The sequence below is a fragment of the Pinus tabuliformis genome, chromosome 4_2 (assembly GCF_031772625.1).
Source record: "Pinus tabuliformis cultivar Carrire ecotype Pingquan chromosome 4_2, CPIR1, whole genome shotgun sequence".
Taxonomy (NCBI): Eukaryota; Viridiplantae; Streptophyta; class Pinopsida; order Pinales; family Pinaceae; genus Pinus; species Pinus tabuliformis.
In genome coordinates this window covers 1,095,819,058-1,095,891,146 of record NC_142304.1, presented here as the reverse complement: position 1 = coordinate 1,095,891,146, position 72,089 = coordinate 1,095,819,058, and the positions used below count along the sequence as shown (strand labels likewise).

At 37.5% G+C, this 72,089-nt stretch overlaps 1 protein-coding gene across 1 annotated transcript; it reads right to left on the bottom strand.

The window, feature by feature from the left end:
- Positions 1–30,840: 30,840 nt before the first annotated feature.
- LOC149173475 (uncharacterized) lies at positions 30,841–31,717 on the bottom strand. Its single transcript, XM_089427947.1, has 2 exons — positions 31,257–31,717; positions 30,841–31,119 (listed from the first exon to the last, which is right to left on the bottom strand). Exons 1-2 carry the CDS (start codon positions 31,476–31,478, stop codon positions 30,919–30,921), a joined length of 423 nt encoding a protein of 140 aa, XP_089284073.1. The 5' UTR covers positions 31,479–31,717; the 3' UTR covers positions 30,841–30,918.
- Between the last annotated feature and the right edge of the window lie 40,372 nt (positions 31,718–72,089).

The following is a 72,089-nucleotide window of genomic DNA, read 5'->3' as shown; positions in this document are numbered from 1 at the left end:
GGCTCATCGGTATTTTTCCATGTGACCAAAGATGCCTAGAAGAAACTTGAGCCAACAGCTAAGTTGGGGATACTTGTGGGGTACACTGATACACCCCATAACTATCGGGTGTTCTTGCCTACCAGTGAGAGGACAGTGGTATGCAGAGATCTAAAGTTTGACAAGCAGAAGGCCATGTGAGTTTCCCTTGAGAGGGAGCTCAAGTTGCATGCAGAGGAGGAACTTTTGGTTCCTAAGGAGGAGGAGCCTCAGACTGATGTGGAGCAGCCGCATGCAGAGGTTCCAGGAGTGGAGACATCCACTCATGCAGAGTCTTCCAAAGAGGGGTGAAAACACACAAGGGAAGCTGACAGATTGTTGATGGATGTGAGAGAGAATGTGGGAAAGCCATCTTCTCAGCGCAGACAGAGGAGGTCACCTGAGCGATACACTGGTTACATGGCCCTTGTTGGGGAATGTATAGAGACCAAACCATCTTCCTTTGAGGAAGCAGTGCAGCAACTAGTTTGGGTTGATGCTATGGTGGAGGAGTATGACTCCATAGTTCAGAACAATGTTTGGGATGTGGTTCCAAGACTGGAGAACAAGTCAGTTGTGAGTTCTCGTTGGCTTTACAAAGTAAAGCACGCTGTTGATGGTAGTGTGGAGAAACATAAGGCAAGATTTGTTGCCCATGGTTTCTCACAGGTCGAGGGGATCGACTATGATGAGACTTTTTCTCATGTAGAAAGATACTCATCTATCAGATCAATGTTGGCACTATCAGCACAGATGGGTTGGAAGATCCATCAGATGGATGTGAAGACTGCATTCCTCAATGGCAAGATTGAGGAAGAGGTGTACATAGAGCAGTCGGAAGGATTTGAGACCTTCGATTGTGAGTCGCATGTGTGCCGACTCAAGAGAGCTTTGTACGGGCTGAAGCAAGCACCTCGTGCTTGGTACACTAGGATCGACAACTATTTCATTGGGTTGGGCTTCACAAAGAGTGAAGCGAATGCGAACCTGTACCACATCATGGTAGAAGTTAAGCCATTGATCATTGTTCTTTATGTTGATGATCTAATATTAACAGGTGATGATCAGTTGATCAAGTCTTGCAAGGAGGATCTTGCAGGAGAGTTTGAGATGAAAGACATGGGTCTCATTGTTATAGACAATTTTGTGCCTTACAGCAACAAGCATGAATTGTCAATAATCCAAGGGATCCAAAGTTCCCTAAACATGATGTTCCTACCCCTAGAGGAACAAGGTCAGCAAACCAACAGCTCTCAGATCAGTTCTCCACCTGAAAACACTCAAAAACAAGCAATCCTGAAATCAAAGCAGGTGCTCCACTGGGTTTCTGCGCTGAAACACAACTGCTCCATGGTGTACCTACGTTGCAAAGCAGGCAGAACAAAGCCTACCTGCGTTGGGCGAGTTTGGACATGTGGCAGAGTGAGTCATTGCTTTGGAATCTTCCAAAATGACACTTGGATCAGGTATTTCGCCTTGTGATGAGTTAGAGGCTTTGTTTCTCCAAGTGGAAGCAAGGTTCACCAAGTGGACTCAAGAACTGAAGATCAACTAAAGATTAAATGAAGAGAGAGAGGACACAAGGCAGCTACACATCAGTTGCAAGCTGACTCATCCTTTCTCAATTCATCTATATATTGAGCTCTCTCCTATGAGCTCAGCAGGCTGGAATTTTGTGCAAAGTAATGATTTGCTGTTGGTTTCATTCTTGAGTTATTGGGTGATTGTTTGAGAGAGGTGAAGAAGAGAAATTCTTTCTGCTGGGAGGTGTTGCTGGGTTGGAGCCTGCAATGGTTGTAATCCTCTCAGAACCTTTATTTCTTCATTAATAAAATCTATTGAGGTTCTTCTATGTGCTCTTGTTTCAATTGTATATTGTGATGATTGCATATTTGGTTTACACTAATCCATGAACCAGTTATGATTGCATGCCTCTTGTAGTTTCCTTCTTTGTTGTTTTGCAGGATCTCATTGTAGTTGGGTGAGCAGAAGGACAAAGAGCTAGGAGCAAGCGGCCAAAGTGGAGAGTTTGGATTCGACATTAAGCGCAAGGCAACGGTTAGTGCTCCCTCCATTCTCTTTTGCTTTCATAAAGAAGAAAACTTTCAGTAGTTTGCTTTACAGTTGTTGCTAAGGAACTGTCACCCTTAGAGTGGGTTAGGGTCATCCGAGTCGGATACTTTTCCCTACAACAAACTGGCGACTCCACTGGGGATCGTATCCATTTGATTGTGTTTGTAGTATCTTTGCTATTCATTTCCTGAACAAAAGAGTACCAAATCGAAAAGCTTTTGACTATATCAAAAGCGAAGTAGAGGGGCTGCTACTCTTGCTCATCTTCTGAGCAGATTCATGATTTGAAGAGCTGATCTACAAATATCCTTGTAAGCTCTTAGTGATAGCTTTGCACCTTCTAAATCATCCCTTTGAGTATGCTTGACTGAATGCTTCTGATTTGAGCAAAAACCGTGCATTTTTGAGAAAATTATGACCCGGAAACTGTGAAAACGCAACTCTCGTTTTCCAGAGCAGGTAGTACACAGGCTACCTGCTTTGCAACGCAGGTCCCGAACTGGCTACCTGCGCTGAGAGCCAGTTTGACTGTGCAGAGCCTGCGTTGACCCAAATTTGCTTAGTACATTTGGGGTTTCCTCCTTTCTCTGGCCTGTTTTCACTTAGTTTTGCTGCTAAGTGTCAGTCTTGTGCCTGTTTTGAAACCAATATTACTTGCCATCATTCAGCCTCTGTTATATAACGAAATTGTGCTTGTTCTTTGTATTTCTTGCTCATTTACAATTTCCCATAACGAAAAGTAAACTAGTCATGCTTCTGGCCTCTTAGATCTGAACCTGTGTTAGGCGTTTTGCTGGTCTAAAGAGTTAGCTTGTTTGTTGTCCATAGCTGATTAGTCATTTTACTTCCGTTAGTTTGGTTTGATGTCATGTATTTCCAGTGATTAAGCAAGTGAATCTTAAGGCGTCTTTTGATTTTGGACAAGCTTGTTTACTGTCACTTTAAATCGAAACCAAAGTTATATAACCACTTTCTTTTTGTATCCATCCACATTAAGAAAGGGAAAAGAAAATACATGCATTGTGCATTTTGCATTTGAAAAAGTTTGCATGATGATTTAGGAGAAAGTGCATTAGTTTGTGCTGTATGAACTGTGTGAAAAGAATTTGCCTTATTTCTCTCTCAGTAGTTAAGATTTTCATCAGTCAAAAAGATTTGAAAAAGCTTGCTTCTCATCTTACGCTGCATTTAGGAATTTGTCATATACATCTCGTGGTGAACCTTGAAAGGCAAACTTTAAAAAGATCAACTTAAAATATACTGAATGAACCTAACAACGCGTTTGAAACATAACGCAAACATCTAGAGGTCTAGGTAGAGACGTGTTCCGGCGTCGTTAAACATAGTGACTGTCGATCTCTACGAAGGTGGGTGATTCCTCCTGAGAGTCGGTGGCACTAATACGGACTTGTGCTCCCACGTACCGTCGCGTATATATTGGGAGACCCCTATAGGCAATTATCCTTTATCCATAGGAAGCCGTGTCGGCCGCCCTACTAATCGCGATGCAGTGAACACAGCATTCACGAAGATCGACCACTCGTACCATAAAACGTATTCTGTGGTTTCGCGAAATGTTTGGCACACCCTCTGCCTAGATCTCCAGAGCAGTTTCTTTTGGCCCTTTTCAAACTCTATAACTGAAAAGGTCCAACCGAGCATTTGTCACTTTGGGCTCGTTAATACATCGAAGGCGACTAGAGTCATCTTTAGCTTTTTCTCGACTCGTAAAACATGAAAAAGCAAAGTTATGTTTAAAAGCGTCTAATAAAATTCATTCAAATCGGAAACACAAATTTTCCCCTTTATATTTTAGTTGATCGAGTAATCCGCAATCGTGGAAGAAATTCAATTGAATATCCGTCGTTCTCGGAGGCTTGCGAGTCAACCGTCTTTGTCTCCGGAATCGAAAACAATCCGGACAAAACGAGCTCGTCGAACCAGTTCAAAATCTCCTTTAAAAGTTAGAACAAGCGTTCCAACAACATCTGAGATTCTAGTCACTCCAAACATTTCTGGAAACCCTGCCTCAATAGAAGAAGTTCAATCGCCACAGAGGGACAGTAATACTGGTCCTAGTCAGGGGGCAAATACTCGTTTGACTGAACCAGTTCCATCTGTAACCGGTCCAGAGAGTTTTTATTCCTCAAACATCCGTCGCGGTCGATACAACCCCTTCTTCGGCACCAGAAATATTTTACGGACCTGACGGTCTTCCTCTTCCACCTGGTCTGATTGCGATAGAGGAAATTATAGAGGAACCACAAGTATCCACTCCGATTCAAATTGGAGTAGGGGTCACTCTATTTCCTGCTACAACAGAAGTTTGTCCACCACCAGTGGAAGTTCCTGTAGAATCACTAGGTGATCAATTGGATAGACTAAAAATGACTGAACAACTGTCGACATCTAGGACTGTGTCGAATGACACGGCGATGGCAGAATTACCTGCTGTAAATCCAACAATGTTCGCCGGCATACCATCTGTCCCAACTAGCTCGCAGTCGCTAGAAGGAGTCCAGCAAGAGACTATCTCGACAGTATGGTCTGTTCCTGTTTGTTCCGGAGTAATGTCTGGTAACTCTCATGGTGAGGCTCATCAAATTGACCCTTTTGGGAATCTAATTAGGCCATCCAGTCCTCCAAGGCAGGCAATTGCCTTGAGTTCTGGGTTGCTACCCTATGGGGGGCAGTACCCATACGGGAGCTCTCAACCTTATTCAAGTTATGGCGGAATTGCAATGAGTAGTTGGGTACCTGTGCTGTCCCAGCCACCGAGAGTTGTATATTCTATGCAACAGTGTGTACCTGTGACAAACATCCCAACTACACCGGCTATTGTGACCGTGTCGCAAGTTCAAACAATGCCTGTTGTGTGTCAACCGCAGATTGCTCAGGTTCTCATGCAACAGCCACTTGACCCTGCGACCCAACCACAATCACCTACTGGTGGGACAACACAAGTACAGTTGGGTACAACTACCCCACATCTTGGTCCAATGGTTAGTGTAGCGCAACAACCCATGGTGTCGCAACCATGGATAATGCAATACCAACAGCCGCAATTCCAACAAGTGTACCAAGGTTCTGAACAGCAAATATTTGCGAATACTGGACAACCATATATTCAAAATGGTCAAAATCAACCACTTTATAGTGGTCAAGTCCATCAACCGTATTCATCATACCAACATCAACTCCATTATGCTGGTATGCAAAGACCGACTGTTCAGGCGATTCCATCGTATCCTAGTTACGCTTCACCTAACTTGAACCAGCAGTTACCATTCGTGGCGACTTTAGAGTTGCCTGATTTATATCGGTTAACAAACGATCCAATTGCTTACGCCCCTTGGTGGCCAGTGATTCCACACAAACTCCCATCCGACATTCCTAAATTCAATGGAAATCCAGGTGAAGACCGGTCGAATCATGTGATGACATTTCATCTATGGTGTTCGTCGAACACTTTGAATGACGATTCGATAAGGCTTCGCCTCTTTCAGAGGACATTGACAGGTCCAGCGGCAAAATGGTATATAGAATTGCCTAGAGCTTCGTTCGACAATTTTGGCTCCCTTGCCACGACATTTTTGACCCACTTTCAATTACCAATAAGGTATGAAACAGGAACAGAGATATTGACTAACTTCAAACAGACAACCGCAACTCATATATCAGATCATATACATGAGTGGCGACGTCGACAAAGAATGGTTAAAACATACGTTCCTGATCAGCTTTTAGCTGAGTGGTTTATAAAGTCATTACTTCCGGCTATAACAGAAGATGTAGCAAAGGGAGGAGTCGTAATAGAAGAGCAAGTTATCGCTCGTGCACAATACTTGGATTTAGTATATACTCAATCCGACACGCTCTATGACAAAATACCAGACGCCCCTAGAACAGAGTTTTCAATCCCTCCTCCTCCTAAATCAAACAGTGACTCTCATGCCGGCGATGGCGTGATTGGCACGGCAAACACGAATCCGAAAAGGACCAATCGAAAGAAGGCCCGTAAGGATTTGAATCAAAATGCGCATGAAGAAGTTCTTGCTTCGGAAGTAAATGCCGTATCGACAGATAGAGGCAAAGAAACCAATCAACCAGGAAGCAAGAAGAATCAAAACAAAGGGAGGAAGAATAAACAAGGTGGGTCATCCCCTAAGAAAAATTCTTCAAACCCTCCTGGGAATAGGAAACGGCCTCCGTGTCACATATGTGACGACGATCATCGGACGGCAGATTGTCCGTACAAAGCTGAGTTTAAAAGATTCGTAAAAGATACGCATACTCCAGCTGTGTTGACTGATCCTTTTCCCGACCCAAGTCAGAATCTGGTTGACAGTGGAAATGCTTCCCCATCACAAGTTATGATGTTGTCAAGTTTTAAGCGCCAAGATGATGCTTTAATTTCAACATTAAACAAAAGCCGTGGGAATCCACAGCCGTTGAATGGTGAAAGAAAATGTCGACCAGGCAGTTCGACAACAACTTCGACAGAAGTTGAGCCGCCATCCAACACAAGAAGCATTCCATCGATCCATGGAAGCAATCATCCTATCCAATATATCGGAGTGATTTTCCCAAAAGGCCCTCCTTTAATGGGCACTTTTACCCCACCACCGCCAAGTAATCTTGCGGAGTTGGATGCAACGGGATATGAAGCCTTCTATTTTTAATGGATCTAAAAGTTTCGAGGATAGTTCCTTTCTCAAGTCAACCTCGTTTAAAAAATGAAATGAGGAGTAAAAGAGGATAGTTCTGTGCGATGTCAACCTCGTTAAAAAATGAAATGTCACCTTATTATTTAGGAGGCATGGGCCTCATCCACATTATTATTATGCTGGGGGAATTAACGAGCAGTTTTTGTGCAGAAGTTCATGCTCGTTAAAAAATAAACGTAAATTGTGAGCAATCTTCCCCTAGCAGTTCAAGCTCATCCAGAAAAAATGAACCGGTAAACAACCTCGAGAAATGTAACCTTTGTAAGCCATATTAAAAGCCCTTGGTCATGTTTTATATGCCATCACCTCCATCTGTTCATTTGGCCAATCGTTCACCTCCATATGTTTGTTTACCCATTTTGAGGAACAGCTGCGAAGAGTGATTTCACTTAGCCATCCTTGTGACACTGCCGTGATTGGAGAATTCCAACCTTTACCTGGAATCTGCTGCTATCCCTGTTCATCACTCGTTCCTCAAAAGACGAGTCTTCTTTGAGCTCTTTTCACTAACTCGTAAAATATGAAAAGTTTGCTGAGTTTTGGCCTTCCAGCTCGTTAAAGCGACCAGAAAGCTATCCCTCCTCTAGATTTTAATCTTTTTGGACCTGAGGGATTATTGCACAAAAAGATCGAGCGCTTGTTTTGTTCGGCTCGTTAAAGCAACCGAAAATTCATCCCTTCTGTATTGTTTTAAACTTTTTCGGACTTAAGGGATTAGATGACGAAAAAGGATTTTTGGAGTTAACTTTTCGTACCTTTTCAGACTCTCTAAAAATGAAAAGGACCGAGTTTTCCTTGTCGTTAGACTCGTTAAAATGATTAAATAGCGACAAACTTGTCTTTAGACGAGAACGAGTTTCCCTATCGCTAGGCTCGTTAAAACATAGCGATGGGCTTGCCCGAAGGGCAAGTTATAGAACAAGCATATGTTATCCTCCTCAAGCTTGACAAAAATAAAGAGGTACTGGTCAGCAATGACTGGGGAAAAATTGGGAGAACCTCACAGCATTAATGGTAGCAAGTCGCTCTTGAACATGACACTTTGTCCTCCGTCTGCATCGGGTTAGGTTGTTTCATTCACCGGTCGCAGAATCATGGTCCTCGCCACACCATCCACAATTGGGGTAATGTTACCAATCCATCACATCAGTGTCGTTATATGTTCAAGAGATGTGGTTCTGTAAAGAGTCAACCCTGTTCCACCCACTGCCATACATTATCCTTCATCCACTTCATGACCGCCACCCTGAATCATACATCACAGTTTGTTTTCACCTCATCATAATCACTAGCTCCGTTCCGTGTCACTGATGTGGGATTCATTAAGGCCCTCCTTTGACGGATCGCTCCTTGTCGACATCCACTCATTATCCAAGGAGTTGATCTAGGAACACCCCCCTCAGTACTTTGAAGCTTGCATGCCTCAATGGCAAGTTTCTCACTTCCGGTGACAGGTATACATCAATGACCTTCGACCAGAAGATTTTGCATGGTGGTCGACGCCAAGTCCTTTATTCCCACCATGTAGATTGTACTGCCGTACCTTGAGGGTCATCATCCTTATCGGTGATTCCTCTCGCGTTTGTTAACGGTTTACATTATTGACCGGTAATCAAGCGATGTCTTTCCATGTTCGACTTCAAGAAATTCTCACATGGATCGACTTGTACATCGAGTGAAGATCGGAAGAGATTGAAGACCCCGGATCTAGTTTCATCCATCCGGGCTGTGATATATATTCAGGACATAAAGACATTTGATATGTACATCATTGCAGCAGATGATCATCCTTTTCAAAGGATGATCAATTCGGCAGAGAATTATCAGTCTAGCATCAGACGATCGTCTGTTCTATGTACCAAAATGTATTTATAAAGCTGAGCATGGGAATGCCCGCCTCAGCTAGATCATGAAAAATGTATGAAAAATAATGTATTGTATTGTATCTTATTACAGGACACTTCTCAGCAGATTGAATGAACTTCGGATCCTCTCAATAAAGCATTTCACCCGATAAACGACCTCATACTTTAGGGGGCATCTGTTATAGACAATTTTGTGCCTTACAGCAACAAGCATGAATTGTCAATAATCCAAGGGATCCAAAGTTCCCTAAACATGATGTTCCTACCCCTAGAGGAACAAGGTCAGCAAACCAACAGCTCTCAGATCAGTTCCCACCTGAAAACACTCAAAAACAAGCAATCCTGAAATCAAAGCAGGTGCTCCACTGGGTTTCTGCGCTGAAACACAACTGCTCCATGGTGTACCTGCGTTGCAAAGCAGGCAGAACAAAGCCTACCTGCGTTGGGCGAGTTTGGACATGTGGCAGAGTGAGTCATTGCTTTGGAATCTTCCAAAATGACACTTGGATCAGGTATTTCGCCTTGTGATGAGTCAGAGGCTTTGTTTCTCCAAGTGGAAGCAAGGTTCACCAAGTGGACTCAAGAACTGAAGATCAACTAAAGATTAACTGAAGAGAGAGAGGACACAAGGCAGCTACACATCAGTTGCAAGCTGACTCATCCTTTCTCAATTCATCTATATATTGAGCTCTCTCCTATGAGCTCAGCAGGCTGGAATTTTGTGCAAAGTAATGATATGTTGTTGGTTTCATTCTTGAGTTATTGGGTGATTGTTTGAGAGAGGTGAAGAAGAGCAATTCTTTCTGCTGGGAGGTGTTGCTGGGTTGGAGCCTGCAATGGTTGTAATCCTCTCAGAACCTTTATTTCTTCATTAATAAAAGCTATTGAGGTTCTTCTATGTGCTCTTGTTTCAATTGTATATTGTGATGATTGCATATTTGGTTTACACTAATCCATGAACCAGTTATGATTGCATGCCTCTTGTAGTTTCCTTCTTTGTTGTTTTGCAGGATCTCATTGTAGCTGGGCGAGCAGAAGGACAAAGAGCTAGGAGCAAGCGGCCAAAGTGGAGAGTTTGGATTCGACATTAAGCGCAAGGCAACGGTTAGTGCTCCCTCCATTCTCTTTTGCTTTCATAAAGAAGAAAACTTTCAGTAGTTTGCTTTACAGTTGTTGCTAAGGAACTGTCACCCTTAGAGTGGGTTAGGGTCATCCGAGTCGGATACTTTTCCCTACAACACTCATGCACTACTTTCTAGGCATGGAAGGGTGGCAGAAGGATGGGGAAGTGTTTGTGTCTCAAGGCAAGTATGCCAATGAGATACTCAGGAGATTCCACATGGAGAAGTGCAAGCCCATGCAGACTCCTCTTGCACGTAACTAGAGGAAGGAGGATGCTACTTCAGGTGAGGTAGTAGCTGCTACTGTGTATCGACATCTTGTGGGTTCATTAATGTATTTAGTGAACACATGACCATATTTGTGCTTTGTAGTGAACCGGCTGAGTCAAGCTATGGTTCAACCTACCTAACTATTTTGGAAGGCATCTAAGCATGTGTTGAGGTACCTCAAAGGCACATCTCAATATGGATTATGGTACAGACAGACAGAGGGAGTGAAGCTTCAGGGCTTCACAGATGGAGATTGGGCAGGGAGTCCATTAGATCGAAAGAGCACTTCAGGAGGAATTTTCAACCTTGGTTCAGCTGTTGTTTCTTGGTACAATAGTAAACAGAGGTCTGTTGCACTTAGCTCAGCAGAGGCTGAATACATGGCTGCAAGCTAGGGAACATGTGAGGTCATTTGGATGATGAAAATTCTAGTTGGGTTGTTTGATCAGGGGATGGATCCAACTGTGATCTATTGCGATAATAATAGTTGTATCAAACTCTCTGAGAATCCAGTATTTCATGACAGGTACAAGCACATCGATATCTGGTATCATCACCTTTGAGACTATGTGGTGAAGAGGATCATGTTATTGCAGTATGTTTCGACCGAGGAGCAGGATGCAGACATTTTGACTAAGGCATTGTCAAAATGCAAATTCAAGTTCCACAGAGACAGGATTGGGGTGGCAGATAATCCCTTTCTTTTTGAGAGGGAGTGTTGAAAATAGAAACAAGAAATGCTAAAACTAGCATTGCTATAGATAGAATTATGGGATACATTCCAATTTTAATTAGTCCCTAAATTAAAATTGAGAATTAAAATTCGAATTTGATCTAAGTAGCTATTTGTAAAATAATTAATTAATTCATCTTGAGTTAATTAGTAGGAGAAAATCAAACATGAAGTCTTTGTGAAGACATGCAACAGTTATCCCTTTGATTGAGGAAGTTATCCCTTAACTAAGGAGATCAAGATGAGTTGTACTTTGAGTTGTAATTAGTTAGTTCAGTTAACTGAGTTAAGTCCAGTTAGATTAGTTCCAACAGTTTGTGGAACTGATTGTGAGTTCAGTTAGTTAATGCATGCATGCATGCAACTAGTGTACTTCAGATAACTGAATATTCTCTCATAAATAACTCATGCATGTCAGTTCAGACAGAGACCCAGTTGAGATCAAAGGATGGGACAGTGTACTATCAGTTGCACGAATATTCCCTTGAGGATATCTCTTACATGTAGAAGGAATTCATTCCTTGAGGATTGCACAGTTTAGACAGAGGTCAGAGTAGTGTGTGAGAGGATTATTCACACAGGTGAAAGTTGGAGGACCCAGGAGAAACTGCGCAAGGAAATAGGAGGCTTGGAGGACTGAAGGAAGGCATATGTGTTGTCTATTCTGTCTATGAGCAGTAGTGAGGGATTGTACTGAAAGATGGATAGCTTATGAGCTAAAGCTTTGTGTAAACCTGAGATATTTCCACTTGTATGATAATACAGATATCGAGGTTTTTAGCTGAGGCTTTCCCCAGAGTATTCTTTTGTGTTTCATGTGTGATTGATTTCTTCTTCATCTGTTATATTTTTTCTATTGGATCTTGCTCAAAATCGATTAAGCTTTCGCAAGTTTGATTTTAGAAGTAGATTAAGTATATTGCTTTAGAACATTGCATTATCAGTTTAATCTACAGGAGAATTTCTACAAAATATCCATGACATCTTTGGAAAATATTCTCTGACAAAGACAAAGACAAACAACTTGAAATAGATGTTCATGAAGAGTTGATCCACCCTCACCATCAAACTTAAATTTGAACAGGTCATAAATAACTTCTGCATGGATGGTACAATTAAGTTCTTTAGAAAAACATCCTGGGATTATGATTTTGGTAAGAGCCATTTTAAATAAGAGATTCAAACCAGACTCAATGGGCACAACCTATCATATGGCCCTCCTTCTAGCGCCATTTTGTTGACGGTGCTGGAAATCCATCAACAAAGGGGATCTCCCTGATATGAAGTCCCAATAATGTCTCACACCATTTGATGTAGGAGTCCTATCTGGTATAAAGGCCTGGTTGCCAAATCCTCAAATATCTAACTTGGCCCTAGGTGTCAGCATAGGAGAGTTATGCAATGGTGTCTTTGAACAACAAGGTGAGTGTGCAATGCAACTATGTCTAGCTTCTCTTACTACAAAAAAGGCGAATAAAAGTGAGCCTCTAAGTGAGAGGTAATAGTATCACCTAGGAAGAGACACACATGAATGAGAAAGACATGTCTAACATCTAGCGGAATAGTCCAAAATGGATGTGACAGTCGTTGCAACCAATGAACAAGGGAATATATGTCTAACATCTAGTGGAATAGTCCACAACGGATGTGATGGATGTTATAACCGATAAGTGAGGAAAGGTCTGTCTAGTATCCCGCGGAATAGTCCACAAGGATGAGAGATCAATAACAACCATTACAACACATTCTCAACAAGATAAGCACTAAAGTAAACCGAAATAGTTCAACTATATTTGTACATGTGAAAGAAAACATGAAATACAAACGTCTACAGAATAGTCTTACAAACAATCATAAATCATGCATAAAGAACGTGTTTACCTTAAAAGGCTTATGTTATTAAGAAAAATTTCCCAGACAAATATTTATATTGTACATCACTAGCCCTAGTAGTGGGACATTGGAGCCACTCCTTGCTCCTCAAAGAACTAGCTGGTCTCAATAAGAGCCAAGGTGAAAAGTCCTTTTCTCATACAATGAGGGGGTATATATAACCAAGGGTAATGCCTTCCCCTTGTGACTCTTTCACTACTCTCATGACTATTCAACTTACTACAACTTTTCAGTTTACATGACTCTTCATACTCTTGTGTGTCCATTGGACTCTCACTTTACAATACATCTGATTTACAATATACTTGGCCCACAATAGTGATGTGGCATATGACAACTCATGACATAACTTGACACGACACTGATGACATGGAATGACTTGATGGTGTGGAAATGTCAATTCATTATTGCTGTTGAGTGATAGATGTGTTCTTGGATATGCTTTCTCTTCTCCTCCACATAGTTTGATGATGCAGGGCCTTCAATGATTTTCGTTCTTGGGAGGTGGTTGCAAAATTGTGTCCCTTTGCTTTCTCTTGATAGGTTCACTCATCCATTTAGCTACAAGTGAGTCTCTAGGCATGCCTCCCTCCTTCTTCTCCTTCTTCATCATCTCGCCATGGCTTGATATTGTACCTGTTCCTACAATTCACTCATGACGGGACGACATCAATCCAAAAAATCCCTACCCTAAGATGATGCATTACTATCTGTGAACTGAGCCCGAGACAAGTGACAGGCTACGAGAGAAGGCTTAGTAAATGTGCCTTGCACAGTACCATGTGATAGGGAGAGGGCTTAATCATTGATGTTGCACAGAGCGCAACTCATGCTTGACTGAGGAAATTTTTAGCACAGTCCCCACTGGAGAGGAAAATTGTGTAGTGGCCGCAGGGATTCAAGATTGGGCACTTCAGGCAGATAGTGGCTCATGCGGGATGAGACCCTGGGAGACAAATCTGAGTAGTTTCCAGAGGCAAGGGGGACTGGTTAGTAGAGAGGCCTAGAGGACCAATCTGCGTAGAGTTTTAGGACAATGAGCTCTGGTTGAGGGAGGGTCACTAGAGGACACATTTGTGTAGTTCTGGATGCCAAGGGAGGCTGGGATCTCTACACACTATGGGGTTCCAGTAGGAAAGGGGAAAATCTTGAGGACTGAAAGTGTGCAGTTCAAGTTAGGCTGGGAGGAACTCTCAAGCAATTCTGGGAGTGAAGGAAGGATGTTGGGCTCTGGACTTGCGTAGTACAACTTCCCTGGAGGACAGTGACTGCACAGTTCCAGGCAGCAAGGTCACATCACTGAGGGCTGAGACTGTGCAGTGCACAACTCAGTCGGGGTCTGGTGAAGTTGAGTTTCCCAGTAGGGAATAATTTCCAAAAAATGGCTAAGTGCGGGAGGGAGATTGACTCGTGATGTGATCACACACTTAGCATTCGTCAATGAAAAGAAAACATGGCATTAGGGGAATTTTGAGGTCTAAAATGGGCCTCCTAAGGAAATTATAAAATAATATTTGATTACATCATCAAATTTTAGAGGGAAAAAAGAAAAAACTATAACTTCAACTCGTATTTTCGACTTATCTCCCTATGGGTTCACTTAAATTTCGAGCAGAAACACTCATTGCATGCAAAATTTTATTCCCCATCCAAGGAGTACCCATGTTGCATACTTTCGATGGACCCTACTACATGAAAAATGAGAAATATATGAAAAATGTGATTGCAATCACGTTTTTTCATGTATTTCTCATCTTTCGTGTAGCAGGGTCCATCAATAGTAGGCAACATGGGTACTCCTTGGATGAGGAATTAAATTTTGCATCCAACAAGTACTCCCACTCGAAATTTGAGTAAAACCTTAGGGAGATACGTTGAAAATAAGAGTTGAAAAAGTAGTTTTATTATTTTATTGTTTTCTAATCTTTTTACTTTTTTACTCCAAAAATGGTGAATCATCCCCCATGGTTGACATAATCATATTGAATCCTATTGGTTGTTATAAACTTTATTTTGGTTGTACATTTTTCTTAGGAGGCCCATTTTAGACCTCAAAAATCCCCTAATGACCACTAGGACAACAAACAAATAATTTTCCTCTATGTGACTGTCTCAGGCAAAGAAGTGACAAGTGCAACACTTAAGATAATCTTTAGGGTGACTGTGATGACACTTGTGTGACAATTCTCAAGACTTTGTGTATGAGTGTGACAAGTATTTACATGGTTAAGACAACTCATGTACACAGAGGTCAACTTTCGAAACCACCAAAGAAGGCTCGCAAACATGTCATAACATCCAAACATGCCAAGAGACAATAGTTGATCCAACAAGTGAAAGGGAGAAAAACACTTAGAGAAGACACATGGAATGACTTTCAGTGTTTGTGACCATACATGTCCTTGAAGACATAATGATATGACAATGATAAGTTGTCATTCATACTATGCTAAGAGGTGTATTTCAACTTCATGAAAGATGTGCTTTGTTTTTCATACCTACCCTCCAAAGGGTCGTGAATCAGATGGAGTCGTCATGCAGTCCTGATCTTCTATCATACCTTGGGTTCCTTGGTCTTCTTATCTGATAAACATATTTTATCCTCAACTCCTTAGGTATCATCTAGCGTGTCCTCCTTCTTAATCTCCTTCTTAATCATCTTGCCATATCCTGGTAGAATTCATGTATCTGTAATCAACTCATGACAATATGACATTAGTCTGATAAACCCCTAGTCTAAGATTTTTCACGATAATCAACTGATTGAGTCAGAACTGGTATAAGGTCAAGGGGGAGAAGTCTCAGTGACTGGGTTGGACTAAGGGATAAGACTGCAAAGTTCCAACTGAGGGAAAAAATTGTGTAGTTCCCACTAAGGAATAGAATTGCATCTTTCAAGCAGGCAGTGGCTACTGCAGGATGAGGCCTTGGAGGATAAATCTACACAGTTTTCAGAGGCAAGGGGGATTGGGTAGTGTTGATGGTGCTAGACCCGCCAACATTCAGGGATCACCCCGGTATGAAGTCCCAACTAGACCTCACACCGTTTGGTGTGGGAGTCCCATTCGGTATGATGGCCCGGTTGCCATTGTCTTAAGGATTTGCCTCAACTCTTGCTTGTCAGCATAGGAGAGTGGTCTGATTTGTCTTTGGGAAGTGAGGTTCACATGCCTGGTGAGTGTAAGTGTACTTGTGTCAATGGTTCTTTCACTATGAGGGGAAGAGGGTGAAGGTGAGTTCCAGGTTGAAAGGGATCATTCCCAACTCGGCTAGGAACACACAACACAACAGGACATACACAGCTTCTGGTGGAGCAGTCCACACTGATGCAGTAGTATACAATTGTTGATCTCAGGTCATTATTTCAGTATAGGAGACGATATTTTCTCTTCCTAAACTTTCATTTGTTCTCCAGTCATGCGATTGAAGGCCCACTTGCCCACCTGGGCCTTTTGTTTCAATATTTCGACTTCATCCCAATAACCTTTAGTGCCCAACACTATGTTCTGTATGTTCGTTACCAGGCTAAGGCTTATGGAGGGTGTTGATTGTTGGAAATACTGAGAGGGGGGTGAACCAATATTTCTTTTCAATTGTTACTTTACCAGTTAGACCACTTATATTTAGAACACAAAATGAACAATAAGAATAAATTCTTTTATTAATTTCTCCAATAAATCAAGTACAATATATGTAGGGCTCCAACCCTAGGTGAAGACACCCATCTTCAATCTCCCAGGCTCCAACCTATATTTTCCAAGCACTGACTTGGACTTCCAAGGCTCCAACCTTGTCAATTTTGAGGCACCAACCTCAAGGGCTCCAACCCTATATCTGGTTTAGGCTCCAACCTTGTCAATTTTGAGGCTCCAAACTCAAAGGCTCCAACCCTATATCTGGTTCAAGCTCCAACTTGGTTTCTTGAGAAATATGATCCTCTAGGGCTCCAACCCTATCTTCCAAGGCATCAACCTTGTCTTTTCGAGGCTCCAACCTCTTGGGCTCCAACCCTCACTTTACTTTGTCAAGATGTATTTGATTATAATTCATGGCTCCCAATGTCTTCTTCAACAAGCCCTATCAATCTTCGCTTAGTCTTCACTTTGGTCTCCACGTTACATCATCAATGGAAACCTTGATCTCTTAGAAGGTGTCACCATTTCTCTTCATCTTACCCAAACGCTTTCTCCAAGGTAACCTCATGATGACTAATGCATCATGGTATTCAATAACGCTTCTCAACAAGATGTCTTCAAAAGATTGTCCCAAGAATTCTCCAACCAAGGGTGTCTTATAAGTCCTTCAATCAATTGCACAAGTTCTGCACAAGGTCTTCAAAACAGCTTCAAGTACAAGGACTACTGCAAACTCTTCTTCAAGGCTTCAAATCTATTGAACAAATATGCTCTAGCAAGGTTTAAGTCCCCACAAAATATTTTCCAAGAGTTGTGCCAATAATGTCTTCCAAGACACTTCAACCAAGATGCCTCAAGGTGTCTTCACAACGGTTCCTCCAAATGCTCCAAGATCTGGTACAATATCTCTTTGAATAGTCTTTAATATGTTCCTTAAATTCTCTTCTAACGCTGCTCAATGCCCTTCTTTAATAGCCTCTTCAAGTTCTGCAACCAAGTGTTTCCAAGTATTCTCCACACTTCAGCTCCAAGGATGACTTCAAGATGTCTTCCAAATGAGCCCAAAAATACCTTCAGTCTGTTCCATGATTGTCTTCAATCTAGCTTCGATAAGTTTTTAACAAGCTTTCCTCCACTCATAGCTTTCCACTGTTCTCTTGTTTCAGACTTCAATAGATGATTGGCCTCAACAGTTCTGGCCTCAGGTCATCATTCTGTTTGGGTGCGAGTTCTGTGGCAGCAAAATTATAGGTCTCAAAAATCACCATAGAAGACGCTTATCTGAGCCTTCTGCAACTGTTTTGAGCCCTCCACACAAGACTGTCATCCACAGGCAGAGTTACCAATGCACTTGTCACAAAAACCAAGCCTCACAAAATTGGTCTGCTGTAATGTGGTCTACTGTAATGTATTCCTCCTCGTCTTCCTTAAAAAATTTCCCAAACAATAAACTTTAATGTCCTCCTTGGCCGCTTATTTGCCTCTGAGTTCTCCACCGAATTCTCTGTTTTCTTGATTGAAACTTCTGTGTTAAAAATGAGGGTCTGCGGTCTCTATTTATACACATTTTGTTGCTTGATTAAAGGGACACATCTTTGGAGGTAGGCCAACTTGTGTCTTTGAGAATAGGTCGGTTCAACATTAATTATATTTTTCATATCTTAAAAATTCAATATCTCACAAACTACTGGAAGTTTCGGGACAAACAAAGGCTAATTAGAAAGAGGAAAAATTCCTCTTTAAGATGGTCTAGGATCCATTTTGAAAGGATGCCTCCAAGGTGTCCAAATGAATTTTTCTTTGTGACTATCCTTAAATTTTTTATGTGCAGAAGGTGATTAGGAGATTAGGGTCATTAGGGCTTCTTTATTGTTATGACTCCAATATCTTCATCATAGTGTGTCATCATGTATGTCATCTTGATAGTGCAGCATCATGTATCCAATAATAGTGCAGTGATATGTCATCCATATGTCATAGTGCAACATCCATCAATTTTCCATCAAGTGATTTCCAAGTCCTTCATGTCATGTCTCCAATCATTGTCCATGTCATCAAATGTAATGTGTTTTCATTGTTCTTCAATAGAGCTAGTTAGGGCAAGGGCTTGTATATAAGGATTAGGGCTCCATACATTGTCATTAGGATTAGGCATCCTTATCAATCAAGAAGAGCTTGTCATCATGAGCAAGGATATCATAATATGCATGAGGTTATGGCATCTTCATGGTTAGTTCAAGGACATCTAGGGAACTATGATCAAAGGAGCTCTAGGGCAACATCATAGCTCACAAGAATTTTCCATCATGAACAATGCCATATTGACATCAATGACAACTTTGATTAACAATCTCCCCCTTTTTCATTGATGGAAATATTCTTGCCCTTCCAACATTCTCTCCCCCTTTGACATCAATGGAAAATGGGGTGCCAAAGTACTCCCCTTGTCAGGCTGCTTCTTTTCTTCATCAACAGTAGTTCTTCATAGGTATGTTACTCCCCCTATCATGGTGCTCTTCCTTCTGGAAATTTGATCCATGACAGATGTGTTTACATTTATTCATGTGATGAAACAACTCCCCCTGCATGCGTAAAATCCTCTAGCTTCTTTAGACAAGAAAGCTTTCTACCTTGTGATCAAGTGGAAGAAATATTCAACAATAGTCCATCAGATAAGTAAGGAATCATGTTCTTCAATGGAGTTGTTCCCAAGAGATGATCTATGAAAAGATGATTATCCATGTGTGACTCATCAAGAATTTCATAGAGCCCATTCACGGATAGCTTCTACAAGAATGATTAAGAACCATAAGTTCCCCCTAACAGTATGCATGGTCTCCTTTGGTAGAGTTTCATTATCAAACACCTGGAATATCACATCTCTCAAGGACGTCTTCATCAAATTAATAAAATGTGTTGTCGTTAGGTCCCTATACTACTAGTGTAACCCCTTATTGTTATTAGTACAACCCCCTTATTATATTGTTGTGCCCATCTAGTCCCCATATTTTTATTATTGTGCCCCATAGAAGCCCACTATTGTTATTATTGTGCACTTACATTATTATTGTTAGGTCGGCTCTCATTATATTATGACCCCTTAGACTGCTATATATAGAAAGGAGGTCTTGTCATATGTTTCATCCAAGCATTATTCATTTGTGTAATGTAAAGGAGGTAAAGTTAATTTCATTTTCTTCAAACTAGTGTTACAATTTCTTTTCTGCAATTTAGCATTAATCTTTCACTTCAACAATTAAGGGTAGACTTCCAACTCTGTAATTAGAGTTAGACTTTCAATTTCGCAGTTAGAATAAGTTGAGTTTTTAAGTTCTAAAATAATTTTCAATTCGGTTTGGCATTTGGTTTGGATGTAGCTTTAACAAAAAGAACATGTGTTTGATAACTCTTTAATTTCATTTAATATTTATCCACACTTAGATCAATTCCATTTCAAGATAGAGTTCCTAGCATATATGGTGCACATACATCTCATAAGTACATGAACCTTGGTTAACAATTAATGAAGTAATTTATGGACAATTAAATTACCCTACAGATGGTGGAATAGGGATCTAGGAGAATTCATAAGGAATGCTTAGCCTAATTAAAAGGGTTTTTGATATAGTCCAAAGGAGGTCACTCTTAAACGTAAAAAAATAGCCAACGGAATTTGGCTCATAGTTTTTTTGGACATGGTTTTGAAATACATGGTTTTTGAGTAGTTGATGGTTTCTTAAACACATGGTTTCTTAGCCCCTGCTTTAGGAATGTTACCACTTAAATCTATATTTGCATTTTAAATCACATGATTCAATAAGATCTAAATCAATTTTTGGATTTAATGGTTTTTTTGATTCCCCTCCATTTAATTTTTTCTTATGCTTTCCCTAAGGATCTGAACCTGTTTGAACAATTATCGAAAAGGTAGGGAAAGAACAGGATATGAGGAAACACAATTTTTTATTTGAATCTGGATTTTGGGAAGAGAGGCCATTATCAAGGAGCATTTCTCGAAGAAGTAATGTCATCCATATTGGATTAAAATTTGATCTCAAAGCATTTATGGGGAAGCACATTGCATGACTAAGGCTAGAAGGCTTGGAGATGCAACTCCCTCTTTTGACTTTGAACTGCACACAATTACATTTGAATATATGGCAAATAGGAAGAAATGTCAAATTTTCATGACGGCAGTTTGGTGCATGATGATCTAATAATATCAAATGTGATAATTCATTGGGCCACCAAACAATTAGTGTTGAGTGACTTTAGCCTAGTCTGCATCTACATCGCTAGAAGATAAGACCATGGATTTATATTGTTCTTGAGAGAAAGTTATTGTCAATGTATTATTCTAATGGAAATGTTATGGAAAGGGTGCCAACACTTCCATATATGTTCAAAATAGGATCTCACATCAAGCTTTGGATTTCAAGACACCTGAGGAAGTCTTCACTGATAAGAAACCTTATGTTTCTAATTTTAGAATATTTGGTTTTTTGGTATATTTTCATGTACCTAAAGAGAAAAGGAATAAATTAGAAGCATCCGGGAAGAAAGGTATATTTGTCAACTAAAATGAAAATTCAAAGGCATATAAAATCTATGTACTTGTCACCTTTGATGAATACACTACCCTTGGGAAAGCCAAATATATCCCCATCTCAAGGAAGGACAATGATTATGCTACCGAAAAACAAGATGAACCTCCAATAGATGAGCCTATGCCTAATGTTGATGGTCAAATGGATCCTATTGATCAACCTCCTCGTGATCCCTCTACCTCAAGGAAAATACCACTATGGCTCAAAGATATTGTTGAATATGTTGAAATACATACTACTCCAAAAGGGAAATTTCATGAAAGTAAGAAGTTGAATAGGTATCAAGGGTATTTGCCTACTATGAGTACTATTGTTCAAGTGGAACCTTGCACGTTTGAAGAAGTTGTAAATCGCCAAGTATGGAAAGGTGCGATGAATGAGGAATATGAATGGATCATGAAAAATGATGTTTGGAACGTGGTGCCTAGACCTAAGGACAAGTCGGTGGTAACCCCTAAATGGCTTTACAAAATTAAACATGGAGTTGATGAAAGTGCTAAAAAATATAAGGCCATGTTCGTTGCTCGTGGTTTCTCTCAAAAGGAAGGAGTGGACTATGACGAAATATTTACACCAATTGCCCGATACATCACTATTCAATTTATTATTTCTCTCACTGCCAATTAAGGATGGAACCTACATCAAATGCACGTTAAGACAACTTTCTTGCATGGCTCGCTTAAGGAGGAAGTCTACTTGGAAAAACCAAAGGGATTTGAAGTACAAGTGTTGTAGTGTTTTTTTCTCAAACATGTACGAAAAGAACCCGCTTAAGATTGTGGATGACAAAGAATATCAACAATATAAATGGCTACTAAACATTGTAGATATGCAACAATTGATAGAAACAAAACCTGCCAAAGTCTGGATCTATGCTGCAATCATAGTTAAACAGAAAAAAGAAAGAGTAATAACTCCAATTGTCCAATGGAAACCAAATATACAAAGAATAGTTTTATTATAACACTTGTGAAGGGAAAAAATAAATGTTACCAGTCCCCCTCTACGGGATGGGTTCGTGGCTATCCTCAAACGTCTTCATCTTATGTAGAGTCTCTCTCCTCTATAATATATAAACCCAACAAAAATATGGTGTGCGACAATGAAAATAATCAGAGTTACAACAGTGAGTGCAACAATGAAAATAATCAAAAGTGAACAATGAATGGAAATCCCTTCTATTTATAACAAAATATTGAGTTATCCTCGAATAATGAGTAATAATAAAATATTATTGATCCCATTCTTGGAATAACCACCTGGAATATTTTATTATATTTGTTTAGGAAGGGAAAAGTATTTAAAATTTTATTTAGAAGTAATAAATAAATAAATGATTTATTTATCATCTCAAGGAATTAGTTAAGGAATAATAAACAAATAATTATTTATTTAATTATTCATAAGGGATTTAGTCAAATTTGACAAAGAATAATAAATAATTAGTGACTAATTAATTATTCTTAGAGAAAAATAAGATAATTAATGATCTATCTGTTTATTTTTCATGATTGGGTCAAATATGACAAGGAATAATAATTGAATAATGGTTTAATTAATTATTCCTAGAAGAAAATCAAATAAATAGTGATTTATTTAATTATTCTTCATGGGTTTAATTATAAATTACTTAACAAAAGTGGTTTATTAAGTAATTTCTCATAGTGAAAGCAATTTTACTATGGTAGAATTGGCTTTACATGGTGTACTTCGATCCATCTAGTAAATTAGGCTAGATGCTCTGAACAAGGGTGACTCGATGACGCTGCCACACAGACTAGGCCTAGTGGGGACCATCAAAACATGAGTAAATGATGGCTAATCATGATGAAAGTTGACATATGTTACAACAAGTATTAAGCGGAGGTGGACGTCAATGTAAAAGTGTCTCTTTATGAAGAAATTCAATTTTGAGAGTCGACGAAGTGACCGTTCTTGGAAAAATGACTTCCTGATGAAGTGTTAGATCATCAAAAGATGAGGAAGACCCATTATAAAGCTCGATGAGAACTTTCCAATGGTTCTGACAGTTCATCAAACTGAGCTACGTTTTGGTCACAATATGCAATAGAAAAGTTGTGGTTTTTCTTATAAAAGGACACTTTTCCCACCAATTTTAGAGGACGAGTGTTAGGTTGTGTTATGTTCTTTCCACAACTAGCCCCCCTAGTTAACTAGGGGGTTAGAGGGGGGGTGGAGCCCCCCCATTGTTGCATCGATTGTGAAGCGGGGGGGTCACAAGGGGTTTGAGGGGGGCGGGTAGCCCCCCTTTACGGGGTCCGGTGCATCGCCCCGGGGAAAATTTTTTTGGACCCTATATTAGGTGGGCGGACCTACCAATGCTTTTGTGCATGGTTTTCACACATGGTTTTGGGTGCGATGTTTTTCCATCCATGGTATTGGATGCTTCAGCATGTATATATATGTATTGTAACATTGAAATGAACATAATGAAAAATCAAGCTAGTAGTCCCTATTTTGGGATCCAACTAAAAATCTCTGTGTATATTTGTTTTATGTGTTATGATCTTGCCTTTGTTTATTTTCTATTTTTTTAGAATTTGTAAGCAGGTAATTTTTGTACGGGGTTAAAACCTACATTTGGTTTCAAATTTGTTTTTGCTTCAAGGGGACGCCTTTATTGCTGAGGGGTTTCGCTCGGGCCTATGGTAGACCCTGTTCAGTGGGAGATTTGCGGGATCGATTCTGGTGGTGAAAGAAGATGGTGAGCAGTGGAAAGATAGAGATCGAGAAACTTAATGGTCAGAGTTTTCAGTTGTGGAAAATCAAGATGGAGGATTTGTTGGTGGACAAAGATCAGTTGATTGCGGTAGATCCGGGTACTAAACCAATGGGAGTGTCCGATGAAGAATGGAAGAAGTTGGATCAAAAGGGAAAGAGCACAATACAATTGTGTGTCTTAGATTTAGTATTGTCGAATGTATCAGGGGAAGCTACACCGAAGGCTTTGTGGGTCAAGTTAGGGACTTTGTACCAATCTAAGTCTCTGGTGAATAAATTGTTCCTATGGAAAAAGTTGTATAACCTGAGGATGAAATATGGAGACTCGGTGACAGAGCATCTGAATGCATTTAATATTGTGGTAAGTCAGTTATTGTCTGTTGATATTAAAATTTCAGATGAAGATAAGTGCATTAGTTTGTTGTGTTCTCTACCAGATTCGTGGGACAGTCTGGTTATTGCAATAGGTAGCAATGCAACTGCCAGCGCATGGTAAATAAATGCAACAGTACATTAACACATAACTCACGACAATAGGATTGATATTTCAACAACAGAATCATAACGCTAATGACTCATCCTGTACATACTTAATAAATGGACAAAAATTAAATATTTACAGTGGTAAACCTTGTAATCGTATCCATATACATATATAATAAAAAAAAATTGCAATGTTATCAACAGGAGGCATGACATTTCTCTCAACACACTGACTAATTCCATCCCAGCAAAGTGTCCGCAGACCCACCATGCCCGAGTTAGTACATCAGTAACATACATTTCAATGTCTAATGACTCGCCTTAATTTTCTAGTTTCTATAGACTGACAAAAAGGAATCGAATAAGACAAACTCTGATGCGATGTTTTTCTTCAAATAGTTCGATGTTTTTCCTCAAATAGTTCGTTGAATATGAGAAATGTTAATAATGAGTTTGCTACAAACAACTTTGAGAACACATTTATTTTCGAAATTCAAATTATTCTTTCTACAATTACACGATCAATAAATCCAAGTAGGAAGGTCAATTCATCTTTTCTGTTTTGTATAAATTAGGCCTTGAATGTGATTTTTTTGTTTTTACATTTCATACAATTATACTTTCAACTCGAGATAAATGGAAAATGCCCAAACTTGATTCAACTCTTAAATTCATGTGTAGGCTAAGCTCATCAAGATGGGTTCATTAAAGTCTCCAAATAGACATGCAGTTTCCATGAATGAGAAAGGACAGTCCAACTGGAAACCAAATCTGCAATCCAAAGGTAAAGGAAATGCAAGAGATCTAGATCCAAGGAAGGGAGGAAATCCAAAACCTCCATATGACTCTTCCATCTCCAAGGGTAAGAAGGGAAATAAAGGAAAATACAAGTGTCCTTATTATAACAAAGGTTATCATCCTTAATCCTCTTGTGTGTAGAATACTATGGATCTGATGGCAAAGACTTCAGCAAAATTAATCTTCATCATCATATTCTAGAAAGTGCCAAGAAGAAGACGGAGGAAAAACCATCAGAAAATAGGGGGTAATGGTCATGCTTTGATTGCCCTTCATTTCACACCACAAGAATGGATTATTGATTCAGGAGCTTTGCATCATATGGCTTATTAAAAGGAATATTTTTCTTCTCTACATGCATACTCAACACCTCCTATTCTCATGGGGGACAATTTTGCAATTGAACCAACTAGACAAGGAAGAGTGCAATTTGATGATGGAAGTTTTGATAATGTCTTGCATATTCCAAGGATCTCTATGAATCTTCTTTCAGTGTATCAGATGACACACACTAACACCAGAAGGAAAGTGGATTTAACTCGGATTCTGTGAGCATTTATGATACGCGAACCAACTTGAATATTGCATTTGATAAGGTAATTGATCAATTTCATCTGTATACATTTTCTTATTTTGTTCGGCAATCAGATTCTATTTTGCTTCTTACGGATGTAAATGAAGAAAGTATGATTTGGCATGAGAGATTTAGATACTTGAATTTCATATATATGCAACAACTTAGCAAGCAAGGGATGGTTAAAGGATTTCTGACTATTGAATTTTCAAATGGTGATTGTAATGGATGTTCTCTTGGAAAACATCCACAGTACAAGTTCAAGAAGGAGCATGCATGGAGAGTGTCTTCACCTTTGTAGCTTGTACAAAGTGATCTCATGGGTCAATATCCAATACCATCAATGAAAAAAGCACAATATGTGTTTTCATTTATAGATGATTACACAAAATTCACTTGTGTTTATTTCCTAAAACTCAAGTTTGAAGTTTTCCAGCATCTAAAGATTTTCAAATCACATGCGGAAAATCAAACTGGAAAATGCATCAAGTTCCTCCGCACATATAATGGGAAGGAATATGTCAATAAAGATATCCAAAATATTTGTAATGAAGTAGACATAAAATTGCAGCATATAGTTCCTTACACTCCACAGCAAAATGGGGTGGTCCAAAGGAAGAATAGATATATGAAAGAGATGCTCAATTTTGTGTTGCATGCAAGATCTCTTCCATCAAAATTGTGGGTTGGAGATGTTAATTATGCCTCATACATCTAGAATATATCTCCTCATAAATTTGTTACTGGAAAAACACCTTTTGAGGCTTGGACTGACATGCAACTTGAAGTCAGTCATTTCCGCAATTTCATATCTTGACCATAGGCCCACATTCCTATAGAGAAGAGAAAGGTCTTGGAGCCTCAGAGAAATGCATGCATGTTGGTTGGATATTCTAATGAATTCAAAGGGTATAGATTGCTTTATATCAGCACTGAAGAGCTCTTTATTGAAATGAATGTAAATTTCGAACTAGATGCTTTACATGCACCACCAAATGAACCTATTACAAAGATTCCCTCACCACTAATTGATGAGTATGAAGATGATACTTTAGATCATGAGTCTGATATAGATGAGTCTTTTACTGTGACACATGTTGGACCACTAGTTGTTGAACATCGAGATAATACTTCCTCATGCAGCTCGGAAGATTCTCGACCATTTTTAGCAAAAAAATTATGCAACATGAGTGATCACTTAGATGATCCTGCCACTATACCTTAGTTTGAGGAAGCTCCAAAAGAACTCTTAGGGATCGAGCCATGCATTCCCATGCATGCTTATATGATGCATGCATTTGACACACAAAATTATGCTGAAAAAACTAAGAATCTTGAATGGGAAACAACTATGGATGATGAATACAACTCTCTCATTAAGAACCAGGCATGGGATCTAGTTAAGCTATCTTTCAATCATAAACGTATAAGGTGCAAGAGGGTTTACAGGACCAAGAAAGAAGCAAATGGCCAAGTTAGTCAATATAAGGCATGGTTTGCAGAAAAAGGTTTTCAACAGGTACATGGTATTGACTAAGATGATACTTTTGCTCTAGTGGAAAAAGTGGATTCCATTTGGCTAGCTCTCTCCATTGCAGCAACAAGATGGTGGGAGGTGCATCAAATGAATGTGAATAATGTCTTTCTTCACGGTGATCTTGAGGAGGAAATTTGCATGGAGAAGTTGCAGGATTATGTGAAAAATTCATCTCTGGTATGCAAAATAAAGCTATTTCTATATGACCTTGAGCAGGCACCTATAGCATGATATGCAAAGATGGATTCATACTTTTTATCTGAAAATTTTGTACGTTGCAAATCTAATTCCAATGTTTATTTTTTAAATAAAATTGACTCCTCATTGATAATAGTACTCTATGTAGATGATTGTTTGATAACATGTAGTTCAACTTCTCTCATTGTTGAGATTAAAACTCCATTTCATAAGCGGTTTTCCATGACAAACATGGGATTGCTAAATTTCTTTCTTAGACTAGAGATCAATCATAGTGGTTCTGGGAATATCATTTCTCAACCATAGTATGTTAGAGATATTTTGGCACAATTTCACATGAGTGACTGCAAGCAAGCAACCACAACTTTCTTATGAGGGATAAAGCTTGAGAATGGAAAAGACACACCATTGGTTGATTACACATGGTACTGTCAGCTTGCAGGAAGTCTTCTTTATCTGACTCACTCCCATCTTGATCTCTCATATTCTGTAGGATAAGTTTCCAGATGCATGCAAGAGCCACATGAGTTACACTGGAAAGCTGCAAAGCGCATCCTTCGATGTGACTAGGGGACAATCACCGATGGGATTCATTATGAAACAAATTATTCTTTAGATCTCATTGGGTTCACAGATTCAGATTGGGCTAGTGAAATCAATGATCACAAGTCCACCTCCGATTATGTACTTAGTTTTGGATCCAACCCAATTTCTTGGTCAAGCAAGAAGTGGCAAGAACTAGGCTTTCATTTCTTTATTATCAATAGAGGTCAAGTAGAGAGGAGCAATAAATGTCACTATTTATACCATTTTCTTACAACATTTCCTTTCTGAGCTTGGTATCAGTGTGCATCGTCCAATTGTCATCTAGTTTGATAGTCAAAGTACGCTAAAGTTTTGCAGAGATCCAATGCAGGGACATGGACCAAACATATCGAGATCCACATGCACTTCATTAGAGAACTGGTTCATGATGCGATCGTCGATCTGTAGTATTGTCCCAATTCTGAGAAGACTGCTGACATCTTCACCAAGACCTTCATTGAGAAGAATTTTTAATTTTTGCGAGACTGTCTCGGGGTGAACAACATGACAACCTAGTAGTTGTCTTTTCTCTACTTTTTACATTATATTTTGAGGGGGGGTTTCTTCCTACTAGGTTTTCCTTCTTTCCTATTTTCATGCATTATACATGGATACCTAAAATGTCCTTGTTGTCGGGACTCATTCAATTTTCATCACTCAACTAAGTTATGCTTAAGGGGGGGTGTTGGTGTACATGCACCTAGTCAGCCTTAATTAGCTTCAATTAAACTCTAGCATTTGCATGTGATGTGCACTTGGTTTTAGTTAGTCAACTCGAGTGCTTACATGTGATGTGCACTTGGCTTTAGTTAGTTAACTCTAGTGCTTGCATGTGGTGCATGTGCCCATTAACATAACATAAAGCACACTCATCTTTAGTTAGCTTTAATTAGCCTTAGTTATTGCATGTAAAACTAAGCTTAAGTTAGTTACTTTATATATAAGCTTAAGTTAGTTATTTTATGTATTGGTTCTCAAATTAGTGTTGAGTAATCAAATTCATTCTCAATTCCAATTTTATTTTTCAATTCTTGTAAGTTTGTACAATTATTTTTCAACTAAATCTATATGTGATGTAAAATTTACAACACGGACTACTATAAACAATAACACGACTATCTTTTGGACGTAATCAAACCATAAGTAACACGTTGCAGCAAAAAAAGTAAGATGCAATATAACGAAGATGCGAAGAACTTTAGTGGAGGCATTAAAAGTATCCAACCATGTAAATAAAAATTATTGCAAATCAACATATAATAGAAGTTTCAACGATCCTCAATTAGTATATAGAGCCTCCATAAAGTCATAACATTTTTTTGTTATCAACGTACCTAAAAATATAAAAATCGACTTTCTTACTTCACTTTAAAGTGGCTAAAAAATATTAAAATATAGAATTTAAAAGTATATATATTTTATTAGGCCGATAGGACATATTGGAGTTGGGCATTTTAATGATTTTATTAATTAAAAAAACTGATTGAATTGAAAAATGCCAGTATATTATCGTCATTACCACAATATCAATGGATTGAATTGACACCGCTAACTTCCCTGCATATCTACATCGCATGATTAAACCTTGTTTAAATTAATTTTTTACAAAGCTCCATTAAAAATTTACCATGCCATTTGTTAATTGACACCTATCACTTAGCGTAGTAGTAGAAAGGTGTATTTCGGAATAAGATGATCATCCATTTCAAACCATTGGTAAATGTGTGTCCAATTCTAAATAACAGGTGTCGGTAGATTAAAAACTAAGTTAGGAAGATAAAGGGAATTTTCTCTTAACAACATGTTTAACACTTCTTTAAATTTCATTGTAAAATAACCTATTATACATTTAATTAGAAAGGAGAAATTTTCCTTAATCTCTTTCTTATTAAGCTAGAAAACATATGTTATCATTTAATCTTTAATTTTTTCCATAACAATAAACTTTGTGAATGTAACTATATTCACATTCTTTTAGGATGAAAATTTACAATGTGATGCAGGAGCATCTGGTCGACAGGGCACAGACCGAGAAAAGGCAGACAAGGTTTCTGAAGAAGATTGGGAGAAGTGAATATTTCAACAAATGGACAGCAAGACTGTCAGAGTTTTTTTTTTTTTTTTATCATTTTGTTCTTCAAGGATTAACTACAGTATTTAGTTTATTAGCTTAAGTGTCTTTTTAACTTGTTCTGTTTCAATTGTAATAACAGGTCCTAACTAGAGTTGTTAAGGGCTTGTAGTTATAGGCTTTAAATTTAGATTATTATAGAATTAGACAAAAAGACCATAAATCAGTGTAAAGCATCAAACCCTTACGGGACAGAAGGAAAAGACAAACTAACAATAGCCAAGTCACGTAACTGGAGTAACTATCAAGTAAACTGTAATCTGGAACTAACAAACAGTTGTCTAACTGCTGAGCTATTGTATAAGAAGACAGAAAAGATACATGAAAAAGGTTCTGGAGTGTGACATTGAAAAAGAGAAATAGCAGAATACAATTCTTTCCTTCATATATTGTTCAGTGCATTCTTAAATTCCCAGATTATGAATTTGTGTCCTCAAAGATAAAACATGCATATACAGTGAATTCTTTTCATTCCATCTAATACAAATAAGAACCGTGACAGAGTTTCACACAAAATCCACGCACATTCATCTATATTCATTTTCTGTTTACATTCACACATTGCAAAGTAACTATTATAACCAAGTATCATTACTCCGAGAGGCAAACGCGCATATATATCAATTTCTGTCCATGAAAATACATTGCAGGTCGACACAGTAACAGAGCAATCCAACCACAAGCGCTTCACGACCAGCCGAAGCCGAGGTCAAGTGGAAAGCGAAAGGAGTCGGGCAAACAAAGCAAAGAAACAACGGTCCTCAAACCACTGGTAAGCAACAGCACCGAAACCCAAATTATTACATTTACTGTGTAAACAAATTGCCGGGTATAAAAACTACCAACGGCCAAGCAAACGAGAACCCAGAAGATTTCCTAAGTATTGCTACAGAATGACCGAGTAACGAGAGAGCAAAGGACCGAGCCATTAACCGAAAGCTACCATAGAAACCCTCTGAATTACAGAAGTGGGTTGAAACCTCACGCAGACCTGACTCATTATCAAATACAGACAACCATAACAAGCAATTACAGTGCAGACCAAAAGCCACAGAAAAGGGTGGATTAGAAACAGAGCTACCCGGAGGATAGACGGTCGAATCTCCTGCAAGGCCACGGGACCAGTTACCTGCAACCACCATAAGACAACAGTGTTAGGGTCGCAGACGTATTCAAGTTCATGCAACAGCAAATAGCTCAGTGAAAACAAGTAGAAAGAGCAGAGGGAGAAAAGACCCGTATATGGCCAACGGGGTGGAGCCTTACCTGCTGTAACCAGGCCCATAAGTCGCAGAAGCCCAGTGATAACCTGACCACAGAGGAGCTGTGAAGGGTTAGCCGGAGTTCGAATCGAGAACCAGAGCTTATAGCATGAAACCAAACCCTCACCTGAACAAACGGAGCTGCATGGTAGGTTGGAACCAGAGATGGGTATGAAACCCTGAGCTTATCGCCGAGACGGAGCCGAACACCTGAACCAAAATCCATATACAGAGCCGAATACCAGAGCAGAGCCACAGAGAGCGAAACATAACAGTGAAAAATGACCAAATGAGCGCGAACTAGCCGAGGAAAAGGGCAAAGGAGGAATTAGGGTTTGCCAAATCCCGAGACGGACAGGTGGAGCGTGGAGAGGCGGAGAAGTACAGAAGGGTGATTAAATATCACCAAACTCATAAAAGCACAATCAAACAATATCCATTAACGAAATAATCACGCAGGTCCACATCGGATTTGGGAGTGTGGGACACGTGGGCTGGGTCCCCATCACAATGCCAATTAATTTGTATTTTTTTAGAAGGATTATTTCGAGTATGCATAAGTTTTTATGGCATTCACTCATTTTATGAATCTCCTCATGTCAATTGACATTTAATAATTTCTTTTCTGTTGTCTTATATTTTTCATTGTACCAACTATTACAAGCTATCGTATTGTATATTTTTGTACCTATCTTGAAAGCATCTTTATTTATCCATGTCAAAAGATTTCATAAAATTGCATATATTTACACATAGGTAAATTGCACTGTTTTCTCGTAATCTACTTTATAATAAAATGATCTAGAGCATATAAATTATGTAATTATAAAATTACTTCAAATATAATATAAAATATAATTAGATATTGAGATAAACTAATGATGAAAGATTGTGAATATGTAGATATTGGAATAAAATAATGAAGAAATGTGTTGAATATGCATATGTAGATATTTGCATATAATGAGATGTCAATATATAATAATTTAATGATTATGAAATTTTTAAGTTTTTAGAAAATTTAATTTAAAGGAAGGACAAATTAATTTTTTAAATTAATTTTTGAGTTTATGAATGAACTAATATATTAATAAATAATGATAAATATCTTCTTTTCCTTCTCTATTTGATTCTGGAATTAATAATTAGTTTTCTAATTAATTGATTTTCATTAGATATATTGATATATAATGAGATGTCAATAGATAATAATTTAATGATTATGAAGTTTTTAAGTTTTTAGAAAATTTAATTTGAAGGAAGGAAAAATTAATTTTCTGAATTAATTTTTGAGTTTATGGAGGAACCAATATATTAATAAATAATGATAAATATCTTCCTTTCCTTCTCTATTTGATTCTAGAGTTAATAATTAGTTTGCTAATTAATTGATTTTCATTAGATATATTGATATATAATGAGATGTCAATATATAATAATTTAATGATTATGAAGTTTTTAAGTTAGAAAATTTAATTTAAAGGAAGTACAAATTAATTTTTGAGTTTATGGATGAACTAATTTATTAATAAATAATGATAAATATCTTCCTTTCCTTCTCTATTTGATTCTGGAATTAATAATTAGTTTGCTAATTAATTGATTTTCATTAGATATATTGATATATAATGAGATGTCAATATATAATAATTTAATGATTATGAAGTTTTTAAGTTGTTAGAAAATTTAATTTAAAGGAAATACAAATTAATTTTTGAGTTTATGGATGAACTAATATATTAATAAATAATGATAAGTATCTTCCTTTCCTTCTCTATTTGATTATGGAATTAATAGTTACTTTTCTAATTAATTTATTTTCCTTAGATATTCCGCTTTAATGGTGAAGATTTGGATTTGCTTCACTTAATGGTGAAGATTTTATATCTTAAACTTGACAATGAATATATATATATATATATATATATAGAGAGAGAGAGAGAGAGAGACTTGCCATTTATTATTGTATTATTGATGATATAGATTTAGATTAACAAAACTGCCGCAAGTCTAACTAGAAAAGTAACCCAAATTAAAAGTTGTTGCTTACGTGTCCAATTCCAAATAATACTTGTCTGTCGTTTCATTAAATTATACATAAATTTCACTCATTCGTGCTGTTAATAATAATTCCAAAAACAGGTGTCCATCAATTGCACCATTCCAGTAATCCGCAATGGAAATAATAACTCCAAAAATATAGGTGTTCATCAATTTCACCATTCATGCTCTTAATAATAACTGCTCCACTCCCTCTCTAATTGTAACATGGAGGAATAATAGAAGAACTCTCCCACTCCGTGTGCGATTGTAACCTCGAGGAATAATTGAATTAAACGGCCACTCCATCTTGAGAATTTCAAATTGTCATTAAATATTTATTTTACTTATTATTCATTATCATTCCATCTATTATAATCGAAGGCTCTGTGGATGCATGCATTTCTTTTTTACGCTTGGATTGTTGGAATTGTTGAAAAATTACTGTAACCATTGCTGGAGGGATTACTCTAAAAATTTGAAGGGGCTTATCTCGGCTTCTATCTGCTAAGAAAAGTGAAAAAAATTTCATAGTCTTCCTTTTCTCTACCTAGTGTGTTTTCAGGTTTGGTTCAAGATGCATTGGAGGAACCCTTTCTTATTGATTGGGTTGTTGGAATTGCTGAAAGATTACTAGAAGGATTGGTTCAAGGATTAGTGGAATGATTTGAAGGGGCTTCTCTCGGATTCTTTCTCCTAAGAAAGGTGCACAATTTCTTACCTAGATTTGTTTTCAATGGCCACTGTTAACTAAATTTGTCGTTACTCTAATATGGAATGGCTTTGTTTATTTTTTCTGAAATCTAGTTCCTTATATCGTCCCACGTCATTTTGGTTCTCTATATTTATGCATTGATTCTATTTAGGTTTGAATTTGGCTTACTTTACCATTACCATGCACTTTTTCGATCATAAAATTGCCCAAACCTTAGGTGTGCAATTCATCTATGTTATCATGAACTTTTTTTTAGATAACTAGGAAAGTATTTGAGAAGAAACCCATGTTTTTAGGTTTAATGTACTCGCAGAGAAACAATAATGATGTTAATCTTAAATTTTTAGGAAAAGCTAAAGCAAAAAAAATAAACATCGTTCAATCAAATTTTTCTCCACCAAAGAGTCATTTCCACATATATAAATAGAATATAAAAAGTCATAAATAAAAACCCAAAGTAATGATGTAATATTTTAATTTAAAATCTTAAGAAATAAAATAAATCAATAACCTTTGCACAATCATATTTATTATTTCAGAAGAAACCCATTTTTTGGGTTTAATGTATTCGCAGAGAAACAACAATGTTGTTAATCTTAAATTTTTAGAAAATGTTAAAAAAAAAAAGTAGTAAACATCGATAAGAGCCTTCGGAATCAAATCTACAACGGTTTAACTTATATCTAGGAAAATCTGGGTAGGAAGTTTAAGATAGTCCATAGAAGCTTATATATTTGGCCAAATCTAAGTGAGGTAAAATCAACATTTTCTTTTTGAATGGTATGGGATGAATAGTATGTTCTCTCTCTCAAATGTTTTATGGTGAATAGTTTGTGCTTGAACATCTTGCAATATTATCGTTTAAATTAAAAATGTATTTTTAATAGATAAAAGAAACGGTCAAAAAAATATAACTAAAAAAATCCCATTCATTCCCATTCTGTTACTCTATTTCAAACAGATTGTCCTACAATGGTTGAGATTGGGGATGTGCATGGGTAAGAATAAATTCAAAAGAACGCAGCACCATCTTCCAGAAGTATTGCTCTTTCCGCTCTGTGTGTAAAGTTGAATGAAGATAAGCTGAAACATGACTAAACCTCATGAAATTGGTGTTTTATTAGAACAGAGAAAAAGACAAAAGATGAAAGATACTTGTAACGTTTAAAATTCAAGAAATACTACCCAAAGAAAACATATAAACAAACAGTTTATGAGGAGAAATCACAACAAATAAACAGAAACTAAAATAACAATTTGGAAAGAGAAAGCACAAACCCATTTTTTAGGTTTAATGTACTAGCACTAGAAACAATAATTTTGTTAATCTTAAATTTTTAGAAAAAGTTAAAAAAAATAGTAAACATCTATAAGAGCTTCAGATCAACTTTTTTTCGACCAAAGAGTCTTATCCACATATATATAAATAAAATGTAAGAAGTTATAAATAAAAACCAAGAGTAATGATGTAATATTTTAATTTAAAATCTTAAGAAATAAAATAAATCAATAATCTTTGCACAATCATATTTATTTGTTCAATAATCACTCAAATTTAATTCTCAAATCCATATTTATTTTACTAATAATCATTTAATATAAAAAAAAAAAATTGCATTTTGATCAATACGGCTTTAACTTGAAAAAAAACACAATAATTTTGTTTTTCAACATTAAATAAAAAGATAATAATTTTAAAATAAAAAGCGTTTACTGGTAGTTAAGGGTGTAGAATAGTATCTCTTGAAAAATGGAGAGAAACACTCTTACTTAAAAAGAAAAATGTTGATTTTACCTAACTTAGATTTGGCCAAATATATAAGCTTCTATGAACTATCTTAAACATCCTACCCAGATTTTCCTACCTGTTGTAGATTTGATTTTGAAGGCTCTTATCGATGTTTACTGTTTTTTTTTTTTTACTTTTCATAAAAATTTAAAATTAACAATAAATATGATTATGCAAAGGCGATTCATTTATTTTATTTCTTAAGATTTTATTACATAATTACTTCTCGTTTTTATTTATGACTTTTTACATTTTATTTATATATGTGGAAATGACTTTTTGGTGGAGAACATTCAAATTTAATTCTCAAATCCATATTTATTTTACTAATAATCACTTCATATAAAAAATAAAAAATAAAAATTGCATTTTGATCAATACATTTTTGGCTTTAACTTAAAAGAAAACAATATTTTTGTTTTTCAACATTAAATGGAAAGATAATAATTTTAATATAAAAACCTTTTATTTGTGGTTAAGGGTGTAAAATAGTATTTCTGGAAAAATAGTTTGTTAAACATTAATAATATTTCCATTTCCTATGGTATACAAATTTGAATATCTTATATACATATATATTCAAATTCCATTTCATTTGCATGCAAAATAAGATGATTGATTTTTTTCTTTTTTTTTCCTTTCATGGTTTGTCTTTTTTTTTTTTAAATATTTTCCAATTTGTATAGTATATAAATTTGAATATCTTACTATTTGGATGGAATATAAATTTAAATTCAATTTCATTTGTATGCAAAATAAGATGATTGATTTTTTTCTACTTTCAGTGATTAATTTTTTTGGGTTCTTTCAATGATTTTTTTTTTCAATACAAAATTGTTATATATATATATAATAACTGAAATTGATTTCATCATATTAAAAATAAATTGCATTTTGATCCATACATTTTTGGCTTTAATTAAAAAAAAAAAAAAAAAATCAATAATTTTGTAATAATTTTGTTTTTCAACCTTAAATGGAAAGATAATAATTCTAGAATAAAACCTTTATACTTCTGGTTAAGGGTAAAGAATAATATCTCTCATAAATGGTTTCTTAAATATTAAGAATATTTCTAATTAGTATGGTAAATAAATTTGAATATCTTACCATTTGTATGGTACATAAATTCAAATTCCATTTTATTCGTATGCAAAATAAGATGATTCATTTTTTTTCCACTTTCCCTCATGAATTTTTTGGGATCTTTTGATGGTTTGTTTTTTATTTTAAGAATATCTTCCAATTTATATAGTATATAAATTTGAATATCTTACTATTTGTATGGTATATAAATTTAAATTCAATTTCATTTGTATGAAAAATAAAATGATTGATTTTTTTCCAACTTCAATAATTAATTTTTTTGGATTTTTTTGATGGTTTGTTTTGTTTTTTTTTTAATACAAATTTGTTATATATTTGTATACTTATTTCCTTGTTTTTTGTAAGAGAAAATTTATATATTTATTTATAGTTTTTTTTTAATGAAAAATTATGTGAATATCTTTAAAAATATATATAAATAGTTAAAATGGTTTAAGATAATTATAAATATTTTATTTTTACAAGTTTTTGAAAAAATTAATATAGTTCTTAAACACTATTCTATCAAAAGCACATCCATTTCTATTAGCAAGCTATCAATATATTTCAATTCAATTTTTTGATTTGTTGAGATAGATAGCCCTTTTAAAATTTCTCAAAGTATCTATTTCTATTAGCCAATTATCAGTTTAATTAAATTCTCTTTTTGAATTGATTTGTTGAGAGAGATAACCCTTTTAAAATTACTCAAAGTATTTAGATCCACATGGAATAGGAATTCAAGGTTGAATTTAAACATTTGATTTTCATATTACCAGAGAAAATCTAGAGAAAGATATAGAAATTTCCTCCTTGAAGGAGGCCTTGTTAGGCGTGTAGTTCTTACTTCTATCCACTTATTTTACTCAAATCCTTCCCCAAAACACATTAAAATGTATGGGAATCTAGAATGTGCATGTACTCACTTTTTTTTCTTCGACAAAGCAAATGATAGATCAATGATGGTTGAAGATTCATCAAGTTATTTGGGATAAATATTACTTCATTGTCACAATAATATCTAATTTTCCAACTTTTGCATGTGCTATCCATATTTCAATGCACTAAGGCCTGAGGATTATAATGGATTTATTCATTTTTGTACTTAAAGTGAATTATATTTCAATGCACTAAGGGGTGAGGATTATAATGGATTTAGGAAATTTTTGTATTCATTTTTGTACTTAAAGTGAATTTGGTTACTGTGGTCCATTAACATAAGGTAAATTGGTACATAGATTTATAGATTCATATACCATGAACATTTTAAACAAATAACTTTTCAACTCTACAATCTAATACAGAGAACATTTACTTTTTTCCTAAAATATCTACTGAAATGAAAAAAATAGATAATTATCTAAAAGATGTTGAAATTTTGGATAACTAGGAAAGTATTTAAGAAGAAACCAATTTTTTATATTTAAATTTCCTAATATTTTTTAATTTAACCTCCATATACCACGTAATCATATTCATGTAGATATTAATGTAGTCCATTACAATGATTAAGTTGTGCTATTAATGTAGTCAATTACAAGCATTATTAGTCAATTAAAGGCATTTATCTCTCTTTTCTACCTTTTTGTGAGCTGGTTTCATAACATTTGGTATCAGAGCTTTGGATTCTAGGGGTTCGCTGCTCCAAACAGGTCATCATGGAATTTTCACTATAACTTTTTTTCTGTGACGTTTCAAAAGCTAAAAGAAAAATCCCATTTGATCTGAAATCGTTTTGAACGTCGGGTCCTAATTTCAGAGTTGTTCTCGCTATATTTTCGGAGATATGATCTGAGGAAGTTAGGGTTTTTGCAGACTCCCGAATTACATTCCAAATAGGTGACCTGAGGAAAATTGTCATAACATTTGTTCTAAGAATCAGATTGAAATTTCATAAGAATTTTTAGAAAGAGGACGGCTTGTAGTTTTCTGTATATCAGTTTCAGGTACAAAGGCCGAAACAGTGACACATGGCACTTCGTACAAGTTCACTCCACTGAACTAGTCTATAATCAGGTCACCGTGGGAGATTTGGCATAACTCTTCCTTGGAGAATCCAATCTTGATTAGACTTGTGGGGTTAGAAAGAGGACTTAGAGGGCTATCACATACCAATATTTAAGAACTTAAAGATTTGAAATTACAGAGTTACAATCATTTCAATATCGAGCTCATAAAATCAAGAAAACGAGATATGAGGAAGTTTGATGGCAAAGATTTGGTAAATTGGATACTATAGATGGAGCAATATTTTGATCTACATGAGGTGAAACTGTTACAAAAGGTACATATGGCATCTTTATATTTAGAAATAAATCAATTTTTATGGTATAAGGGGCTTTATTATCGTAAACCACTTGTCATGTGGTCAATTTTCACAGAGGAAATGATAGTACATTATGAGGATACAAAGAGGAACACCTTCTTTTTCCAATTGATAAATCTCAAAAAAAAGGGTTCAATGGAAGAGAAAATTGAGGACTTTCAAAAATTGAATATAAGGGTAAATGATATTCCAAAGAAGAAAAGGATTGATTTCTTCAAAGGGACTTTAAAGGATAACATTCAACATGAGGTTCGTCTTTGGGAACCTGATTCATTGGAGAAGGCATTCAGGTTGGCAAGAAAAATTGAAAGCGAAATTATGGAAACAAGGAATCCCACCACTCATGACTATAATTATGGAAGTGTTTTTTCTCCTAGCCTTCCAAAACCTACAAGTTTTACACCACAACAATTGGAAAAAATAGAAAAAGGGCTTTGTTACAATTGTGATAACAAATACACTAAAGGTCATAAGTGTGCTGAGAAGAAATTATTTTACATAGATTATGAAGAGGAGGAAGAAAAGGGCTCAAGAAGTGAAAGATCACATCGAGAAAGAAGAAATGAATCTGATCATATCTTGTAATGCATTGGCCAGAATTACCACTCCTCAAACTATCAATATAGAAGGACATATCAAGAAGAAAAATGTTCAAGAAGTGAAAGATCACATCAAGCATCAAGAAATGAATCCGACCATATCTTATAATGCATTGGAAGAAATTGCCACTCCTCAAACTCTCAAGATAGAAGGACATATCAAGAAGAAAAATATTCAATCAATGAAAGATCACATCGAGCATCAACAACAAGTTCTCCAACTTTTAAAGGATAACGCCAGTTTGGTGCGGAATCAAATGAAACAACAGGCAGATCAACATCGCAGTGAAAGAAGTTTTGATGTAGGCGATTGGGTATTTTTACGGCTACATCTCAAGCAATCTATTTATGAGAAGGAAATGTTGGCAATACTACATGCACTTAAGAAATGGCGACCTTACCTAATTGGAATATACTTCAAGGTAAAAATGGATCATGATAGTATTAAATACTTTTTAGACCAAGGATTATCTTTAGAAGAACAGACAAAATGGGTCACAAATATGTTGGGTTATGACTTTGAAATCATCTACAAAAAAGGGAAGAAAAATGTTGTTGTAGATGCACTCTCAAGAAAGGATGAGGATGTGGAAACATTGCTTTGTGCTATTTCTATTATCCAATCAGATTGGATAAATGAAGAAAGGAATGAATGGAAGAATGACGAAAAAGTGTGGCCAGTCATTCAAAAGTTGCAGAAGATCCCAGTTCAAACAATATTTCTAGAACTTGACGAGGAAGGAAAAATCATATTGGAACCTGGAGCAGTCACAAAAACAAGAACCCAACAGCTACGAAATCGATCAATTTCAGAGTATCTCATCAAGCAAAAGAACTTACCCGCTGAAGATTCCACATGGGAGGACAAGAATTTTATACAAAAGCATCAAGAACTACTCAAGCGTTAAGGACAAAACGTTTTTAAGGAGAGAGACATGTTAGGTCCCTATACTACTAGTGTAAACCCTTATTGTTATTAGTACAACCCCCTTATTATATTGTTGTGCCCATGTAGTCCCCATATTGTTATTATTGTGCCCCATAGAAGCCCACTATTATTATTATTGTGCCCTTACATTATTATTGTTAGGTCGGCTCTGATTATATTATGACCCCTTAGACTCCCATATATAGAAATGAGGTCTTTTCATTTGTGTGATCCAATAATTATTCATTTGTGTAACGTAAAGGAGGTTTTCCCTCGAAGAGGCTGAATTCTAAGGCATTTATCTCTCTTTTCTATCTTTTTGTGAGCTGGTTTCATAACAGTTGTTGGCTAGAGTGTTCAAGAGACTTTCAGATCCAATTTGCTTCTTTCTCCATATATGTGTAACTTTATTTTTTGGCTTGGTTATCATGGTTCTAGCTTGTGTAGGGACCCAAGTCAAGTTACAATCATGTGCCATATGTCCAATGTTATGGCAATTGAAGCACTGCATCTTGTTTATGAATGAGTAATCATGACTTCTTTTTGAAAAATTGCTTCTAGGAGATTGACGAGGACCATTATATTTGTCTTTGTGATATGCCCTACAATATTTTGCCATGTGCCCAAAGTTTGTACAAGAATAGAAATAACCAAGAAATATACTTTGGTACCTGGGAGATGAAGATTTCCTTGATGTACTTCCGAAGTCTCTTTGCCTTGGGATTCTTGACATCATCTACAAGTCTTCTTGGAGTAGGATTTCTTCTAATGTTTTCTTGATTCTTCTCCTTGCCTTTAATGGAACTGGGAGCATGAACATTTCTTCCAGGCTTTCTCACATCCTTGATGTTTGAAGCATTATCATTCTTGCTTGAGGATTCACCTGCATATCCAAGACCTGATTTATCGAGAGACCTTTGATGACTTAGGATGTCATCTAAGGTTTGAGAACTTTTCAAGTTCTTATTCAGCAAGTCAACTTCCTTTTTAAGAAAGACAATTTCTTCCTTCATTTCCTTGCATTCTTCATCCTTCTTTGATAGAATTATCTCCATTTCTTCCTTCATATTGGTTGCTTCACATGATTTAGCCTTAAGAGAAGTGATTTATGATCTTAACTTGGTGATGTCATCATTCTTTTCTTCTAGTTGGCACATCATGGTGTTGCTCTCCTTTTCTTCTTCACCAACTTGTCCTTCTATGAATGCCAAAGCTTTCATCACCTTCTCAGCTCCTTGTGCTTGTTTCCTAGCTTCTTCTAGTTGAGATCGAAGGGAGGAGACCTCTTCCTTGTATTGACCAATATCTGCTTCAAGTTTTTTCAAGTTATTGAGTCTTTGTTCAAGGTGGCTTGACAAAGTTTCTTCCCTTTTCTTTGCCTTATCCAATTGATTTGTCATGGATATGACTTCTTCATGATGCTTTCTTTTTTTTTGATGAAATTCCTCCTTTAGTTTGGTGAGCTCCTCGTCTCTTTCTTGAAGCTTGAAAAGGTCAACTTCCTTACTTGTCTTGTCCTGGTCACCATCTTGCTCTTTCTTCTTAAGTTCCTCATTTTCCTTTTTCAAATTATTTATCTCTTCCATGACAACGATAAGTTTAGTCAGGAAATCTTCTTCAAAGTCTTCTTTGATTTCTTCTTCTTCTAGGTCTTCTTTGGCCTTTATGTCATCATTCTTATTTTCAGCTTCCTTGATGGGTTCTGGATTTCCTTCTTGCCTTCCATGATCTTCTTGACTAGTGTTCATGGTGAATGCTCCTTGGTGAATGCAGCTACAATAGGCTTCATTGCAAGTATCAACTTGCATGTGTATTTTCCTTTCTATATTTGGCATGTAGAAATTTCACCTGTAGATCAACCTGATATATGCAATGTACTAAAGCATAATACTTGATCTAGATCTACAAAACATTAAGCGGAAGCATAATCGAATTCATGAGCAACATCAAGCATAAACAGATATAACTGAGTAAGAGAAATAATCAACCATAACACAAGATATATCACTGGGGAAAGCACCAGCATAAAACCCCAACACTGTATTATAAATCAAGTGGAAATCCTCTTCAGTTTACAAAAAGAATCAACTCAAGAGCTATCTTGTACTCTCTACAATCAGAAGATGAAGATCATAGACTACCTAGGCCTCAATATATAGGCCACAAGTCCTCCAATCCCCTATTTCCTTGAGCAAATTTGATTGGGGTCCAATTACATAACATGTGGGAATTGGCCTAGTCATACCTGCTGTCAACCTCATGTCCAACTACGCAATACTTGAGGACTCTAGTTCCTCCTCCATGCAAGGAATAATTACTAGAAATATCCTAGCAACTGACAGTACACTGTCCCTCCATCTGATCTCAACTGGGTCTCTGTCTAAACTGCCATGCATCAGTTATCCATGAGCGAATACTCAGTTATCTGAAAATAATAGTTGTCACATGCATGCAAGCATCAACAAACTATATCTCATCAATTTAACAACTTGTTAAATTAATCTAACTGGACTTGACTAAGTTAAACTAAGTCAACTAATCCTCTCATTATAGAACTCATACTTGATTCCTCAATCAATGGAGAAAATCAGGGATAAATTCCTTAATTAGTGGGACAACTAATTGCATGTTCTCACAAAGACTTCAAGTTTAATTTTCCATAACTAATTAACTCATGGAGAATTAATTAATTAATAATCAAACTGCTGGTAAGACAAAATTCGATTTTACTTCCTATATTTAGACCAGGGACTGCTAAAAATATGAAGGGACCATGAAATGCTATTTTTAGCAATTTCACCTCTCACCCAAGGTGGCCAAAATGCTCACTGGCCAAACTGCTATTTTTAGAAGTGCTATTTTTAGCAGTTCTATATTTAGAAATTTCTAAATTTAGCATTTCTTGTTGCACACTTTTCAACATGGCGTGCATGGGACTACATGTGTTTCTTTTCTACCATCGCATGGGTTTTTCTAGGTGTGACAGTGTTTTCAGCCTAGCCTTGCCATTTCCTGATAGCTTTGGTGATATGGGTTCTCTCATTCGGTTTATGTGGGATGGTTGGATTGGATTTGAAGTTGAGTGGGGTGGATTTCCGAATTGAAAAACACATGGTGTAGTGCTCCTTGAACCAGACTGACGATCACAAAGCCACTGACCTAGTAACCCCTGAACCATACTGTGGGTTACGGTAAAGCCAGATTGTGTGCCTCGGTGGGCCTAGAAATCCTTACCGGTGAATGGAGGGATATAGGGTAAAGCCAAAAGGTGGATTTTCTCTTTGTTGGGCCTAGTGGTTCTGGGATGGAATGCATGGTAAATCCTAGAGGGTATGTCTCAGTGCAGGGCCTAGTGATCCCTGGATCAGACTGTGGATGCACAACAAAGCCTGAGAGACTAGGAGGCACTCAAATTCCTCAAGATGTAGGCAGAGAACTCTGGTGGCATCCACATTGATTGGTGTTTTCGATGTGTTCTATGAGTCCCACATTCATGCATGGAATATGACATGGGGGTGATTGGCTAAAGAGAGACTTGGCTCAGCCAATCTATGGTCGGGTGGAATGTGGTAGTCCCATCACTGGTTGGTTCATTGCATTCATTAATGAGAAATTCATTCCCTTTATTTTCATGTGTAAATGTACTGGTGTAATATGGATTTTGATGGCTGATATGTTTATTGTATTTTTTTTCCTATTATCCTGGTTATATGTACATTTTATGACAACAACTATGTATGGCTCTCAACATGTTTTTACTTGTATGTGAATAAATAATGTGTCTATGACCTAATAGATGGATATGCAACAAATGCCATGAGGAAACAATGGTTCATAGTGATTCTCAGATAAGTATGAGATCCCTACACTTAATTCTGTTGTCTACACCTGTAGGTTACATATTGATGACATGTTTGAAGAAATTCCTTTCATGGCTAGTAAGGGTCTGGTTAAGGTCTTGATCAAATTATTACTTTTGCATCATTGTTTCCTTGTATGTTTCCTGATTCTAAGCTATCATTCCATTTTGGGCAGTGGCCCGGCCTCTAGCCCTGAAAAAGTGGCTTAAATCCTGGGTTGCTAGCACATAACTGAGTATTTGGTCACTGGCAGGCAGGCATGTGAGAGCGACTTTAGGTTGTTGGTCGCTCCCTTTCCCATAGCATGAGAGTGACTATGGCCTAACTTCTAAGAGGTCCATAACAGCAGTGGGACCCAGGGTTAGGTTGTCTAAGTGGTTGACTTGTCTCCTGAGGGTTTTGTTGATGATGTTGGATGACTGTGTGTGATGTTCCATCAATTCCACTTCCTTAAGGTCACATAGGAGGTCGATTCTGATCATAGTAGCCTCTCGTCTCATGTTTACCTTGGTTGTACTGGTTACTTGGGTGGATGTGGGAGGAGGGTGTTACAAAGTGGTGTCAAAGCATGGTTCACCCCTCGGACTGGATGGGAAGTGTGTGTTGGTCATGCATGCATGTTAGTTGCATGTGTGTCTCTTACACTTGCATTCCATGTGCTTGTTGCATTGCATAATGTTGATCATGATTGTAGTAAGGTTGTCATGAGGAACTTGATGTTGATTTTGTGGAATGCATCATCAAGAGTATATGACTGGTTGCATATGGTTATACGTCACTTACATGTTGATTATATATCGCCTACTTACATTCTTGTATGTTAGGCCACATTCTTGTATGTTTGATTACATGTATCAGTCTTGTAGGTTGGTTACAAGAATTGATTGCTTATGCTCAACTACATGCGTCTATGAGTATGTGTAGTTGATTAGGCATTGCTTATGCATGTTGATGGTTGCATGTGACAAATGTGTACAACGGGGTAATGGTTGTTGTCATGCATGAGGTGATGGTTTGTGTAGTTGATATGGTCATGCATGGATGACTGGACTCTATCTATAAGGATGTGTATATGGTTTGGTACTCATATGTTATATGTTTATATGCAGTTGTTATGCATGAATGGTCTTGGTTATAGTTATGCATGAATAATAGGTCAAACATGCCTTGTGAAGTCATTGTATGTAATTTTAGTCATCATGGTGCTATTGGTTGTTATGATGTTAATGTGTTGGTTGAGATAGAGCAGGAGATGCATATCACCATAATGAGGTTTCATCATTAGACTTTGGGGTAAGAGCATATCATCATACATGTATTGTATGTTTGGCATGCAGGTATGTAAGTTAAGGATTGTTATATGCATTAGGTTTATATACATTAGGTTTATATACATGTCTTTTGATGTTATGGTTACGTACATGATAGATGATAGTTGATTATAATAGTCATATGCACATGAGTCAGATGGTCAAGAATGATGGTAATTTATGGTTGTATGCATTGTTATTGTTGTTTTATGTTAGATAACTTGATGATTAGGTTATATGTTGTTGATGAGTAGGATATATAGCTTATTTTTATTATATGATATTAACTTGATGATTAGGGTTATTTCATTGAGATCTTGATGTTGTAATTTGGATTGGTCATATGCGTGATGGTTATGTTCATTTCATTGAAGATCGTGATGTTATATGTATTGTGTTAACCTGGTTTGACCTATGCATATGATTATGGCTACGATATTCAGGTATGAGGCGACATATTTATGATATGGTGTCATACTAATCTAGACTGATCGTACATATATGATTATTATGCATGAACGACAAATTATTATGAGCTTATGATGTTAACATGTTAGTTAGTTACTGTTATGGATATCATGATTTATGTTTGAGTTGATATGTTGTGAAGTTGTATCGTACTAACCTAGATTGATTGTGCAGACAAGATAGCCTCCCCTAAATACATTAAGGTATGAACTTTCTTATGTCATCTACTGTTTGCTTGAATGTTTGAATATGTCATCGATTTGTTGATTGAATGCTTGATTAATCACATGATATGAGTATGAGTCGATAGGATTGCATGAAGAAATGATCTTGTTTTAAGATGATTGTACTAACACATATGTGTTGAGACAGTTGATATATACTTGAGTATAGTAGGTGATAGTTGTATAATTATGTCTAATGATTATGAGTTGACTATGGATTATGACATGATTGTTAGTATTGCTAAATGTTGATTTCAAATTGATAGATATGATTTCCTTGATATTTGGAACATGTGGTTGACATGTGTGATTAGTTGCAGGAAGCATGTTGGTATTAGCCTGACAAGGTAATAGTTGATATGTTTATATCACTAACATTTGGGTGATGTGACAACGCATAGTAAGCCTCGATTGCAGCAAAATAAGAAGGTAAAAGGAAGGAGTTGGACAAAAATTCATTTGGCTATGTTTGAAAACCCTAATTCCAAATGAATGAGTGCTTTTCCTACAAGAAGTCTTCTTAACCTTTATCTTGTCTAGCATTATGTGGATACATGCTATACTCATAAACATGTACTTGACATGTATATTATCTAGTCTTTAGTTACATGTGGATCTGTCAAAGGATTGAAGTCCCTTGAGAGATGGCGTGGATGTGTTCAGTTGCAAGAAACGCCCTTGGCACAACAAAATGAGGTAACCGATGTATTGTTATGTTTATTTATGCACTAACAGTTATGTGTTTATGGAAGTATGATGTAAGGAGTTGCATGGCAAGAGAGGTTGCCATGAAATCTCGAAGAAGGCTCAGGTCGAGATTTCCTTGGGAACCATGGGGATTGAGTCATGGTGTATGTTGTTAGTATTTTTCTTTCGGTGTTTTGTGATTTTTGCACTTGATTTGTGATTTTGCATGTGTCTGGTTCATAGCTATGCCACTTTGTTTGTGGTGTCGTATTGTTATTAGTTTTCATGGTTTTCTTCTTGTTTGTTTATTTTATTTCCTTTTATGTTTTGAGTATTGGGAATTGTTTGGGAAAGAGGAAAGTTAATGGAGCTTGAGGAGAACTGTGTGGTACTCGACGGGTGATGTAAGACATGGATGAAGATATTTTCATGAGTAAGCACCACGGAAGATGAGACTATGATAGTCGGTTGGACTGGTTGGTCCATTGTGGTAAATGGACGGTGGCAGTACATACATGAGAAAGGTAACTAGAAAAGGTTAATTCAATGGACCTGAGATGTCAAATCATTTGACTAAGTTGGGAACAATGGTTCTCAATGTTGTGCATGTTGTGCAGAAATAAGCAAGTTCTCTTAACCTAGACCTTATGTTATATGGTAATTATTCTATGATCATGATTATGTTGATGTTTACATATGTATATATGTATGTATGTATTTTATTGTCTCACAGGATCATGAATTTTTTATGCTAACGTTTATATATGTATGTATGTATCCATGTATCTATGTCACTATTTGACAGGTTTGTCAGGAATTATTCTTGTGGAGGGATGATTTCTTATACAGGTGAATGACATGACAAGGTTCCTGGTCTTATGGGAATCAAGTGGGAAGAGTAGCCCTGACAAATATATGAGATCAGTATCATGTGGATATGAGTTGATATTGTATACTTTTATTATGCCTATGTTTATGTTATGACAGATAATGTGGAAGGATACATGAGTGAAATGAAAGTAGTGTGGTCTGCGACATGTTGGGACAAGCATAGATAAGACACTGGGAGCAAGGTTTCTTGGTAGAGGCAATGTGATTTTGGATGTGAGGTACTATTGTTGTGCATATGTTGTAAATTTTTCATCTATGATGTTATATATACATAACATGTGTACATGTTGTTTATGAAATTTTATGTATAGGATGGTGCAAAGAGTGTTGTGTGAATATTGCATATCTAGTGTTGGGTATGGATGGTGCTATGTACATGATGGATATGCGGTGCTGTGTGCCTATGGTGTTGTGCACATTTTGGATATGCAGTGTTGTGTACAAATTATTCTATGTACATATTGTATTATGTGCATGATGTATATGTGGTGTTGTGTACATATGGTGCTCTGTGCATGTTGGATATGCGGTGTTGTTGATCCAAAATAGATTTTGGATAGACTCCTAAGTCTTAGTGTTCCTCACAGAGGAAAATGAAAGTCCAAGGAAGTTTCTGGAAATAGCCCGATGGCAGAGATGTGAATCTACTGCAACTTGAATGGGAAAAAATGGACTTAGGATGTAGAAGTTATCATAGAAAGAAGATACCCTTTGTTCTTTGGAAAAAGAGGCAAAATCCCCTAAAAATGGCAAAAAACCCTTATAAAGGGAAATTGCATCGAAGAAGGGTCAAAGAGGCGAACTTAAGCGGAAAGGGGAGAGACCCCTGATCTTCGATCTCCGATATATCGGGTCAGAGATAGGCCTGTGTGCGATGGAGGGACCCCAGGAAATGCGATTGCGATCGCCGATATTGGCGGATTGGCATCGGTGATGGTATGAGACAAGGGACGGACCCCTGGGCCAATGCGACTTGCGATTGCGATATATCGCATCACGGCGATGTAAAATGGGTGATAACGCCGGACCCGATGGACTTTATAGGTGCAGCCTGATAAAATTTGAGTTCCAGTAAAAGGGACTTTTCTGTGTATTAACGCTTTTCAGTGTAAAAACCGAAATACAAAGGAAAGCGATAAAGCAGACCCAAAAGGGAATTATAAATGTGGTGCCATGTTATTTGAGTTCCGATAAAGCGGGATTTCGGGCGGGCCTCGAGCAGTAAGCGGTATTGGGCCGGCTCTGCCCAATCCCATACAATGAACGACGCGTGGCTGGCGGAGGAGAGAGGAAAACCGCCTTTTCGGGCGGGTAACCTCCGTATTCCTAAGCCGCCTGAAACTGCATGTTGACCGTTGGATCGAAGATCAACCAAATTGACGATGGAGCTTGTGAAAGTGACCCAAGGCGGACCCAGTATGGTTATAGGGTGGATGCGATAAATTTTCAAGTCTGATAAAAAGGATTTTTTCGGGTTTTTCACATATTTCCTATGTATTTGGGATTTTACCCAAAACACTTATGCGATGTGATATACTGCCTAATGGCAAACCCGATAGGGATTTTAGGGGTGATTGAATGGGATTTCAAGTCCGAAAATCACATCCGATAGTGTATTTTGCAGACATTCTATGTGTAATGGGATTTTCTCAATTTTTTGGTTTTTTGCCTATGAGAAGGCCCCGAAACCTTTATAATCACTCCTGATCATCATGCCACGCTGCAAGCAGGTATTTTTACAGGCAATGATGCATTTTGAAGCCACAAAGCCGCAGAGAGATAATGAATCGCAGAGAAATGGCTAGGGAGGTGAAAATCCAGAAAAGTACCTCAAAGGAGGAAGAGAGCTCAATTGAGAGCAAGGCAGAAGGGAGAGAGCAGAAAGCTAATGTGCAGAGCAGCTGAGATAGTCACTTGGAGGTCAAGCGAACTACTGAGAGCTTAAAGAAGCCAGATCCGAAGAGCTAGAGCCAAAGCCAGAGCCGAAGAGCGAGAGCCAGAGCCCAGAGCCAGAGCTAAGAGCTAGAGCTAGAGCCAGAGCCATAGCCAAGAGCCAGAGTGAGAACCGAGGGCGAGAGAGCTTAGAGCTTCAGAGCCAGGGATAAGATGGTGTCTAAACCCATTGTGTTCTATGTAAACCAATGGAGTTGAGCTGCAGAGCTTGTAAAATGACTTTGCCATAATCCCAGAGAGCCTAGTCGAGTTGACTAGAGCTCACGGAGACGTAGCCCAAGAGTTTTGGGTGAACTCCTAATTAAATTGTTTTTCTATGTGTTGTTTTATTGCTGCATTGTTTACTGTTATATATATGTTGTATCAGCATAAACAACAGAGTTTTAAAGCACATAAACAGTCAAAAATAAACAAAATCATACACTTACATTTTCAAGAACTTATTAATTCCACATTGGTTAATCATAAAGACTTGGGAATATTTAAGCTTTGGAAGTGGGAGAGGTTCTTGTAAGTTAGACAAGAAGCCTAAGTGCCCCATTTTCAGATCAGGTGGTATCAGAGCCTGAGATTGATTAACCACACCTTCAAAGAAGGTTACATCAGAATGCTTGATTGACAGGGCAAAGATTGCTTGTCTGAAAGGTGTTTGGGCAGTCAAGGATTGATTGTCTGATTGATTGTATGCTTGTTGCAGACTAACTATTTTCTGAGTTTGCAGAGGTGAAGGGAAAGATATTGATAGCTCAATCTAGGAAGGACAAGAAGGAAGAAGGGCTTAAGACATTCTTCTTATCCCAAAGGACCTCAAAGAAATCCTTGAAGCACTAGAGGTTTGTTGCAAAAGGTTGCTTGGATAAGCTCTTTGTTAATCTTGTTTGAAGTTCTTTTGTTCATTGGCATAATGACTACTTCTACAAGTGAGTCCTCAAATTCTTCTTTCTTCACAAAAGTCTTTGATGAAGACATGAAGGAAGATTTGGCCACCATGATGGATATGGTGAGAGAAATGTATGAGGATGGAAGGAAGAGCAACATACTTAGAGAGCAGTTGAATTCCATGGAGGAAGAGAAGCAGATGCTTTCTGACAAATTGCAGGAAATGGAGAGGCAACTTCATATTGCAAATATGAACCTGGAAAGGATGCATGAGTTGGAGGCACAACTCTTTGTTGCACAAGAAGCCTTGGTCAAGTATCAGCTTGAAGAAGAGGTAAATAATTCCAGTTTGTCTTCAATTTCCTCTAAGAATTCTTATATTGGTTCTTTTGAAAAACATACCAAAGGCATAGGTTCCAAGCTAATGTCCAAGATGGGCTATGAAGGAAAAGGCTTGGGTAGACATGCACAAGGTATTGTTGAGCCAATAATGATTGAGGAAAGGCCTAAGTATTTGGGTCTTGGCTATGGACAAGCTTATGGAGAGAGTTCCAAAGTTGCCATGAAGACCATTGAAACAACTCTAAGAAGGAGTTGCATTGCAGGTCTTCCACCTCAAGAGTGTGAAGATTGTATTTAGGAGGAATGCAATCGCTTGAAACATCATTTGCAGGATGCAGGTGTTCATAAGCACACACCTGAACCAGAGAGTTGTGGAAACTCTGAAAGCCTTGAAGAGATTGATGGTATTCCAAAGGGAGCCACTTCTTCATTTGATTCACCTCCTCAAGAAGGCAATAAAGGTGAAAGAGAAAGGTATAAATCTGGTTCTAATCATCTTCCTTTTGATTTTGCAAAGCATGATAAATTTCCACATAGATATGGGAAAAGAATTGCATGCTTCTTTTGTGGTTTGGATAACCATAATGTTTCTAGATGTTGGAAGAGAATGGCCACATACATGAAACTTTTGAAGGAAAGGAAGCAAGAAGCCAAAGGTCCATTGGACAAGGAAAATCATGCTGTCAAGAGGATGCACATGCAGTGCACTTACTGCCATAAGCAAGGGCATCTTGCTGAAAAATGTTGGACTCTGAATCCAACAATGCTTCCACAAAAGCTGAAGAAAGTGGAAAGAGAAGATGGCAGAAATGGAAAGGAATATTCCATGATTGATGTGTTTCAGAATGATTCACATGTTGATGTTGATGTGTAGACAAAGGTAGTACCTTTGAAAGGGATTGGTAAGAAACGGTTAGAGTTCTTATCCGATTAAGATTGCATGTCTATTGATGCATCTATTTGCTTTTATTTGTTAATGGGATGCAAGTTGCAGGATTTTACCAAGAAGGTGAATGGAGAAGTTGAGTAGGAGACTCACTTTGTTGCTACAACATTATATTTCATTTCAGCTTTCAAAGTACAGTGTGCTTAAGCGAAAGTTGAAAGATGAAATGCGTGCGTGAGCTTGATGTGCATGAACACAGGGATGCTCATGATTTCCTTGTTTTTGAACATGTATGTGTAATTAGCTTGCAGGGTTGATTGCTTTGACATGCATGTGATGCAATGTTGACCTGGGAGAAGTTAACTTGGTCTCCAAGATGGAGATGATGATGAAGTGGTTCATCTTTTGAAAAAGAGTCATAATGGTCTTTTTCTACATGCTTGACTTGAAGGGTCATTAGTTTAAAGGCATGTTTTGTGGGCTTGTTATCTAGTCCATCATTTGTATGAAAATGTAAGACATGGAGGTGTTCACAAGATGTGAAATCTATCTCTTTTGTTGAAGCAGAAGTTTAGACCATCCAATTGTTGTCTGTATTTCTGTTGTTGTTAACAGTTGTTGTTGATAGCTTGTCAAACAGGTACAAATGAAATTTTTGTGGAGCAAATGTACTTCACATTTGTTTGAGCCACCTTGGATCAATGATCAAGGCAGAGAAGTTCAAACTACCTTCTATGACCATTTCAGCAGGAGTTCTGCAGGAAGGCAAGGAGGAAGACAGTTCTTCCCAGGAGGACCAGCACATCTAGGAAGGAAAGTGGTCAGAGACTTTGGTTCAGAGGCACTATGCAAGGCAAGTGTGTGGAGGCTGAAAGAAGAGGGTGTTGTTACTCTCATTTACTGTTCAGATCAGTATATCAGTCTTTTGGAGACCAAAAGTTCTTTTAGTGGGAAGGCGTGATCCAAAATGGATTTTGGATAGACTCCTAAGTCTAAGTGTTCCTCACAGAGGAAAATGAAAGTCCAAGGAAGTTCCTAGAAATAGCCCCATGGCAGATATCTTTTCATTCTGAATCTACTGCAACTTGAATGGGAAAAAATGGACTTAGGATGCAGAAGTTATCGCAGAAAGAAGATGCCCTTTGTTCTTTGGAAAAAGACGCAAAATCCCCTAAAAATGGAAAAAAACCCTTATAAAGGGAAATCACATCGAAGAAGGGTCAAAGAGGTGAACTTAAGCGGAAAGGGGATAGACCCCCGATCTTCAATCTCTGATATATCGGGTCGGAGATAGGCCTGTGTGCGATGGTGGGACCTCGGGCAATGTGATTGCGATCGCCGATATCGGTGGATCGACATTAGCGATGGCATGAGACAAGGGACGGACCCGCAGGCCAATGCGACTTGAGATTGTGATATATCGCATCGCAACGTCGCATTGTAGTGATGTAAAAGGGGTGATAACGCCGGACCCGATGAACTTTATAGGCGTGTGATAAAATTTGAGTTCCGCTAAAAGGGACTTTTCTGTGTATTGACGCTTTTCGGTGTAAAAACTGAAATACAAAGGAAAGTGATAAAGCGGACCCGAAAGGGAATTATAAATGCGACACCATGTTATTTGAGTTCTGATAAAGCGGGATTTCGGGCAGGCCTCGAGGGGTAAGTAGTATTGGGCTGGCTCCACCCGATCCCATACAATGAACAACGCGTGGCTGGCGAAGGAGAGAGGAGAACCGCCTTTTCAGGTGGGTAACCTCCGTATTCCTAAGCCGCCTGAAACCACATGTTGACTGTTGGATCGGAGATCACCCAAATCGACGGTGGAGCTTGTGAAAGCGACCCAAGGCGGACCCGATATGGTTATAGGGTGGATGCGATAAATTTTCAAGTCCGATAAAAAGGATTTTGTCGGGTTTTTCACGTATTTCCTGTGTATTTGGGATTTTACCCAAAATAATTATGCGATGCGATATGCTACCTAATGGCGGGCCTGATAGGGATTTTAGGTGTGATTGAATGGGATTTCAAGTCTGAAAATCACGTCCGATAGTGTATTTTGCAGACATTCTCTATGTAATGGGATTTTCTCAATTCTTGGTTTTCTTGCCTATGAGAAGGCCCTGGAACCTCTGTAACTGCTCCTGATCATGATGCCATGCTGCAAGCAGGTGTTTTTACAGGCAATGAGGCATTTTGAAGGCACGAAGCCGCAGAGCCAGATGGCCAGTCTAACTGACAGGAAGCAGAGAAGCTGCAGAGCCACATAGGGATAATGAATCGCAGAGAAATGGTTGGGGTAGCCAAAAAGCTAGAAAAGTACCTCAAAGGAGGCAGAGAGCTCAATTGAGAGCAAGCCAAAAAGGAGAGAGCAGAAAGCTAATGCGCAGAGTAGCTGAGATAGTCACTTGGAGGTCAAGCGGACTTCTGAGAGCTCAGGGAAGCCAGAGCCAAAGAGCCAGAGCCAAAGCCAGAGCCGAAGAGCCAGAGCCAGAGCCAGAGCCAGAGCCGAGAGCCAGAGCCAGAGCCAAGGGCCAGAGAGCTGAGAGCTTCAGAACCAGGGATAAGATGGTGTCTAAACCATTGTTTTCTGTGTAAACCAATGGAGTTGAGCCACAGAGCTTGTAAAAGGACTTTGCCATAATCCCAAAGAGCCTAGTCGAGTTGACTAGAGCTCATGGAGACGTAGTCCAAGAGTTTTGGGTGAACTCCTAATTAAATTGTTGTTCAGTGTGTTGTTTTATTGCTGCATTGTTTATTGTTATATATATGTTGTATCAGCATAAACAACAGAGTTTTAAAGCACATCAATAGTAAAAAATAAACATAAGCATACACCTATATTTTCAAACACTTATTAATTCCGCATTGGTTAATCATAAAGGCTTGAGAATATGTAAGCTTTGGAAGTGGGAGAGGTTCTTGTAAGTTAGACAAGAAACCTAAGTGCCCCATCTTCAGATCAGTTGTGTACAGATGATGCTATGTACATGTTGGATATGTAGTGCTATGTACAGGTGATGTTGCGTGCATATTGTACATGTGGCGCTATGTATATATCGTGTTGTTTGCATGATTGTACAAGTGGTGTTGTCTTCATTTGGTGATGTGTACATGTTGTACAAGTGGCGTGTGTGCAGGTGGTCTTGTGTACATGTCATGCATGTGGCGGTGTGTACATATGGTGTCACGTACATGTTGTGTGTGTGATACTACGTACATGTGTTGTTGTGTACATGTTGTACAATGGTGCGGTGTACAAGTGGTGTTGTGTACATGTTGTGTGTGTGGTACTGTGTACATGTGGTATTGTGTACATGTTTTACAATGGTGCAGTGTACATGTGGCGTTGTGTACATGTTGTGCAGGTGGTGATGTGTACATGTGATGTTGTGCACACATTGTGCAGGTGGTGTCATGTACATGTGATGTTGTGCACACGTTGTGCAGGTGGTTGCAGTGTATAGATGGTACTGTGTACAGGTGGTACATATGGTACTGGTGTAGATGCATGTATTACATGGTGTTGTATGACATGTGTAGTTGTATGTGTGTGATGCACACTATGTGTATGTGCACATGGTTGAGGAGAAGGAACTGGGTGTTTGTCTGGTGTGGCAACCTATCCGAAGTGCATACAAAATAAAGACAAAGGTAGAAGCTAAGGATTGATTGAAAGATAAGTATTAATATTTTATTTCAGTTTTATTATGAATGTGATTTATGATTATGGTCTATGATGATTACATGTGATCTATGATTTTGGTTTATGATGGTTACATGTGATTTATGATTTTGATGGTTATGTTTTGATCTAACCTAATGTGATATTTTTATACATGTTGATTTGGTCAAATATGATAGTTTGACTTGTTGTGACAGGAAGCGAACAAGATTGCAAGTGTACCTTATTGACGAGTTACCAATGAGGTATGATATGGATTTATTTCAATTTGTTTTTAAATATAATGGAAGCTATGTGCTTGGTACAGGAAGCACAAAAATTTTGATTGGGTGATTGAAATCGACTATAAGAATCGGCAGCAACAGTGAAAGAAATTGGAAGATGCAACAATATGTTGGTAAAGCACTTCAGAAGCAAGGCCATTATGGGACATTGGTACCCAATAGTGTCCATTAATTTCCATGAGCATGCTATGACCGGTATGATGGTTTTCAGGTAGGTATATGCCTTGGTTTTTGTATCTTCTGATGCAAGGAAGCCTTGCCAAGGGATGGATTGCCCGGGATGGGGGTGCCACCAGAACTTGGAAGGTGAGTGACTACACATAAGGGATTGACCGGATTTCCCAAGGGATTGTGTAACAAAGAAGGGAAGATCATGGATGGATTTTTTTTGGTCATTGGAATTTCCATATGGAATCAGATGCACATTGGGATTGTGCCCTGGAATAATGAGTCGGTAACTGTTCACTAAGAGGACAAGTGGCACATGATTTAGCGCTGGACATTGGATGTAGCTTTAAATTTGCAGTGGATAATGGACTTCCTGGGAAGGAGGTGAATCTTGGTATTACTTTGAGGGTAGAGGTGTGAGCCTCTGGATTCCCTTGTTGTGGATGCAGGCATCATATCCTTTTATTTGTTGGTTGAGAAAATGTGCATATGTGTATATGTGTGTATTTTTGTAAATATTGTACCGATTTGTGTTATAAATATCCATGAGAAATATGTCTTCTCTCAATAGGTTGTTGAGGTATATGTGTGATAGAACAATGAGGAGGGTTCCCCCAAGGGGGAGGGTTCTGTAATAGCCCTGGTGAAAATTCCATGTAATAAAAGTTAAAAACAATAACCACAGTCGATGGGACAATTATTCCAAGTTGAATTTTGGGCAAGACATCCTAGTGTGTCTTCATTTGGTTGTTTATAAATTGCCAAAGGCAATGGCTAAGGCTTTGGAAAGGAAAAATGGCATTTTTTGCACAATTATTTATGAAAATAATGGAAATTAGGAGAAAGAGAAGGTGAGAGCTCTCAGGTTACATGTGAGGAGGAAAATGAAGGAAAATAATGGAACATGATGAAAATAGAGGCCTCACCCATAAAAAGGCTTCTGAGGATCAGTTGGTAACCTTTTTTCAGTTAAGTGTTGGAGCTCTCTCATTATTCGCTCTCTCTCTCTCATACTCTTGGATACTTAGAGTTTTCTTGGAGCACTTTGTCATTGGAGCAAGAAAGGCAAAGAAGGTAAGAGGAAGCAAAGATCAAGTAGGGAAAGGCAGGATCAGGAAGCTACAACAGGCTTCATTGCAGGTATCAACTTGCATGTGTATTTTCCTTGCTAGATTTGGAATGCATGGGATTTCATGTGTTTCTTTTCTACCATGGCATGAGTTTTTCTAGGTGTGACAACATTTTCAGCCTATTCTTTCCATTTCCTGATAGCTTTGATGAGATGGGTTCTCTCATTCGGTTTATGTGGGATGGCTGGATTAGATTCCAAGTTGAGTGGGGTGGATCTATGAATTGACAAACACATGGTGTAGTGGTCCCTGAACTGGACTGAGGATCATGAAGCCATTGGCCTACTAACCCTTGAACCGAATTTTGGGTTATGGTAAAGCCAGATTGTGTGCCTCGGTGGGCTTAGGAATCCTTGACGGTGAATGGCGAGATATACAATAAAGCCAAGACGTGGATTTTATCTTCGTTGGGCCTAGTGGTTCTGGGATGGAATGCATGGTAAATCCTGGAGGGTATGTCTCGATGTAAGGCCTAGTGATCCTTGGATCGGACTGTGGATGCATGGTAAATCCTGAGAAACTAGGAGGCACTCAAATTCCTCACGGTGTAGGCGGAGAACTTCGGTGGAATTTACATTGATTGGTGTTTTTATGTTTTCTATGAGTCCCACATTCATGCTTGGAATATGGCACGAGGGTGATTGGATGAAGAGAGACTTGGCTCAACCAATCTATGGTCGGATGGAACGTGGTAGTCCCATCACAAATTGGTTCATTACATTCATTAATGAGAAATTCATTCCCTTGATTTTCAAATGTAAATGTACTGGTGTATATATGGATTTTGATGGTTGATATGTTTATTGTATTTATGTTCCTATTATGTTGGTTATATGTACATTTTATGACAACAACTATGTATGGATCTCAACATGTTTTTACTTGTATGTGAATGGTTAACATGTCTACGACCTAATAGATGAATATGCAACAAATGACATGAGGAAACCATGGTTCATAGTTATTCTCAGATAAGTATGAGATCCCTACACTTAATTATGTTGTTTACACCTATAGGTTACATATTGATGATATGTTTGAAGAAATGTCTGTCATGGATAGTAGGGGTCTAGTTAAGGTCTTGATCAACTTATTGCTTTTGCATCATTGTTTCCCTGTATTTTTCCTGAGTCTAAGCTATCATTCCATTCTGGGCAATGGTCTGGGTTCTGGGCCTGAAAAAGTGGCTTAAATCCTGGGGTCGTTGGCATAGAAGTGGAAATTTGGGTCTCTAGTCGCTGGTAGACAGGAATATGAGAGCGACTTTAGGTTGCTGGTCCCTCCCTTGCCCATAACATGAGAGAGACTATGGCCTAAGAGGTCCAGAACAACAGTGGGACCCAGGGATATGCTTTCTGAGTGGTTGACTTGTCTCCTAAGGGTTCTCTTGATGATGTTCAATGATTGTGTGTGATGTTCCATCGATTCCACTTCTTTAAGGTCACATAGGAGGTCTAATATGATCATATTAGCCTCTCATCTCATGTTTACCCCGGTTGGCCTAGTTACTTCGGTGGATGTGGGAGGAGGGTGTTACACAAGCAAAATTACCCTAGAAAGTCTATATGAATACATTGAATCTTTAGAACAATGAAGAGAAGAAAGGGAAAAGAAACACAAGCAAGAATTGTCTACAATTCTTACAAAACATAAAGCTGAATTATCTAGAATGCTTAGAAATAGTTAAAAAAATTAGAAGATAAAATTACTACATTCGAGACTGAAATCCAAAGAATGAAAGATAGGAGGCAAGATTTAGAAGACAAAAAAAATTTGATGGAAGAAGAAAATTGTACCTTGAAAGATGAGATAATAATTAAAAAAAAACCTAGATAATAATTCAAACCTACGTAGCACAACACATCAACTAGATATCAAACCCATAAAAGAGGAAATGAACAAATTAAATGAACTAGATCATGAACGACACAAAAGATCCCTGAACCTTATAATTGTTGGTATAAACGAGAAAAAATACAAGGACACATTGGAAATAGTAAAATAATGATCTAGGTAGATATTGGTGGCCACCTGCCTATTCCACCTAGACCTCCAACCGGTTTCATCTGTTTCCTTGATTATAGCATCATTTACTATTTTTAGCAGTTTTTTAGGTCTTGAATTTTTGGATCTATTTTGACCCCCTAAACGACGTTTTTTTGAGGTTTGCATCCAACCCATAGCCATAGGAAAGGGCATACAAAAAATCCTTTATTACTCGAAGATATCTTTCCAATGAGGTATCGTACACGCCAAACAAAGATCATATGACCAAGTTACGACCTTGGGAAGTTGGCTGCCCAACTAACCCCAATGGGGCCCAAAAGCTCTTGGTGTTTCAACTCCTGGGGTTATGGCTTTGGTTGTTAAGGATTTAGGGTTCAATAATGAAAAGAACCTTGAGCCCCATTGTAACACAGTTCAGAAGCATGTATCCACCACATCTCTTCTCAGAGTTAAGCTATCATTGCTCGAGCTAGTTTATTTCCATTCTTTATGTAAGCATATTTTAGTTCTTTAATATTAATGAAATGAATTTTTATTTTTGTTGCATCTTTTTCTTTATGTTTATATTTGTATTTTTTTGCGTTCCTGCATAAGTCTGAATTAGTGGTATTAGAGCGGTATGTTCTTTCTCTATTTTTCTTTGCATGTCCCCAACAAGGGCAGGGTATAAGGAGTTAGGGCTTAAACTGGTTGAACCTTTGCAAGAAAAACCTCGCAAACCTCAACAACTTCCCATGGCGGAAGAAAATAAAGACGAGGGAGCAGGAGATCCTTTAAAATATTTCTCGAGGAAGCCCTCAAATGATAGAGGAATGCGATGACGGATAACTTTTCCTAGATCCTTTGGTGGCTACCCACCGACGACACATCTTCATCTAGAAGCCAGTCTGAAGGCGCCACTCCGTTTAAGTTATAAGTTAATTTTGACATTCCCATATTTGTAGGCCAGATAGATGCAGACGACGTAGATAGATTGTTAAATCTGTTGGAAGAATATTTTGTGATTCATGACGTGTCCAGTCATGAAAATATTACTTTTTCACTCCTCAAAGCCACTCCCCATGTCAAGGACTGGTGGGAAACCTATTGTGGACAAAGGGATGAGAGGGAATCCTCACTATTTTCAGCTGCACCCACTTAGGATTCTTTATGAGATGCCATCAAGGAACAATATTACGCTGTCGAGAACTATGAAATAAATACATAAAGTGGACCACACTGTGACAAGGAAGGGACAAAGATGTGTCGGAGTACACAAATATTTTTCATACCCTTTGCATGAAGCTGGGTATCAAGGATTCTAAGTGACATTTGGTGCTCAAGTACCATACCTGTATACACAAGTACATCTAGGAAAAGATGGGGTTTTGACATATCTCCTCATTTGGCACTGCTTATCGATATGTTGTCAAGATCGAGTCGAAATTTAAATAGAATGAGCGAGACTTTGGATCTGTGAATCTGAAGCAAGGGAAAGGTGCCCCCAAACTACAGAACAATTGACAAATCCAAGGTAGGGTGACCCAGGACAACCCGCTGAAGTTGCAATAAAAAAAAATTACCATGAAGATAATGAAGGACATAGGGAAATGGTGTGAGTTCCATAAGAAACCCACTCACAACACAAGTGAGTGTCAAGCCAAGAAGTCACAGGTGGCCGAGCTGAAGGCTTCCGAATCAGATGCATGCTCCAACTCTGAGTCAGAAACCAACAAGGGGAATGACAAAGGGAAGCAAATTATTGATGCAGAGCCTAGTGCCACAATTTCCACCACCAACATCCAGAAGATTAAGCCTGGATATCCATATGAGGGGGAGCGTCTCTTCTACTTACAGATATGGGTGAAGGGTTCTCCATTGCAATTCATTGTCGACAATGAAACCCAAAAGAACCTCATTTTAGCAAAGTTCATGAATTTGTTGGTCCTACCGACCACACCACACTCACAGTTGTACACCATCGAGTGGCTTCACCAAGGGTGAGGTCTCTGCATCATCCAACAATGTCACCCTCCCTACAACATCAAGCCCTTCACAAATGAGGTATTGTGTGATGTTTCTCCTCTTGAATTTTGTGATGTATTATTAGGCTAACCATACTTGTGGAAGTGTCATTCTATGTATGAGTCTAGGCCTCACACTTTCATTATTTCTTTGTGAAATAAGTTATACAAGGTACCAGAGGTAGCACTGCCTATCGCCATCTCTTTGATCTCTGTAAAGAAATGCTTTAAGATCATTTCCCAGACCCAAAAATTTATCTTCCTTATGATTCACCCTCAGGGAAAGAAGAAGACAGTGGCCACATCCACAACCTCCAAATAGGGCTCCTCCGCATGGCAGCATCAGATTGGAAAGGTCATGGAAGAGTACAGGGACATCTTCCCCTTACCCACAAGGGTACCCCTACACTGTTAGGTCAAGTACACCATCGATCTGACCCCAAGCACGTCGCTGCTCAACGGGCCGATCTACCGATGCTATGTTCTAGAGAATGGTGAAATTAAGACGCAGATTCAGGAGTTGTTGTAGAAAGGGCACATTAGGCCAAGTTCATCACCCTGTGGGAGACTGATCGTGTTGGTACAGAAGAAAGACGACACCTAGAGACTCTGTATTGACTATAGAGTGTTGAATAAGATCACTCTCCGGAATATGTATCCAATCCCACAGATTGATGACCATTTGGACCATCTTAAGGGTGCCAAATATTTCAGTAATATTGACTTGAAGTATGGTACACCAGGTACCAATTGAACCCTCCGATGTGTGGAAGATATCCTTCAAATCCAAGGAGGGCCTTTTCGAATGGTTGGCCATGCATTTCAGGTTGACGAATGCCCCCACAAACTTCATGCGGCTGATGGAAGACATCTTGTGGTCCTTTACCAAATCGTTCGTGGTAGTGTACCTGGACGACATCTTGATCTTCAGCTCAATTTGGGAAGAGCACATACACCATATCGGGCAGGTCCTCCAAACCACGTGACAACACAAATTATGTTCCAACTTGGAGAAATTCACTTTTGGTATGATCCAAGTTGAATATTTTGGGTACATCATTAATGAGTAGGGTGTGCATGTGGACCCAGCCAAGATACAAGTGACTCGAGATTGGCTAGCCCCAATGACTCGAACATAGCTTTGCAGGTTTATGGGTCTTGCCAATTTCTATCGCAGGTTCATCTTGGGATTCTCTCATATCACTTGGCCTTTGAGTCAAGTCACCAAAGGCGGAGTGAAAGAAAAGTTCTTTTGGTATGAATCCCAACAGAAGGCCTTTGTCAAGTTAAAGCATCACCTCTGCTCTACACTGGTGCTCACATTACTAGACCTACAACAACCATTTGAAATTGAGACAGACGCCTCTGACTATGCTATTGGTGCAATTCTTACCCAGTAGAGGGATCCAGTGGCATATCACAGTGAGACACTTTGAGATATAGTCTGAAAGTATCCTAGTTATGAAAAATACATGTATTATATTGTGCAAGCATGATGAAAATGGAAGAATTACATTCTAGGGAAGGAAATGGTCATCCACATAGACCACCAACCCCTGCAGTTCATATAGACACAAGGGAAGTTGCAGAATGACCGCCATCAGAAACGGTCCACATATATGCAAAAATTCCATTTGAACATCAAGTACAAGAACGGAAACACCAATATTGTTGCAGACTATCTTAGTCAACCACCAGTTATGGCACTGACCACTGTGCTTGACTCTTGTGGAGATGAGACTTCTGGGTGGCCGCATATTTTCAGGTGTGATCCAGAATTTTGCAACACATACCAGAAGCTCCTAGAAGGCAAGAAAATTACATATTTTCACCTCCAGGGCACACTATTATGCCGCCTGGGACACCTTTGTATTCCTACAAGCGAGCGTGCCAAGATCATTTTGGAGGCGAACTATATTATGATCTCTGGACATTTCAGAGTAGAGAAAACAATGGTAGTGCTGTAAAAGTATTTTTATTGGCTGAACATTTGACATAATGTTGGGAAGTACATGTGATCTTGCACTGCCTACACTATTTCCAAACCAACAATCAAGAATCAAGGCCTATACACTCCTCTTCCTACTCCTATTCGGTCTTGGGAATCCATCTCCATGGATTACATGTCGAGCCTTCCTTCTACTAAGCATGGAAACGACTGCATGTTCGTGTTCATCAATAGATTCTCTAAGTTTTCCATTCTAGCAGCTTGCAAGAAGAGAATCATAGCAGAAGCCACTTCTAAGCTCTTCTTTGAATGCGTGTGGGTAAATTTTGGGATCCCACAGTCCATTATCTAAAATCAGGGGTGCAGGTTCCCGAGTACATTTTGGTGAAGCCTCTGGTCGATGTTGGATACCAAGATCACTAAGTACACGAACTTCCACCCACTAAATGATGCCCAAACAAATATCGTCAATAGGATGATCATGCACATTTTGTGCATGTACAACTTGAAGCATCCACACACATGGGATGAAAGCCTCACCTATGTCTAGCATAGCTACAATAGAGATCTCCATAGCTCAACTGGCTACCACCCCTTTCAGGTGGGGTAAGGATTCCAGCCACTATGTCCCATTGATGTGGTCACACCATTTGCAGCTACTCAAGCAGATTCGGCTCATGTCCTGTCTGAAGTTGACCGAGCTAACAACTTCATTGAGCGCATTCAACACATTCACCAACAATTCCATGACATATTGGATAGAGCCAATGCCAAATACAAGCAATGTCATGATCAACATCGTGTGCCACATAAGTTCTAGGTGGGCGACAAAATTTGGTTACATTTGTAGGAGCGCCTTGTTGGGCGCCACCGAAAGTTTCTCCTGCTCTGATATGGGTCATACACCATAACCAAGGCTGTAGGGGACAATGCCTTTGAGCTCATCACTCCAGTATTCCTTAGTCGGCACCCAGTATTCAATGTGGACCGATTGCGACCATACTTTCCTCCATTGTTGGACACATCCAATGTTGCTAAGTGGATGACAACAAAAAATCTCAACCCAATCTGCATCAAGCAGGCCACAACTGATAGGATCATGGACACATAGATCAATAACACTCGCCATTAGAGGATCTAGCTATTTGAGTAGTCATAGCAGGCCAACAGGGCAAGTGATTCACCAGGGACAAGATTTAATAGAATTTTCCTCACCTCATGGAGGCTCTGCACACAATGGGGACCATTGATTTCTAAGGGGGGGAGACTGATCCAGGTTGATATTGGGGGCCACCTTCCTATTCCACCTATGATTCTAGTCGATTTTATCTATTTCCTTGGTTATAACAACATTTACTATTTTTAGTAGGTTTTTGGGTCCTGAACTTTCGGAGTTGTTTTGACCCCCTAAATGGAATTTTTTCGAGGGTTGCAGGAGGCCCATATTGATAGGTAGGGCTCTGTGGAAAATCATGTAGTACTCGAAGAGATCTTTCCAATGATTTATTATATGCGCCAAACGAAGATCATATGACCAAGTTACGACCCCAAGAAGTTGGTTGCCCAGCTAACCCCAACAGGGCCTACAAACTCTTGGTGTTTCATCTCTTGGGGTTAGGGTTTTGGTTGTTTAGGGTTTTCCTTTTTTTTTCAATAATAGAAAATCCCTTGAGCCTCATTGTAACACAGTTCATAGGCATGTAACCACCACATGTATTCTCAGATATAAGCTAGCATCGACCAAGCTAGTTTATTTCCATTATGTATGTAAGCATATTTCAATTCTTTATATTAATGAAATGAAGTTTTATTTCTACTACATCTCCGTGTTTATGTTTATATTTGTATTTTTTTGTGTTCCTGCATAAGTCCAAATCAAATAACAACTGAACATTCAGTCACAAATTCAAACAAATTATCTAGCATATACTAATCCATGTTAAGGTAAGTTGCAGTGACCACAAATTAGATATACTTATTAAATATCCAATTCTAAAAGGGTCAGGAATACTTATAAATTATAATCTTATCCCAGAAGACCAAGTTGAACTAAGGAAAGAGGTCCAAAAGGTAAAAGAGTCAAGAAAGGAAGGTACATTGGCCATGATTAGAAATAAGAAAGCTATTATTAGAGATAGAGTCCAAATTAAAATTGATAAATAGGAATTAGGAACACTCTGGATCCTCTTCTGGAACTGTCGTGGTTTTCCATGGCATAAAGGTCCTACATTAAGTTGGATTCTGAATGATTTTGATCTTATTCTCTTAGTTGAAACCTAGGAACATGACGAATCTAGGGTCCCCCACATTGATGGATTCATTCTTTGGTCTACTTGGAACAAGAATTCCCCTCGTAGAGGCATTGGTTGTATAGCCAATTATATAAAAAATAACATTTCTTCCCACATTCAACTTCATAAGATTGACCCCCTCAGTCAGTATGTTCGGATCGAAATCTCTTACTCTAATACCAATAGGATTTTTCTTGCAATTTGTTATTTTTATCCTATCAACTCTACCTCATATAAGAAGAATAACTTGGATTAAAAAATATCCCTTCGCTACATTAGAACAGGATATCCACAGTCTAAGGAATGGAGGAAACATCCTACTACTTGGAGACTTCAATGCTCGAACTGCTACTAACCAAGCCACCCTATTAAGTAATAACTCTAACCCTAACCCCTTATGGCTTGATGAGGATTGTGACTTAGCTAATGAATTCAAAAGAAATTCTAAAGACACTACCGAGAACCTTTTTGGTACTAATCTAATCAAGCTTTGTTGTTCCCAAGAATTTATTATTTGTAATGGAATTAACAAATGACCTACCTCTGGAAAAATTACTTGTATTCATAGGTGTGGCAATAGTGTTGTGGACTATGTGATATCTGATACCCATACCGTATTTTTAATTTTGATCTTCTAAATAACCATGAGCCTGACTCTGACCACATACCTCTATCCTTAACCCTTAACCTTGATATGTACACCAGCCACATGCAAAAGAATGGTGAGTGCCAAAGACACATTTCCCTTGACAATAGAAAAAAGGATCTCTTCTTAAAATATTTAACAAGGGATTTAGGTTTCCTAACGTATAATGATAACATTAATCACATCTACCAAAATTTTACTACTATCCTTTCCACTACCATTAGCAAATTATCTACCATGGTATTGTATAAAAATAACAATAGAACTTCCAACTTGTGGTATGATAATGATTGTAAGTCTGCCTGAAAAGAAATTAGATATCCTCCTAACGAAACAATTAAGTGTGAAAAAATCAATGTGTACAAATCCCTTATCAAAAATAATAAAAGGTACTATATAAATAAAAGGCAAGACCATCTTCTCAACCTCTCTAAAGTTGAGCCTAGAGAGTTTTGGAGGAATATTCTTGTCTGTAAATTGAAAGATAATAATTTGATCCCTTTAAAGGAATGTGATATATATCTTAACAAACTTTATGACTCCTAGACACCATATGAAACACTAGAAACACGCATTTCTAAGAAGATACATTTGTTGTACATTGGATAAATTGATGCTCCCCATGTGTTTCGCGACATGTGCTTAGCAACCTCTTATGGATCCATTAACTCTGGAAATGTGTCAGTTTACTAATACATGCGGGTTTTGGTGTAACGCCAATCGTGATTCCAATGAGTCATATCAGAGCTAAAGGTCTCGAGTTCGAATCACACTTGGCTCGTGTTGGGGGGAGATTTTTCGACATTGGATAAACCAACGTTCCATGTGTGTTTTGCGACATGTGCTTGACCGCCTCTCGTGGATCCGTTAACTCTAGTGATGCATCCATTTACTAATACCTGCGGGTTTTGGTGTAATGACAATCATGATTCCAACAACATTTTCTTTGGAAGACATGGAGTTCGGGGTTAAGAAGCTTGCTAATGGGAAAATTAGGGATATTGAAGGTTACCAAGCTGAGATTCTCAAAATGGGAAGGTCCATCCTTATCCTGCATCTACACAAACTCCTCAACTTGGCAGTAAAGCACAATTTCCCTAAGCTATGGACACAAAGCCTTATTGTACATATATTTAAAAGTGGGGATAAAAATGTTCTCTCTAACTATAGGACTATCATGATTAGCCACATTTTAGTCAAGTTGTATGGGCTCATTTTGGAAAAGAAGATTATCACCTGGCTTTTAAATCCATGGTAAAAGAGCCAAAGGGAAAGTTGGTTTTAGAAGGAATCACTCAACTATTTCCCACATTGTCACTCTTAAGACCATTGTTGAGGAATGTCACAACATGAAAACTAATCTCTTTTGTTGTTTTATTGACTTTAGAAAAGATTTCGACACAGTTCATCGGGAAAAGTTATGGCAAAGACTCGATGACATAATGGTTCCTCTCGAGCTGAAGGTTGTTGTCACTAGGTTATACGAGAACGTTATTTCCAAGCTTAAGATCACCGAAGGTTGGTCTCAAGAGATTAAATGCAACATTGGTGTTAAGCAAGGATGTCCCCTATCCCCTAGCCTTTTTGGAATTTACATCGACAAGGTTGAAGATTGTTTAGAAGATGTTGGATGTGATGGACCCAAGCTCGTTGGTATAGTTATTACCTTTCTGCTTTATGCTGACGATATCATTCTTCTTGCTAGAAGCCCTGATGATCTTAACAAGAAACTTAAAACCCTCCATGATTATTGCTCCAAGGCAGGTATGATTATTAATATTCACAAGACTAAAGTCATGATAATTAAATTCAAAATGGTTAACTAAGATAATTTCATTTATGATAACAATTACTTAGAGAAGGTTTCTTCATACAAATATTTAGGTATTGACATTCACCTTCAACTCAACTGGAACTACAACATTGAGAAAAGGATCGTAGGAGGTTGGAAAGCTTCTTATGAGCTTGAAAATAATTGTAAGTCAACTGATCTTTGGATTTGGAGTAAAAAACAGTTCCTCTTTGAGACTCTCATCACCATTGTTATTTTAAATGGATGGGAGGCGTGGGGCTACAATATCTAGAGATTTTTTGATCTCAGACTTTTGTGATCCATAATGATTGTCTGAGACTATGTTTCAGATTAATCATAGAGAAAAAATTTCTGGTCGACGTTTCAAACCTATTGATGAGGTTCTTCTTTAGGACCAAGGCAAAAAAAACAGATCAATCAATGGGATTAAATAGTGATGTGATGCATCAAGTTCCATAATTAGTCATTAGGAACATAATATTATTTAATAAAAAATGACCATAATGGCTAGATTTCAGCTAAGAAATTGTAACTAATAAAGTCAATGGTAAGAATTTATTAGAAAATATATATTAATTATTATTTATTATTTATTATTTATTAAATTATTATTATTAATTATAGAGAACTTGTCTTCTCTATGATACTAAGAGAGTCAAAGATGAAAAACACTTTCGTTTGGATTGTCCAACCTTTACTCACATCCGTTTTCAAAACATTTGCCACACTACCAACCTTCTTGACTTGTTTAGTGAGCAAAACTACAGTGACCTAGAATGCTTCTCTCCCTTCTTTTTGATCACAAAAATAAAATATTAACTAATCTCAATTAATTGCTCATTTCTGATAAACCATATTGGTCTAGTAGACATTAATCATTATCATCATCATCATTTATATTATAAAGAATTTATTCATATTTTTTATTAATATTTTCAATTTTTTTTAATTATAACATTTAAACTTATATATAAAAAAAAATTGTATCTACCAAATGCCTTCTTAAAATCATTAATAGGCATATCATTTATCATTTACCAAAAATGTGTAATATAAAAACCTATTATAGAATATATTATAAATTCTTATTATAATCTTTCCTACGACATTATAAATTCTTACTAAATCCTCCCAATAACAAAAATATTTAACATCAATTGAAACATCTCCCGTTCGAGTTTCATAGAGAATCCCTTTTTGTTAATGGCGAGTGAAAATTTAAAATTTTATAAAATGTAAAAAGGAAATATGAAATTCACTTTTTTATTTTTATTTTTTAAGTAATATTGACTTTTAATTGATTTTATGAGTGTGCGGTCTTTTTGCACACTCTTTCTCTGGCAAGTGCGGTATTCCTTCCTTATGTTACGGTATTTACCATCATTATTTAAAATGTGAGAGTATTTACCTGAATTTTGGCTTTAATTTATGTGAGTGCGGTCTTCTCTTTAGAAAATTAACTGAACAGGCTGACAAAATGACTTTTGGTTGATTTTATGAAAGTAAGTGCGGGTTTTTTGCTCACTAATTTTTACCCCACTGAAAAGAGCAATCAATATTTCATTTTTATTCTCACTAATTCTCACTCACTGAAGAGTGCAATCAATATTTTTTTTTTTCAAAATGACGTTTTATTTTCATTACTTTCCGGATAATTTTATTTATTCAAACTTTAAACACACAGACAGATTTAATCAATATCAATGTCGTCTTTCGTTATGAATTTTTTTTTTTCAGAGAGAAAAACATAATAGATTATATTTTCAGAGAGAAAAATATAATGAATTATATTAAGAAAATATAAAAATCTTGATACATGAGATTTCCGTTATGAAATTTACCAAAAAAGAAAATGTCGAAAATATTTATGAGAATACTTTTTTAATTTATTCAAACTTCAAATACACAGAAAGATTCAAGTAATCTGAGTGCGGTCTTCCTTTTAGTCATTTAGCCAAAAGATTTCTGACAATAATTTTTTATTAAAAGATTTCCGAGAATATTTCTTGATCAATCTAATGCCAAGGCTGCCTTTCGGTGACTAATTTTACCTCACTGCTTTGTGATTAATTTTATGGAGATGTGATACATTTTCTTACTTTTGCCGAAAAGTGGGAATTTACTGTTATTGTTTATATTGCAGAAAAATTAACCAAAGATATCTGAAAGATAAGATTTTTCCAGCAATGCTCTTGCTATATAGGTAGATTACGAAACTCTATTTTCTGCTATATTATCAGATTCTAGAAATGAAGCTTCTTATTTGTTATGTTCTTTTTTCTTTCTTGTGTATTTTAAAAAAAAATATTATATTATATAAATAAAACATTCAACGAGAAAGTTACAAAACATTCAAGTTACAAAACATTCAAGGAGAAAGTTTCCATTCCTTGCTTCGTACACTTGTTATCTGCACAACATTTATTCCTCGCACGAAAATTCAAGAATGATGAATACCAAGGTTCGTTGTTTTTCCATAACTCTTTTGCATTTAGATATCAAATAAAATGTACATGTAAACCAAAATTTTCATGCTCCAAATGTTAATAAGCCAAGATTACTAATTAATTGATTAATATGTAGAGTTGTGCGGATAGAGATATGCAAAAGAAATGTGTGGAGGGGAAGTGTATGCGAAGTCATGGAACACACTGAGAGAAAGTTTATGTTACTTGCTCCACACACCAATTCCCCTGCACAACACTTCTTCCTTGCATGCATTAAAAAGACACTTGATTTAATGTTGGATAATAAGTATTTAATTCACAAATGTGAGATCATAAATGCACATAATATTCGAGAACCGTGAACACCAAGATTCATTGTTTCTACTTTGATACAATTTTTAAACAATCAAACCCTTCAAACATAGTTTTGAAAACCACACATCAGATCATCGACAAAGCAATGTTTCTATAACTTCGTTGCATGTCGATATCAAATAAAAAGAGTGCACATTGACATAACCCGATATACATGGAAACCAAACTTTTCATGCCCCAAAGGGGAAATGTATGCGAAAATGCAGAGCATTGTGAATCAAAGTTTATGTTCCTATATTTGCACAATCATTCTCACGCACAACACTTCTTTCTCACACACATTAGAAGGACACTTAATTTAATATTGTATTCTAAGTTTCTTCTTAAAGTTAAAATAATTTCATGTCTATGGAAAAATGTTCGCTTTACACCCTCGTTCTTGCGCACATATCCTCTCTTCCGCACAGCCTTCGTTTCACACAAATTAATGGGTCTATACACTTATTCTCCCACACATTCCCTCTCTTCCGCACACTCTTCATTCCACACACACTAACGACTCCATGTCAATGTCAATGTCCATGTTTCTCCTTCCACATCTTTGCACACATTCCCCACATTGCATTGCAAAAACATAATAAACCAGACTTTTGATTCCCCAAACTTTAATAACCCAAAACCAATAATTAATTGGCTATTATGTACTTTTGTGTGGCAAGAAGTGTGCAGAAGGGGAAGGTATGCATTGTAACAAAACATTCCATAGGAAAGTTTCTATTCCTTACTCTGCACACTTGTTTCCCTGCAAACACTTCATTCTCACACACATTAAAAGAAACTTCATTTAATAGTGGATAACAAGTATTTAATTTAGAAATGTGAGATCATTAATGCACATAGTATTTAGGAACTTTGAATACCAAGATTCATTGTTTCTACTTTGATATAGTTTTTAAACGATTAAAACCTTCGAACTGGGTTTCCATGTATATTGGGTTATGTCAATGTGGACTTGTCTTATTTGATATTGGGATGCAAAGTTCCCTCTGAACCCTTATTTTCCTGCACATACCCTCTCTTCAGCGCACTCTTTATTCAATACACTAACGATTCCTTA

Bases quoted from the DNA above. Each gene is read 5' to 3' on its own strand.
- LOC149173475 (XM_089427947.1), bottom strand. From the start codon at position 31,478: ATGGATTTTGGTTCAGGTGTTCGGCTCCGTCTCGGCGATAAGCTCAGG. The intron at 31,120-31,256 runs GTAAGGCTCCAC...TGGTGGTTGCAG, and splicing joins TATGGGCCTGGTTACAGCAG to GTAACTGGTCCCGTGGCCTT.